General features: G+C 41.6%; 1 protein-coding gene across 1 annotated transcript; it reads left to right on the top strand.

The window, feature by feature from the left end:
• Positions 1-27,201: 27,201 nt before the first annotated feature.
• LOC138265427 (kininogen-1-like) lies at positions 27,202-54,359 on the top strand. The gene is made up of 5 exons (XM_069213126.1): positions 27,202-27,646; positions 33,403-33,569; positions 37,324-37,437; positions 39,401-39,496; positions 52,991-54,359. Exons 1-5 carry the CDS (start codon positions 27,583-27,585, stop codon positions 53,921-53,923), a joined length of 1,374 nt encoding a protein of 457 aa, XP_069069227.1. The 5' UTR covers positions 27,202-27,582; the 3' UTR covers positions 53,924-54,359.
• The last annotated feature ends 17,730 nt before the right edge of the window (positions 54,360-72,089 follow it).

The raw sequence follows: 72,089 nt of genomic DNA, 5'->3' as shown, positions 1-72,089 counted from the left end.
CCACTCTTTCAAAGTTAATTAAAATTGCCTTCCTAATGTTCAAAGAATTAAGCATAACTACTTCAGCAGATGCAAGTTGAAGAAATAGCTCAGACAATTATCATTATTGTTCAAAATGAAAAGAAGATATAACTTTTAGGAATAAAGACAGTCTTTAATGTAAAACAAATCTGTCAGGACAAAGGGGGTCATTCTGACCTTGGCGGTCCATGACCGCCATGGCGGAGTGCGGCGGAAGCACCGCCAACAGGCTGGCGGTACTTCCTGGGCGATTCTGACCGCGGCGGTAAAGACGCGGTCAGAAAAGGGGAGCCGGCGGTTTCCCGCCGGTTTCCCGCTGGCCCAGGGTATCCGCCATGGCGGCGCTGCTTGCAGCACCGCCATGGGGATTCCGACCGCCTTCCCGCCAGCCTGTTTCTGGCGGTGTCCACCGCCAGAACCAGGATGGCGGGAACGGGTGCCGTGGGGCCCCTGCACTGCCCATGCCACTGGCATGGGCAGTGCAGGGGCCCCCTAACAGGGCCCCAGCATGATTTTCAGTGTCTGCTTGGCAGACACTGAAAATCGCGACGGGTGCCACTGCGCCCGTCGCACCCCAGCAACTCCGCCGGCTTCATTCGGAGCCGGCTTCATCGTTGCTGGGTCTTTCCCGCTGGGCCGGCCGGCGGTCTTCTGGCGGTCGCCCGCCGGCCCCGCGGGAAAGCCAGAATGGCCGCCGCGGTCTTTTGACCGCGGAGCGGTGTTTCGGCGGGAACCGCTTGGCGGGCGGCGACCGCCGACCGCCGTGGTCAGAATGACCGCCAAAGTGTCTGGTAATGAGGTCCTCAGAAAGAGATCCTCAGTAATAGCAATCAGAAAGAAAACCTTCAAAGTTTAGAGTGTAAAATTATAAGACCTCAAAGACTCAAATGGAGATGTTTGTAAAAAATCAAAAGGAGATCCCACCTAGGAACCAGGTTACACCCAGATAAGAAATTGTAATTTTTTTCAAGTGTTCCAATACACAGATTTTGCAAGATTATTCATCCCACCCCTCACCCAGGTTTCAATAACTTCTGTAATGGAAGAAAACGGAATACAAAGGGATGCCACTATAACACACTGTTGAACACATTCCAGAAAGGATTAAAGAGTGTGCATCAATTCTCCAGAAAAAAAGGATCTAGGCCTTTGTGATCACTCCATTGCCTGAAAAAAGGCTTGCTTACTGGAGTAACATTTTAATTTACACTGTTTTCTAGAAACTTGTACTGCGATAGGCAATTCTCCGGACAGACCCTTGTTCTTTAATCATGCACACTCAAACTCCAGTCAAATAAGAATAGGGGTCCCAGAACGTCTGGTGACAGAATTAGATTCTTGAGAAGGAAAGGAGTGAAACACTTTTCCTTGGCAAGACGAAGGAGCAGAATCCAGGACGGGGGTCTGATAGCACAATAGGAATCACTAAGACTCCCTCCCACCGGATGCTTTTCAACAACTACAAGATCAGAGGGAATGAAGGATAGCCATTCAGAAGATCTTGCATTAACATGGAGGTAAGAGGATCTACTCCCTTGACTACCAACACATGAAACCTTGAAAAAATTGATGTACAAGAGAATTTTCCTGATTCGAAAAAATATGCATAACTTTTTGCATAGAATTGGGCACAGATGAGGATCCAAACAATAATCCTGTGAGGGTCAAAAGATCCTGCTTAACTGGTTAGCCTCTGCGTTCTCTCCATATGCAAATTGCATTGAGGGAATATTGAACTTTCTGTCACAAAAAATAATCTCTTGTCGTTATTTAAGTCTATGAGTGAATACCTCTTTGCCTCTTGATATAAGAAGTTGCATTTACATTGTCCACCTAGGACCGACGTTCCCTTTAGAAGTGATACAAACCCCAAAAGAGGTAAACAAATGGCCTTGAGCTCTTTCCAATTAGAGAAATATATTTATTTCCTACATAGAACAACTTTCTCAAAACATAATGCACCCCAGCCTTTCTTTTTTTTAATAACTCTTTTTATTCAACTTTGTTTATCATACAGTGAATACAGTATTCAAAACAATTGTTCAGTGTACACTGAGCAGACAGCCTCAAATATGTGACATGGACAGTCAGTAGAAACAGAGCCTTCAATGCTTTCAGAATTATGCCTTTCTTTTGTCAGACCGGCACAGGTAACACACAGAAATCAAGTGTTCATTTCTGATGTTCTGTGCCCACGAGATTGTTATCTCAAAATCCTAGGAACTCGGACTGTAATGTTGATAGATTGCATCTCACCATCTTTTTCCGATAAAAACCTGGACCAAGTAACTATTGATAGTACAGCTGCAATGTCCCATAGAACTAGAATCTAGGCTCTCATCTAATGCCATTGTTTCGGATGGCTAAAGTTGTGGATTGATCTTTCCGATCCTCTAATTTGGGAAACCCTATATGCTAATTTGGATACAACTGAGACTTTTTCCAGTTGATCAGTAGTCTTTGGTCTTGTCTTGTCTATGTTTAGGTGTAATAGAATTCCCATCTAAAGTAACAGCCCCAAAGGAGAGTTGTCGCTTGGTAAGCAACATTTGTGCAGACTTGAGACAAAACAGGAGAACACAAAATTGGAAATTCTGACCTTCTACTGCAAATGTCTGAATATTCCAATTCATATGAATTTGAAGATAATCATTCCCTCGATCTAGTGTGGCCAAGAATTCTCCTATGTGAAATACCGGAAATACCCTTTGATGATAGTCTACCTTGAAGTTTGTGATCCATAACTAACTGTTGAATCTTTTTAGATCTATTACTGGCGAAACCCTACTGTGATTTCTCCTTAATTAATTAATTGTTCCACAGAGCTCTTTTGAATAATGAAGAACCTGGTTCAGCCCTTTAGTACTTTCACATTATCTCAACTTGACAAACTGTAGAAAATTCAGCAACCTTTGCAGTCACAGCTATAGAAGAATCTCGCCCTTGTTACTTTTGAGTGAGGGGATGTGCCTTTAAATTTTGACTCCAGTGCAATGGCTTTGAGTTGCAGGAGATTGAAGAATGTACTGTACCCCTATCATGACTCTTTTTAACTCTCCAACCAGGCAGCAGAGTAGGCTGTTAGCCTTCTTGCATTATGGTCCTTGCAGCCTTTGCTACACCCATAGTTTAACTGGTGCCAGTGTTTGCCAGTGCTTGGCCCCAGCACTTAATTCCTGAAGCGGGTCTATACATAAGACCGACCACCACATGGTGGTGTTGTCTCTCTATTTAAAAAAAAAAACAGCAGACAATTTAACAATACTAAATACATCAAAGGTATGAAAAGAATGAGATCGTCAAAAGCTGCCTGCAGATGAGGATTCAAGGCCTACCCTGGTAAGAAGGTATTCTAAACAGCTGCTCTCATGTGTCTTTCACGCGTTGGGTTTTGACATATTTGCTTGTTTTTTTCTATAAATATGTGTTTGATTGATTTCGTAAAATATACTGTTACGACTGAAGGGGAATTGTGTTGAAATAACGATTAAAAAGCAATTAAAAGTATGCACATGTATGTGTTTCACATGTATGTGAAACAGCTTAGAACTGGGAAAACGGCACGCCTTAGGAATAAGAGCTGTTGAAGAAGTAAGAATACAGTATACCTTAAGAGGCTTTTTTGGAAATTTAACCCCGCCCCTCTTCTTAGAATCCTTCAAACATACCTCAACAAATTAAGGATGCATGTTTTGTCATTCTGAAGGATGTCTGCAGTGGCATGACAAGTTACCTAGGCTAGAATAGCCAGACAAGCTTTGTATAAGATGGTAGAAACAGCATTATTATTATTTTTGGACAAATATATCGGCTCTTTGTGATAGGTCCCAGCAGAAAAGACTTGTGAACTATCGTTGGGCGCTATATTTACATATTTGAGTACTCAGAGGGCGAATCTGAAACAAATGAAAATCTGCACCCACAGGTTTACAAACTCGCATGGGTGCAGACTTCCACATTTTTGTAATTCCCAGAAGTGAGCCAGAATGCACTAGTAATCCTGCAACAGGTTTCAAGGAGAACCCCGGGGAAAGCTTTCAGTTGTGACCTAATATTTTTCAGAGATATTTCCACGTTCGTGATTTTACACAAAATACATTTGTGCAAGGGAGAATGCACTCCCTTGTGTTCAACAACACTTTTTCTGCTCTCGTTTCCACGGGAAAAACATTTTCCCATTGGAGGAATACTTTTAAAACATAAAGATCAAATATGGGACTTATACATTTATATCTCCACTTCCATTGAGAAGTTTATATATCTGACCCTTTCAGGGTGGGATTGGGTTGGAAAATGGTTTGTCAACACCCACACTAGATCACTTGCTGTTCATAAACTTTCAGAGCATTCCTGCGCTGGACTATTCCCTCGCTGTTCTTTTGAGTACATTTACTCAGACACTAATGTATAATTACCAAATTATTTTATGTGCGACAGCGCATTATTTGTCAACTGCAGAAAGGACACAGAAACACAAATAGTGTTGCCTTTCGGAATCTGGTCCCTAGTTGAAATAACACGTTTTAGTTTTCAGTTTTGGGAAGAAGGTGACATTATTTGCACTGCGAATGAATAAAACCACAGGATGCAAGCAAGCTGCATCGTAATTTCACAATTGTTTTTTTGTAATCTATATATTCTTTAACTCTTGTTGCTGAGCTAGCAAAGGCAAAAATCCCTTCTAATCATTGACTTTCTATTTGCTGCAACTCATACAGGTCAAAGGTGATGGGCACCACTAGTTGCAAAGTGACGTTCTGGTGGAGAGTCACCCTATATATACCCTTGGTGCTGCCAGGGGGTCTGTATGCTCCTTAAGGCCTCCACAGAGCAGCCAGGCGCCCTTCTCCCTCCCCAGAAGGATGAAGGCCCTCACCTTACTTGCCCTAGCGTCTCAGCTGCTGTGCTGCTGGTCTGTGTCCCAACCGGTCCTACCGACCCAGCCGCACTCCCTCCCGTGCAATGATTCGATGGCTCTGATTGCGTCAGATACGGCATTACGTCAGATCAATGCCGACCGCAAGAAGGGTTACGTCTTCAGCCTCTACCGCGTCTCCGACGTGTAGGGACACTTTCAGGCAAGTACCGCGCAGCTCCGCCTGTCCCTTCTACAGCGAGCATCCCTGTTGGCCGGTGCAGGCAGGAAACGTCCAATGCATGTGATTACGTTTTGGTGCATGTATTAATTTTTTGAATTAGTGAACATAGGCCTGGTGCACCACAAAATGCCATGTTTAAGGAGTTGCCTCAAACTATAACATTGTACTTGAATTATTTGTACTCAATCTTTCATCGACAGTAACAAAGGTAAAACCATTTAGTACAAATTATTCAAGTAGAATGTTTTAGTTTGAGGCAACTCATTTAACATGCCCATTTAAAGCACTGATGATATTCATATCGGTGACCCGTACTAGGTGCTTTACATGGAAATACAGAAGTGCTGGTACTCTCGTTCATACATTATCGATTTGCTTGTGAGAGTTCTGACTCACCCAGATCAAATAAAAGAAGCGCAGGTACTGCGTACCAACAAAACAGGTCCATTTAAAACTCTGATAGCACTTGCACACACTGTAAAACAGGTGCATAGACCGACCCAGCTACTTCTTTATCTTGAAAGAGTTAACAGGTGACATATGGTAACTTTATGAGCATTGTTGATTTTTTTTTAGCACAGCATTTAAGTAACATGGGAACAATACACAGATGCTGCTGGTCACAAAAGTACATTGGACATGGTTTTACCCTTTTTGTAAGTTAAGAAGTACATTACATGCTCAATGAATCAGAGAGCAACATTCAACAGCTGGTGCCAGTAGTTCTGGGCTTGTGCAATCAAGTACAGGAGAGGAATAACATGCCTCACTAGTGGCATGGGTCACACCAAGGCAGGGGTTTCCAACCTTTTCTCTAGTGATAGATACTTCTGATCAGTCAAACTCAACATGACCTCTGAAGCCAAGCAACACTCGCATAGTTACCAGACACCCCCACGCCCAGCTTCATTGACTTTAAGCCTAATGTCCATAGAGCCAAATGCTATGGTTTGAACAAAATACTTGGACAAGGGGCACTATGACAAGACTGCCACGTGTGTCAGTAGCAGCATGGTCTTCGGGGATGTATCAACATGCGTGCATATGAATGGGAACTATGTGCATAGTTGACTGAGAGCCTGTGTTGTATGTACATTTGGCACAAGGCATACATTTCGCCATATACGGCACCGCTACATGTATAACAGAAACATACAAAGATTTTTTTAAATGGGAGAAATTTAAAGTGCAGAAAATGTTCTGCAAAAATGTTCATAATATGGAACATTTTTCTGCACTTTGAATTTCTCCAACTTAAAAATTGGCAGTGTTTTTCATGTATAAATATGACACTGTGTCTACCAGCCACTTGGAGTAAGATGCCTTCTGTGTGTAAATGCAACACTTTTAAATGAGAGAAAATGAAACTGAAGAGTTAACTTTATGTTTATATGGATTATATAAAACTCATCATTTAAATTCTCTCACATTTCAAAGTGTTGCATTTACAAACAGCAGGCCTCTTCTTCCAGTGGCCTGAAGACACGGTGCAATATTTCTAACTGTAAAATACAGCCATTTGTTTAAATGGGAGGAGTTTAAAGTGAAGAAACATGCTTCATAAAATATTAGGACCTCATTGACTCAATTGAAAGCGGAGAAAAACATTAAGATTTAATGTTTCACATAAATATATTTTTCTTCACTTTAAATGTCTCCCATTTAAAAAAATGACACAGCAAAAGGCCTGCTGTGTAAATGCATCCACACTTTGAAATGAGAGAAAATTAAATCGAAGAGTTAGCTTAATCATTAAATTAACTCTTAATTTTTTTTTTTTTTTCAAATTTAAAGGCATTCAGAAACATCATTTTGTTCACAAGTACAAGTTGACAATGACTTTTATTTAGGAGTTTAATCCCTCAGTGCTTCAGTTCTTTACCTCTGTGTCTAACCCTAGGTCATAAATATGATTCCAGATCAGCTCATTATCAGGCTCCACTATCTGCATCCTCATGATAATAATGTAAACTAAACACAGCCTTCTCTTAGCTTTGAAAAAATGTGACCCCTGATTATTTAAAAATGAACTCAAGGCTGCCAGACACCCTGAAGGCGTGCAAGCTACTGGTGGCTCGTGATGGACCACTTGGAGACACCTGCACTAATGTAACATCCACCTGTAGTAAGGTAACACCAGAGTAAAATAGTTTAAGTTTTCACAATAAGATTAATTCATAGGGCTGATTCACAAAATCATATATGAGTGCCCAAAAGCGTACTACAGAAGGACTTTTTTTTACATAATCTTACATGCCTTTGCAAACCTGCACTCAAACCTCTAAAATAAGAAAGAAATTGAACTATTTCTGGAGTATTCATGCACAGTGAGTACAAATAGAATGTGTTGTTCCCTCTTTGCACTTTTAGTAGTGGTGAGGTGGATTTTTCGGGCTGATTCATAAAGTGGTATAAGAATATGTAGAAAGTACTCTTAAAATATTACTTCCTTTACCTTTGTGAAAAGGGCAATTTTTCTCCAAACATGCCAAAAGGCTGTAAAAATGGGCTTTGGTCACACTCAGGGGTGTGGAATTTATTAAAATATCTACTTGTCCAGGGGACAGGTTGCTTCTCAAATCTACTTGTCCTGTAAAAAGATCTACTTGTCCCTTTGGTGCCATGTAGTGTGGCGACAAATTATGCAGCAATCTCATTATGCAAGAGCTCTGATAATAGCCTCTCTGATTATGCCAGAGCTACTACCATAGTAGGACTTGAATACTTGCAGTTTCAATCCCTACTGTAGCAATTTCCTTATTTTGCCACCTTTCTGCAGATCTGCATACTGGGGCTGTAGGACGCAGTAAGCAATAGTTCCAGGGCTGGAATGCCTTTGAGTCTGCAAACCTACTAACCTGCATGTTTTAAAGATTTTCACCAGCTTCTCTCTAATATTTTCCCATAATAAGAAAGGTTGGACATTTACTCCTGACAATGGCAGAATTAGAACTTCTTCCAGGGTTGGGAAGAAAGTGGCTGGAGGAAAAATGAACTTGCAAATGCTCAATAGATTTTCACATGAGCAAATCTACACATCGTATTTACCCATGCTAAAATACAGTTCACAAATATTTTATAGGGGTACGACATATACCATGGGTGCACTTTTGTGACTTTAAGAATTTGGGGCCACATGTAGGTAGGTTCAGATTTGCGACCCGCAAATTGCGAGTCAGAGCGACTCGCAATTTCGCAAATCCGAATGTAGGATGGTGTCCCTGACACCATCTGTGATTCGCAAGGGCTTCGCAAATGCCCACCTCATGAATAATCATGAGGTGGGTCGCAATTTGCAACCCCCCCTTGCGAATGGCAGCCCTCACAGGGATGGTGGCCTGCTGGAGACAGCAGACCACCATGTCTGTGACTGCTTTTCAATAAAGCAGTTTTTTTTGTTTTTTTTTGTAATGCAGCCCGTTTTCCTTAAAGGAAAACAAGATGCATTACAAAAACGAAAAACGAAACGTTTTAGTTTCATTTTTTCAGAGCAGGCAGTGGTCCACAGGACCACTGCCTGCTCTGAAAAAATGTTTACAGTGACATTCACAATGGGGAAGGGGTCCCATGGGGACCCCTTCCCTTTTGCGAAAGTGTTAGCACCCATTTGAAATGGGTGCAAACTGCGATTGGTTTGCGCCTGCGTTTGCAGTCACAAAACAATCCTACATTGCACTGCGAGTCGCAATTAGGAAGGGAACACCCCTTCCTAATTGCGAGTCGCAAAACTGGGTTTGCATCTCAATGTGCTTTTTGCACGTCGCAAACAGCGAAAGTCGCTGTTTGCGACATGCAAAAAGCTACCTACATCTGGGTCTTGGTCCCTAATTAGGTCTGGTGTTAACAAAGACATTTTGTTTTTATTAAACTTCTATTTCTCTCTCTTTCGGCTGGCTTTACTGTGAGTGATCGCATTCTGCTCTTCCACAAGGAGCATATTGGCACACAAAGTAGTTTTGTTCAGTGTCAGGAACTACAGTGGCAATCAGTGCCGTAACTAAACTGGAGTGTGCCTCTTTGCAAAGAACATGGAGGAGCCCCCTCTCCAGACTCACTCAGGGCAAGTGCTGTGCTGAAGGGGCCCCCTGGAGGGCGGCTGCGGGGCCTTTGTTATGCCACTGGTTGCAACGTGTGCTTTTAGAGTTAAAAAAACGTTTTGGGCGGTTTTTGCCAGTGTTTGTTACAATGTTGAGGGCCTGGTCGCTCCCGCAACAATAAAGTGTTACAAAAGCCATGTCAAAACAAGACACACATTGATGAAACTAAAAGACTTATAAAAATAAGTCAGATCAGTTGGCTTTGTCAGTGTTTGTTTATTTTTATGCTTTCCATAATCGTGTTGAAAATGGTTACACTGATTTTCCATTCGAAATATTTTTGGGAAATACTAGCATGCATCAACACATTTTACTAAATGACACTTCATTTGCATCTAATCAGAGAGCATTCTGGGAGCATTATATTTAGCCTCATAGCCTAAACTTTTCAAATATGTGTATACACGTGTTTTTTTTTTTTTGTACTGGAACCAACGTCAGTAGTGAAGTGTGACCTTAAAACATTTATTTACAGCACTCGCCCTAATAATGAAGACTTTCAAATAATGAACCATAAATACAAGTTCGAACAGCATTATCTTTTGGAAACACATTACCTCAACTGCAGAGAGTTCCACTCTCTGTAAACAGGCAGCCAATGGGTTTGTGCTGCAGAGGGTTAGGCCTACTTGTCCCAAGGACAAAGTAAACATAAAAACTTGTTGCCCTTGACCCCAAACAAGATGTCCCGGGCGTTGGGCAATAGGAATTCCACATCCCTGCACACTTCAGGAAGGAAAGCAGAATAGGGTTGGCTTATAAATTATTCAATAACTAGTGATCTCCCTATTTCACTGCACCACATGAGGATTTACACAGAAGACATGGCACCATTCTTCAATGATGGCAAACTGAGATCTAAAAGAACAATAGCTTCTTAGGGCATGTTTCTTTCTTCACTTGGTTAAATATTTATTTGTTATTCACTTGCTATCACTTTCAAGCAATACAAAAATTATTGCCATGGCTAGAAAGTAGATTGATGACAACCAAAGTAGAAGGCGCTATTACACTTTCCCTTTTCATTGGTGTAAAAATCCATTATTCAGTGATTGTTTTATGCAGGAGATTTACTGTGTTTTTTAAAATGTTTTTTAATGTTGCATGGGGATTGCTGTACTCTTGGCAGCCCCCACAACATGTAAAAAATGCTTGGTTATACCTCTGCCTCTTCTACCACCAAGCTCTAAAAATGTACAATAAAAAAGCCCTTGCTGAGCATTGTGGGGCACTCCTCAGAAGAAGCAGTAAATAGTAAATGAGCATCTTCTGCTGTTCATTCCTCTGATTTTGTTTTCAATTTTAAACTTTTTTTGGGTGCCCCCAGTGTTCACGTGGGGGTCCCACACCTTTTTCAATCATGGTGGCTACAGGGGGAGCCCAAAGCCCCTGCTGGCTCCCCAGCCACTTCAGTGGCAGGAACAGGACTTTTTAAAAGTTTTTTTTTAGGTTGGTGTCCCAATTTCCACCCAGGCCACCTTCATCTTTTTCATTTTTGGAGGTGCTAGGGACAAGACCCTCACCCCCACACTCCCAACCGGCTCACACCAGCACCATTCTCATTTTTCAGAAATATTGTGTAGCCCTTGTTCAAATATCATAAACACATAAACAATTGAACTAATGAGCAGATCAGCAGATCAGCAGACTTACAGGATGTGTGTAACATTTCAAAGCTAGAACATTAATTAGGTATCTTGAGTGGGTAATAGTAACATCTATTATTTAAAAGACTAAACCACTATAGAAGTGCACCATGAAGCGCTGTGTAATGTAATGTATTATTATTATTGTTATTGTTATTGTTTAAGAAAATTTCATAGGATCCTAGATCACCTCCTTTTGTGTAACAAGCTTTGGGTGTTGTCATAGAACATGCATTATAAGCAGAATAAAGTACACAAAACCATAGGGTATAAGGATATTGAAAATTACCTAGGAGTTCAGTGAACGTGTAGAGCAGTGAGGCAATGCATACACCTCTTTATAAGGCCATGCAACACAGAGTTCACTTTGTGATCTGTTTTAAGGTTAATGGGGATACTCTATTTCCATAACACATTATCAAAGCATCAGCACCCCAAACCCCAGTTCATTATAAAGAGTTACATAGAGGTAAAACTGATCTTTTATCTGCTGAGACATTTCATCACATTACCTCTAACTTGAAGAATGCTATAAATATTTATTTTCACCCTTTCACTGCTAGGGCTCTTCTCCTCCATGTGAAGCCTGTTTTTTGGGCTATTTGGGGTAGTTTGTGCTTAGGCCTCCATAACCTTCTGTCCACACAAGCTACCCACACCAAGTTTGCGTCAGGTTTTTCCACCACCCTGGGGATTCTAATGGTACCCAGGGTTTGTAGATTCCCCTGGAGGGGACTGAGAAATGAGCCTAAATATGGCAAACATTTGGATTTTTTTGAGAAAATGGGAAAAAGTGCTGGAGAAGAGAATGTCAGTTTTTTTTTCCTGCAAATGACATCAACAAAAGATTTATGATTCTAAAATCACCATATTTCCAGATTTCAGGAACAGGCAGACTTGATTCAGAAAACCAAACTTTTTAACACAGTTTTGGCATTTTGCTAGGAGATAGCCCATTTTTCCTATTTTTTGTACTTTCAACCGCCTTCCTGCCTTCCTGTTTGTGGTGGAAACAGGTGTAAAACCCATTGTGGATCCTAGAAAGCTAGACATTTCTGTAAACTAGACACAACTCTGAATTCATTTGTGTAGATACTTTAGGGTTGTCCCAAAGAAGCTAAGGGCATGATTTAGATCTTGTCAGATGGGAATACTCCATCATAAACCTGACGGATATCCTGTCTGCAATATTACGATCACGTTTGTGACGGAGTATTCCCTCCACCAAGATCTAAATCATGTCCTAAGTGTTGAAATAAAAAGTAATATTGAAAATTATTAGTAATAAACAGCCATTTGTGACAACATTTTCATTTGTAACGTCTCAACAACATGGCTGATTTTCAAAAGCAATATACCATTACATTTGCTAGGCCCTTCTGGTTGCGGAGATATATAGAGTTTGTGGGTTTTCCAAGATTTCAAAGTACCCTGAGGTAATAACTGAGCTGCACCTTGTAATGGTTTTTCATTGTGTACAGGTATACATCAATTCATATGGTAAAATTTAAAGAGTGAAAAATAGGTATCAAGGAAACCTGTGTATTTCTGAAATGGGAACAAGATAAGAAGTTTAGCAGTGATTATTTGTACATCTCTGAATTTGTGGGTACCCATACTATCATGTCAATTAGAGAACATTTCTTAAAATGACTTACACGCTGTCTTACATTTGTAAGGAACAAATTTAGAAAACAAGCAATTGGTACTCTTGTTTTACTATTCTGTGTTCCCCTAAGTCTCTCTATAAAAATGGTACCACCACTTATGTTGGTAGGCCTAGTGCCTGCGATAGGAGAGAACCCAAAACGCAACATGGACACATCACATTTTTCCACTGAAATCGGACCCTTTTTTGCAATGGGCCTAGCTCTGGATTTTGGGCCCTGGCTTAGCCGGTACCTAGGGAAACCCAGCAAGCTTGTACAGTTTTGAAAACTAGACACATAGGGAAATCCAGAATGGGGTGACTTGCATGGCTCTCACCCACTTGTGTTCCCCAGAATCCCTTGCTAACCTCAAACTTTGACTTATTAGGCTCATTTTCCGTACATTTCTGACATAAACACCTGAAATCAGAAGGAAACCACACAATTCCTCCCATCCATCATTCCTCCACTTATCTAAAAATCTAAAAATGCATCCCCAGTTGTGTGACTGGACTTAGTGCCCACAACAGAACAGATCAAACCAAGGGCAATGATTATCCCTTTGTGAGGTCTCCCACTGATGTTAGTTTGATCCATTCCTGTCGGGGGTACTATGCTTAGCCACACAAGTGGGGCAGCATTTCTATTTGGACTAGTGGGGAAATGCTGGGTGATAAGAATTTTGTGGATTACCTCTGATTCTGGAAGAATATGGCACAGAAATGCAAGGAAAATGTGTGATTTTAGTCAAATTTGTGGGTTTGCAGACCATTGTGGGTAAGAAGAATTTATGGGATCCATGAGGTGTGCACCACTTTGTACTCTCCTGGGAGTTTTCAGAAATGGCTGGGTCCGGTAGGTTTCTTTGGGTGACTGCTGATTCTAGGCCCAAAAACTGCAGCTACCCTTTTGGTGATGTTGCCACATTGCGTCTAGGACCACGCACTTTTGCAGGCACTAGGCCCACCCACACAGGTAAGGTACTGTTTTTATCAGGAGATATGTGGGCACTCTGGGTGGCAGGAAGTTTGAGGTTCCCAGCAAATTCCAGTACTTTGAGGGATCCACACGTGCCATCCTAGAGTCCCCATAGTGTCTAGTTTACGAAAATATCTAGAGTTGGTAGATTTTCCCAAGAGACAATCTACACCCTGGCAGAGGGCAGAAAAGACAAATATTACTACAAAACCATCTACTCCTCAAGTCCTCATACTCACTGGTTGGATTTGGCAGGAGGGTGAGTGAAAGCTTCAGAATGTAAATTGTATTAACAAGACTTCTCAAAAATAAAACGCACTGTTAAAAATTGCAAGTGAAAAAAATGGAACAAATGACTCACTGTTGGTGAGCTGTAAAGCTATGACAAGGCACCAACTGCTTTACAGGCCATTCACACACCTTTCATTTGTGACACACACAAAACCAATCACACCGCCAGCTGCGGGTCCAGCACATTATGACACTAACATCAACATACAGTGCCATTCAAGGACCCAACACTTTCACACGCCCACAGGACTGACATAGCATTCTCACCACCTGGCAGCTGATGGAGTGTGTGTACTGCTGATTGGCTGGCAATGTGTGTGTTGTGACCAGCAACAGGTCACTATACACACTCTGTCAGCAAATGCCAGCTCACATTGCCAGCCAAGTGCCAGTCCATATGCACCTCCACCAAAGTGGCAGTCCATGCACACCGCCAGACAAACTCCAGTCCACACACATGGCCAGCCAATCGCAAGTCCACACACTGCAGACAAGCACCAGTACATGCACACTGACAGGCGAGCGCCAGTGCACACACACCACCAGCTAAAAGCCAGTCCCCACACACTGATAGCAGGCGCCAGTCCACACACACTCCTCCAGCCAAGCACCAGTCCACACTCACTGCCATCACTTTTATTTATTTTTTCAAAAAAGGAAACTTAAACCAATTTGAATGGGATGAATAACCAACTATGACTATAAAGACTACCGTTCTAACTAAATACATCAAACAACTGCCAATTGTGAAACTGAACAAAAAATATAAAACAATACAGAACAGTCAGTTCACTTTTATGCTGCCTGTTGCTCCCAATACTTCAGGTGCGTGTGATATGATTTAAACATGCTGGCCCACGTATCCCAGGATTAGAAAGACACATGGGCAGTATATATGACTCTCTTTCCACATGCCTCTTCAGGCGCAGACTCTACAGTTTTTCTTTGGGTGCGTGTGGAATGTAATCAGGAAAGTGTTGATATTTCAATCTACCCACATCCCCCATCTCTCCAACTCTAGGAACACTTGCCTGTTCCACTACAACAGGGCTGCCTATTACAGACTGCTGAAACTGAACAATCCTTAAATGCAACAAAGGCACTGAAGTTTGCAAATTGAAACAAATGGACAGCCATGAATGGTTGTCAGCATATGGACATCTCTCCTGCCTGAAATATTTACAGCTAGAAGTTCATCACTACGCAAAGCATTGCACTGTCCCCTCTGAAGTGTGTTATTACATTCAGGCTCTTTAGAGTAACCTTTATGGTTAGGGCGGATTGCGCCACATGTAGCAGTGTCCACTTTGAATAATTCCTTGAACAATTGCACACAAGTGTAGAATTTATCTACGTATAAATGGTGACCTTTGTTAAAAAGTCCTTTAACAAGTTCCCACACAATTTTCTTACTGACTCCAAAAGTGGACGGACAACCAGTGGGGTCAATAGAAGAATCCCTACCAAAGTACACCCCGAAAGTACAGGCATATCCAGTACTACTCTCAGAAAGAATATACATCTTAATTCCATAATGTGCTCTCTTGTTAGGAAGGTACTACCTAAAAAACAAACAAACCTTGAACAGGACCAAAGACTCATCCATATATCTTACTTTCCCTGGGACATAGATCTCTGAAAAGCAATCTATAAAATGATCAAGGACAGGCCAAATCTTGAAGAGATGGTCACAATCAGGTGATCCTGTGACAATACTGAAGCATTATCGACAAAAGGCAGCATCCGAAGCAGAAACAAATACCAATCACGACTCATGGTTGCAGGAAATGTAGCAGTTGCCATCAAGGGACAAGTAGACTAACATGAAAACAGCGACTGATATCTTATCAAGTCCGTCAAAAAAGTTAAACCAAGAACTTCGGCAACTCATTCCAATTTGTGGGAGTCCACTGGCTAGCTCTAGAGTGGGGCTTAAGTCTGGCACTGTTGTACCTCAAGTACTGTTAGCATACAAATTAGTTTGGTCAACAATCACATCCAAAATTACATTGCACATAAACAACTGAAAGAAATGTATAGCCAAAAAGTTTTCAGTATTGACTCTACACCCGTCAACACCCCTAAAGGAAGGCAACACAGCCTGAACCATGTTTGGGGCAACCCAAAGTTCAGCACTTCCAATGGAAAGCCTTTCAGCCCCAGGCTGTAATCCAGATTCCTCTTGCTACACTATTGGCATGTAAGTATCCTCTTGAAAAAGAGACACTTCCTCCACACTGAGAGTGGCTTCATCATCGGATGATTCTTCTCAGACAGAAAATTTACTGCCAGAATCTTCGACTTCCTCCTCTGCTTCAGGTCCTGAGTCAGTCTCAGAACCATGGTCAGAGGAAGATTCGAAAAGCGAACCAACAACATGCTGAGTGATAATCTGGCAGTTAACCATAAACCTTATTAATAAAAGTGACACAACAAATAAGTCAACAATAAGCAACACTGTGTAAGATAAGTAATAAACAAACCATGGCTTTATCAATCAGAAAGTAAAACTACTAGCATATAATATTCTGGAAGGAAATGTCAAAGCACACAAAGACCTCTATACTCAAAAAATGTACCACTCACTTGCCAGAGACAGCTATACTGAGATTCACCTGCACCTACTCTGCACAGGCACAGCAAGCACCAATGATACCCCACTAAAAAGGAAGAACAAAATAAAATTACACACAAGACAACAAAATACACATCTTCACAAGTCCAAAGAGAATTTGACACACAATAAACCGAAGCTAAAAATGCTGAAATTTTTACACCATTTAAAAAACACACATTCATGCAGGGCTATGATACTCATTTGAAGTAAATAGTATAACATTTTGTTTCTTACCACACACATGCAACTACACAAATTGCTGATCTACCAGTGCTGAAACCGCAAGCAGTAGTCTCCACCAAGTAAAACAAACGCTTTGCATTAGAGTAAAAACGAGAAATAAAACATTACGATTACAAATTATGACAAGAAATAAAACAGTTAACATTATAAAACACCATGAAGTATGACCTTCGGCCCAGATCAGCATCACAAACGTGTGGTCTGCTTCCAAGGGGGACAGAAAGCAAATGCAAGATACCCTTGTATCACCAAGTGACCCTTACAACTGCCAAACTCTACTTCACACACACCACTATCCAAAACCCAGCTACACATATCACCAAATAGATGCCAGTCAATACACACCGCCAGCAAAATCCCCAGTTCAAAAACACCATTAGCCAAATGCCAGTCCTTACACACCACCAGCCAAATGCCAGTATGCACAGACTGTCATCCAAACTCCAGTTCACAGACACACAGAAACTTATCCCCTTTGAGGGGAAGATCAGACTAACAAATGTCTGATCTGTCCCTTGGGGACGGGTGCAGGGGTCAGAAACTAGCAAAAAGACCTCTCCAATAATGGGGAGCATCCCTTGGCAAAGGGCCGCTCCCAAAATGTAAATAACCTAATCCCTGGTGTCTAGTGGTTTTCTGCCTCCCTTGGGGGCTGATGGGCCTAAAAATATGGCTGATCTGCCCGAGAGGGTAGAAAACGGCTAAAATATTGCCTCCATCAATGGGGAGCAAGCCTTGCCCAAAGGACCACTCCCCAATGTGCAAATAACGTAATCCCTGGTGTCTAGTGGTTTTCTGTCCACTGCAAAAAACTCTTTCCTTTCCCTCAGTGCAGCTCTGCCCTCCTCAGTCCCCCCTCCGAAGGACACCTTACCTTCTTCCGAAGGCCCTGGAAGTGAATGGCTTCCAGCATGTCCCGGGCATGTTTTTTGATGACGTTGGTGCACAGCATGCCCACTCATATCATCAGAACGCTAGTGGAGAGGTCAGGGGTGGCCGATCCCTTGTGTGGGCATGTTGTGAGGGAGACCACGGGGAGAGCCCCAGTGCATCCCCTGTGGGTGGGTCCTAGGACAGCATGTTGCCGTCCTCTGCATACACCCTCCATGCCAGCCGCCACACCAATGGTGTTAAAGCTTGATGGAATGCAGTTTGTTTTAATCATAGATTAGGTGGAGCATATGTTAATCTTATTACTTTAGATATTCAAAGAGGACTGAAATGGTTACCTTTAACAACATTCCTTAACAGATCTAGCCTTCATTGGAAAACTATAAACATATATGCTGAAGAAATTACAAAACTTCCATGATTACTTTTTGATAATGTGGACATATCATCATTTTAAGTTATCATTGTATTAGTACTGCTTGCGGTATGTTTCATTATTAATATATAAGATTGTTATAGTTGACTATAATATTTTTTTCAATTACTCTCTTAGCATATGCATTTAATACTTTCTTTTTTCTCTCTCCACTCTACCTACTTTTTGTTATGCTTTATTGAATTAGTTCCAGTTCTATATATTGGTTCACCTGATATCTATCAATATATTTTTTATTTTATTACATCATATTGGTCCTGTTTTTCTAATAATTCTGCACAATCTTTTCGATAAAGCATATTTGAAACTGAAAAAATAATGTAAATGAAGATCTGTAATTTGAAGGATCAAGTAACGCCTTAAGAGTGCCTATGGGTGACAAAATATGAATCAGGCTTAATGTGATTTTATAATTTCCCTGATTCCCATTAACAAAATATATAAAACAGGGGCGTTCATGTGTTATTTCACTGTTGGATTAGTTCTAAGGTGAATTAAGTCCTCAAGGGGTTTGTAAAGAGACCTAGGTTTTAGTTTGCCCTTCCCTTGTGATTTTTTTCTTTATGTTTTGACCTAATTTTCACCACATTGTGAGATAATGTTGACTCTAAACACACTAAGGCATGAGAGAAAATATAGTAAGAACTATTCTCTGAAATGTTGCATATTAAGATATAAATTGTTGCAAAAGTCACACTTTTCAAGAACTTTATTGAGAAAGCAGAAAATCTCATAAGCTGCAAAGGTTCTATAAAGTTTCACAAATATTGCAAAAGACAGCAAATGCGCTGCTGGATTGGACTTTCAAGCACTCTGGCACTGCCTAATGTGTCAGCTGGAAAGGGCCAGTGTGTAGGTTGTTTTTATTCGGTCTGTGGGCCATGACAGGACCAAATAAAGGGCCTGATTACGACTTCGGCGGAGAGGGTTAATCCGTCCCAAATGTGACGGATATTCCGTCCTCCCTATTACAAGTTCCATAGGATATAATGGACTCGCAATTCAGCGGGTGGGATATCCGTCACATTTGGGACGGATTAACCCTCTCCGCCTGTACGAGGATGGCAGATTTAAGACTCGAACTTCAGTGTTTTGGTTTCAGAGAACTGTCTTTTATTGTTATTGAAACAGTATAAATGATAAGTGTTAGAGAGTAAGTTGTGGTAATTGGGTAAGTTGTCGGATTCTTGACTCAGTTGCTTTTCCTTGGCTCGTCTGCTCCTCCTCTTGCTTCAAGTACCTCGCGGGGAGCGGGGAAAATAAACAGAGAATAGGTACGGTAAAGTGGGGATGAGTTTTAAGGGTTTTTCTTTCCCTCTCTTCTTTTCCCTTCTCTCACCCTCTCCTTCCTTACCCCTGTCCCAGTTGCCTTCTCGACTCCTTTATTTCCCTTCTTTTCCTTTCTTCTGATTCTCCTGAAATGCTGTTTTCTTGCCTCCTCCCTCTTGTGTGACGACGTTAGATCTTCTTTTCTTTTATATAAATTTGCCCGTCTCTCTCTCTCTCTCTCTCTCTCTCGGATAATATCTTAATTAGTCTTTACCTCTTTCTTCCTTCCTCTCTTCATTTTCGAGCGTATGTTCTGTCTTTTGGTGCTTTATTTCCTGTCCCTCTTTGGTCTATCCTCTATCTCTAAGTTAAGAGATGTTTCTACTATTTCATTTCCTGTCTTACATACTTTCACAGCTGTGCTCCCACTCCCGTCCCCAAAGTGCCCGTTTTTCCCTTTTCCTCCCTTCCTGCTCCTTTTTCCCGGTGTGTGTCTCCGTACCTGAGAGAGCCACGCTTCTCCTGAAGCGTGGAGGCTCATAAGTCGGCTCCCCGGGGCCAGCGGTCTTCCATTCCTCGCTGCAGATCCTCTGCTCCTGTCTGCCCCGTAAGCGCACACGTCTGGCCGGCGGCCTCCGTGTTACCGGTTTCCCCGTCCTCCTGCTTCTCCGATTCCTTCCACTCCTCCGTTGCTACTGGTTCCACGCTGTTGCGGCTCCAGCTGCTGTTATCCTTTTGCACAAGTGAAACGCCACTTTTAACCTGTGGCCGATCCCGCGATTGCGGTAAGCAACCAATCAAAGCAGTGGAGTCACCATTCCTCTCCAGGTCAAAGGAGGTAGGGTCAGCACAAGCAATGGAATTGTGTGGGTCGGCTCGTAGCGACCCATCACACCGCCGAAGTCATAATCAGGCCTAAAATGTCCCTACACTTGCTGTTTCAAGTTGGCCCATCTGGCCGTGCCAAACTGCCACACTGTCCGACATTCCAACTCTACCACCGGGTAGACCTACACTCATTCACCCTTTGAAACAGCTTCTTAGAGCTTACAAATGTTCAATAAATGAATAGATTTGAGTGCATGTACTCTGCTTCGAAGGGAAAAAGTCCTTCCGCCAACTGTATGCTCTTTGGGACACTCACTTTAACCAAGTCGGGCAGTAAATTATTTACACAGACAAGTGGCCCTGACACACCTGAAGCTAGGCCTTTCACCAGAGGGCCAGTGACAACCCAATGTACACATTGATAGCACGCCTCCATATTTGCACTATTTGCTACTGAGAACCAGGGCTAAAATTTGATCAGACACGTGCAACCTACCTGTTCAAATGCTACATCCTCTTAAAATATTTCTGCATCCAACGAATTTGCAAAGACCGCCCGAAGATGGATGAAGCTTATTGATGAAGAACCAATCAACCCTTCGACTGGTTCTTGACTAGTGCAGAGGTGAATGGAACACTGAACAGCACTATGGAGTACATGTGCAAAACGGAAAATTCTGTGTGCATCTAAATCCATACCTTCAAAAGAGGGAAGCAGGGCCATTTGGTTTTAAAACAAGTATTCCATCAAACATGGAATATGTTGAGTGAAACGTCACCGAACTTTTGTTAACTTAGTAAGTGACTTGAGGATGAGATATTAGATGCACCACCATCAAGAGCGTGCATTGGCTAGTCTGGAGAGCACCTTTTATCTATAAAGTATGCTGCATGGCTCACAAGGCTTCAACATGTAGGCAGCTCAGTGTAGAGTTCCATCCATAAAAACACCTAAAGACCACAGAGTGACAAAAATAGTCACACAGTTAGTGCTAGCACAAGGGTCTTTGAACTGGGGGGTGGCCCACCAGGGTAGGGGTCTCAAATGATCCTGTGGGGGTGGGGGGAGGGTCTGGAAAAATTGTCAGCACTAAACCGCTCTGTAATGGGCCATCACTAACATGTTTTGTAATTTAAATCTCAGCTGGGAGTATGTATCAAAAGGGGAAGGGGCTCCTAATATAGCCTTAGAACCCGCCGTAGTGGGCTCTACCGGCTATTAAAGGCCCGCTCCCCGCGTTAAATGCCCGAGCCGAAGGCGAGGGCATTTAACAAGGGAGAGGGACTTTAATAGCCGGTAGAGCCCGCTACGGCAGGTTCCAAGGCTATTAGAACATTCTGCCACACAGGGCAGAATGTTCTATTAAAAAAAAAAATGTTCACGGAGCCCGAGGGGATTAAAATCCCCTCGGGCTCCGTGAGGCTTTGTTCACAGCTGTTGCTGTGAACAAAGCGAACATTGGAATGTTGGCGCTGCGGGCTTTTACCAGCCAGTAAAAGCCTGCAGCACTCCATTGTTTTCAATGGAGCCTCCAGCATTCCAATGTTCTAATACTTCTTAGAACCCCCACCCCAAATAATCACACTTTGGATAATTTTTACATGTTAGTAAGGCTTCCTGACTAGAACAGTATGTTTGGCATCAGTTAGTGACAGAACTCAACTGCAATGTTTAAATAAGTATAGATCCTAGCGAGTTTGTCTCTAAGATTACCAATGTTTTCTAACAATCTCATGTCACTTACTGCTTTGTTGTGACTCCTGTCTTGCAGTCTGATAGTCGGTAGTCAACTCAGCGCAAATAACCTGTAGAAGTCTTAGGTACAAATAGATCTCTTCTGTTCTTTAAATCAGCCTTCCTTCTTGCATTCTTAAACTTTTTTTCAAGTTTCAAAACTGTAGAACATAACCATCTATTTTCATGTGATTAGTACTAGCTGCTCAATTTCTCGTGGCTCTAATCATTTCACTATAGGAATCACACAGTAGTACTGCGAGCCGGACAACTTACTGTCTAAGAACTGAAATAGAAGCAATGCCTTTTCTAAAGAGTTATATTGATAGACTCTGATTAACTGCAGAAACATGTAAATCTAAGAAACCAATTGTATTATTGGAGATGGTGCACATAAACTGCAGTCCCCATGGATTATGGTTCAGAATGTCAATATATTCCAAAAGTAATTGCTTGCTGCCACAACAGATAATATGCTGTGGTCATCACTTTGCTTCCACGTTGTAAACAATACTGACCTTCAAACAGAAAATACCAGATTTCCAAAATGAACCTGGCAAACTCATTCCACATCTTGGTGTGTAAATGATATCAGGCAGTCTTGCCCGATAAGATAGTTATAGGTTTAGTTTATGTCCATAGAGGTAACTAGAGTAATACACCTGATACCAATTGCTTATAGGTGTAGAGCCCAAGACTAGAAGCAAGATCTGTGATGACAAGGATTCTGGTGCCCACCGTAGTGTCAGCCCAGAATATTGTCTCCTCCTGTTCCAGAACAATGTCCTTGGCTGCAAGATTAAAATCATTAATCAAGGGGATGAACTCCCCTTTCATGTGTCCCTCTGCCCCATAGCAGAACATCCTATTGCAGCAGACAGGGAATAATCTTCCTTTCTGGTTCTATGCTGGCTCTTGATCCCAGTGAGTCAAGCAGTGTGTTCTTAAAGGGAGAACTAGCACACTGTTGACGGGTGAACTTAAAGCAGTGTTTTATAAACAATATTCTTCTGTATCCTTGTGGTTTACTTCCTCAGTATAATCCAACCACTACGCTTTCAAAGTGCACTGAGTGGTACATGTAAGATGCTCATGGAGTTGTTTCAGGGTTATGGTGCTTTTCCTTAGTTCTCATGTCCATCCATTTGCAAGCAGTTCAGTCCAGGCCACTACAAAGGGATTCCAAAACCATCTGCTAGCACTACACCGCAGAGTTGTGCATGTTTTTGAAATCAGCATGTCTGTCTGGGGCCTTCTCTTGAAATCAAGTAAATACACTCCATTTCGTAACAAATGCCCAATTAGCGTACTGATCAATTCACCTCTTCTTTCCAGCACATGGAGAATGTGCCATTAGAAGTAAGCCCTTAGCAAACCTCTTAATCAAGGTCTTTAGAAGGTGTTAGTCTAGTGAAGCTGAGATCTCCAGCCAAATGATTTGAAGATTTGTTAGAAGCCCAAGTTACAAACATGATGCTTATCAAGCCACTAGTTACATTAAGCACACAGTATTCCATATCTCAAAAGTTGCAAAGCCAAAGTAGGCAGCTCGTATCTGAAAATTGTTTTTCTGAGTTTCAGCCTAAATTATATGTAAGTAGTTGTGCTGGTGAACACGTTCACCAAATCTGAGATTTTATTTAGCAGTGAAATTTCAGTTTATTTCAGCAATGCTCATTTCCTCCATTATGCTTATCAGCCTTTATAAGCAGCTTCTAAAATGGCCCTATGGTAAATCTGAGGGTGTAATGTATTCCGTGGTTTCCAGAACTGCTGAATTTCGAGCCAGTGCTTGCTGGTGAGACCCACTTGAATTTGTGTTTTTTGTGGACTGGACTTATATTTAAGCATCAGACTTTGGTCCGGAACAGAAAGAATGAGAAAAAGAAAGATGAACAAACAGAGGGAAATGGGAAAAAAAGGGTTGAAAAGGAACCAACAAGAATTTGATACATGGACAATTTATTGGTGCATAAAAGAAGCATGAGGTGAAATAAAGATTAAACAGCCTTGGTGCTCTGCAACCCCCATATTCAGGAGCAGCGATGGCAGGCTTCTTAGAAAAGGTGGAGCCGATCACTTACTGTTTTGCAAATGAAGCCCTGGTTAGCAATGATGAAAGGCTCTAGGTGTCTCTAGAGACAGACAGGTGACTTTTATGGTATTTACATGGGGGTGTTAGTAGTTCATCTCAGAATATACAAGTGCAGAATCTAAATTCACGTGAAACAATTTGTATCTGGTTCTGGTTTATCTGTTTTAGGAAGAATGTGTTTGTTTAGAAAGTCTGATAGACATGTGAAGCAGATAGAACGGAAATGCCTCTACATAAGGCAGACTTTGGATGTTCACAGACTGTTGACAAATATCAGACCTTCTTTCTAACTTTATTGTTTTTCTTTCTTTCTTCCTTTCGTTCTTTCTTTCACCAATGGACGTGCACTTTTTCTGAAACTCTAATAACTTTAAGGAAGCAATGAAACAACTATTGCTAAACCCAAATTCTTCCTTAGGACATCCCAAATTTAATCTCCCCTTTGACACCCCAAATTTCGTAGCTGCCTGGACAGCCTTTTTACTCCTGACTCCTCTCCCTGAATACAGGAGAGGATGTGGGAGGGGTGTTTGTTGTTTCTGTTGTTCATATCAGCACAGTTTCCTCCCCTAAAGGATGGAGCTCACTACCCTTCCTGTTTTCTGTACCTTACAATGCACTACTTTGTGCTGAAGGGTTTATGTATTGAAGCAGCTGGAGAGTTAATAACACGAATCACCCTGGAACCTGATTTAGGTTAATTGGTGGACATTACTCAACCATAGAGTAAAATGGTGACTTATGTTGCTCTCCTCCAGATTTTAGCATTTCCCTTAGAAATCAGTGGCTTTTCTATGCTGACCCACTTCTTAATCATCTTTGAACTGGCTATTAAGCCTATGGTCCAAACTTGTGCTTTTGTCTCCTCCAAAGAATGATACTATCTTTATAATAAAGATAAAACCATGGCTGTGAAAATGGGTCACAAAAAGAATACAAGATACCACATTATTTCATCATGCCGTGTGCCGGTGCTGCTGAATACCGTCATTTCCGAATACCAAGGCTGCTTAATTTTAACTCCACCTAATCCCTCCTTCTTCTACCACCCTTTAGTTCATCTGTGTTTATCTCACTCGGGCAGGTTCTCCTTCACTTCTTTGTTACTGCTTCCTGCCCTTTGCTTTGTCCTTATTCTCCCCCTTTTTTGCCTTTCTGTTACTTAGCAAAACAAGTTCCATTCCGAAAAAACTGAGGGCCAGTGCCGATCCCCTCAGACCACAGCACAAATTAAACATTAATCATAGCTATATGACTATTTCATGATGTTGGCATTAATTTTCAGACGAATTATTTAAATGGAATATGTTTATGGTAGTTATTATTGTGAATAGTCAGTATATCCGCATAATATGCATGTTGATAGAAAAAATCGGAATTAATCTATTTATATTCCCAGTGGTTATCCTCGCATGGACCCATCTGTCGTGGACCTAGGCTGTTGATGGGGTCCTCTACACACCAGCTTCTAGGCTCCCATTCTGCCTTCTAATTCTGCCATTCATTGCTGGGAGCACACGTTTCCATTCCACTGGTACCAAGAATAATGTTATAGTCTAAAAGCAGCACACTTTGAAATCAAATAGAATACCTGCGTGGAAGATGTGCAACATACACTGACTTCGTTTGCACTTCTGAGGTGATATTACTTAAACCTTCAATGCAGTGACGATAAAAAGAAGTTGAGAAAAGACTCGCAATTATGTGCATGATCATCTAATCACCTCCCGCATTTCGTCCCAGCTACTGTTGAAGTACATTGATTGAGGGACTAAAACGCAAATATGTATTCATTATATGTGACCATAAGTATTTTAAATAAAAGCTCACACTAATGGCAACAACCACAAATATCTTCACTCTAAAGAAACCAGCCAAAAATATACAATATATATTGCCCCCTGAAGTATATTATACGGCTCTTGCAGGTTCCTAAGTTGATGCATTGCCATATACCATCATGAGGCCTAAAGATACGTTCTTTTGTATCTTCAGGCAAATGTGGGAGACATGCAAGACATGCAATAAACTCTGACATGAGACAGAGGGTATTTTATTCCTCATAATACATGGTCTCACCATCACAGTTCTTCCAAACCACTTAAATCGTTTTCTCTTGCTCTCTCAGATGAAAACGATTGTATGGTTGCTGGTATGTAGAACAAATCTAGCATCTGTACCGTCCAAAATGTTTATTTGCAGCATAATATTTTACAAAAATGTATTTTAAGCAGTTTAATGTAAGTAATCTCCGAAAATCGGAATGTACAGTTATACAGAAAATTATTTCTGATGTCATTCAATTAACCCTATTAGTGCAAAAAATAGTAAACTGGCAGGACTCATTGTAACTTTTTGCAGGGTGATTCATATACACCATTCCTAGTTAACAGACTGTGGTATTGCTATTAATATACCTCAAATCCAGCTGGGAGGCAACCAAGTTCTATACAAGAAAGTAGTGAATGAATGAGGAAAATACATATAAGCAGAATATAACCAGAATGGGGTATGGTGGTAAGAGATTGCCGTCTTCCTTGCACACAGTGTTGAAAAAAAGTTTAATCACAACCAGGCTTTTCCAGAACACAATCCCATAATTACCTATTATTTTATATTTTTTCACTGTAGGGCATACTTTTCTTAACATTTATGATTTCCCACTTCTAACCATTAAAACCCAGCTTTGTGTGCTTCAAAGAACACTTAAGACTGAGTTTAAACATCAAGCATCCGACACTGTGGTCTACAAGGCACTCTTAGGAGCGAGTCATACAATGTATAAAATTATTCTTTTCTACATTGAAGAGCGCTGTTGTCACACTTAGTACTGCAAAGTTTGAAACTGCAACCAGCCAGGCAACAGTCGTGGACCAGAAGCCATGTGTGTAGCAGTCACATAAGTGAGCAGCGTAGATGTACAGTGCAAGTCACATGTGACTTTTAACTTTTACACCACTTGTGTACTTACTGCAGACCCTCACCTCTGGCCTTACGTGAACATTAAATAAGCCTATAGGTTTTAGCCAATTTAATCTTAAGTCTAAGGAGCAAATCGCACCACACGCTGTTGGACTGAGAGACAGTCTCACACTGCCTACTGTAATAATTGCCAGCCAAAGACAATCTGGAAATGTATGGAGACCACTAAAAAAGCACTTTTCTAAGAGATGTTCTGATTGGGTGAGGTCAAGGAGCCGAAGGAGCAGAGTCGTTTAATATAGACGGAAGTGAGTCTTGTTTTGAAGTGGTGAGTTTGCAGTTTTTGTTAAATACAATCATGGAGCTTGCCTGATGTCCCAAATCCTAGGGCCTTCTTTGAAATAGGATTGTTTTTTTATTTTCTGCATCACTTTGACTCCAGTGACATCTTGGCTTAATGTGTTCTAGAAGCCGTTCGAGATGTTTGCATTTTTTCCTGACATGTAAGGCAACGAGTGCATTGGTTACTATTCTCTTGTACATGAGGCAGAAGCTTTTTAAGAACATACAGTGCTGCAAGGGTATCAGCTTTAAAGTTTTAAAGTGATGAGGATATAGTCAAAACTTTTCAGATTCTCATCTTTCGAACTGTTTAATTCATTAACCTTTCACTAATAGCATTATGTTGATAATAGTTTAAATATCAAATGCGCTGAATGATTCGTGCGTTTTGCATTGCAGGTTTATGGGAAATGCAAAGCAACAATGCACGTTAACCGGCCCAGAAGGATTGTTCACCTGTATAACTATGACTGCACGCTGCATCCAGGTACACCCCTTATGACGTGGCTGATTGTGGAGCTAGAATCGAGAGCACTGCACGTTATCCTGCCAGGAAAATAATCTGTGAAATATACCAGGGGTGTAAAGGGAGACCAGTGTGAAGTTGACAATTGTAGCCTGAGAGGCAGATGTTCAGCGTGTGGGAACCAAAATATTGTGGCTTAGATATGGTATGAAAAGAATCAGGGCCTGATTTTGAGTTTTGTTGCGCACAGTACTCCGTTACAAGCGCAGTGAGTACCCTGTTGGCTGAACTGCCAGTTATCTTCCTCATTTGGACTTCAGCGGGCCGTTAATATTTACATCTATAGAGCTCCAGTTGGCTCTGTCGAGGGAATACTTCCTCTGATGCTCCGATGTAGTAGGGGCTGTCAGAGGAAGGACTTTACACAGTCGACCCTATGTAGGGTGGATGGTGAAAGGGTGTTTTCTTCCTGTTCCTCACCACCAGGAAAAACTTGACAGTAAAGGACATGAAAGGGTGGAGAATAAGGCACTGAAGTCTACTTCAGTCTGTGGGTTGAATGATGGCAGGAATCAGGAAGGAATAATTGGTCTTTAACCATTTAATCTGACATGAAGCATTACCTGACTGGGTGACAGATCTCATATGACAACAATCAACTATTTTCTCCTTTAACCAGGACATTGTTCTTGCTTCCTTTGTGCTTAGGAAAGTTGGCTTTCTTTCAAAAGTCTACTTTCCTAATAAAATCCCCAACACAGCCTAATCTGAAAACCTATACAAGTACGTTACTGATTCCCAAATGCAATAAAATGAAATCCTTGGTTGATAAACACATTACAAGCAAGAATAACTGTGAACTTTGAAAAACTAGTGGAAGGATCCAATGTGAATAATTCAGGGTTCTTGGCACCTGAAAAATCAAAATCATGGTAGACTGAAGTTCAAGAAAGAAATAATTTGGATAACAACAGCTTTCCTCTTTTTTGATGGGTAGGAACAGATAATGTTGCACAAAACAGAGGTTGGTGTGCACAATTGCAAACCGTTTTCTTTAAAACTTTGCATAATTATTGTGAACACTACAAATGCTACCCAAAGTTCACAACGTTCTCTGAAGAAATGAATGAATGAATGCCATTTTAAAAGTGCATAGCTGCTTCCCAAGAAGCGCCCCAGCACTAAAAAACCCGTAGAGCAGAGAGGAGTAGATCTTTAGAATTCCCTAAAAAGGTATTTTTTGCAGCGCTAACTTAAAGCCTACGTTTTGGTCTCTCAGTACCAGTACTTTAAAGAGTAAGATCCAGTTGTTTTGTTCCCAGATGGGAAAAGGAAGGTCCTCCTAGCCTGTCCTTGTGGTCCATGGCTATGTAACTATTACACCTGAACATCAGATCTTCTGTGCTTCTTTAATGTTGTTGAGAGAAGCAAGAGATCTGCAGTGTCCATTCAGTTTCAATTTTTTAGCAGCGACTAACACTCGTGAGAAAATGGAGACAAAGAGTAACTATTTCTAAGTGTAAACAGATGAAAAGCTGGAAACTCTGCAAACTATAGGTAGCTCAGTTGTGACTTATGTAGGACTTTGCTTGCATGATAAAACAATATTTGCACCCCTACTTGTCATCTTCCTCTCTTGCATAGAAGTGACAGAAGCCCACCACTCATGGTTCCTGGGAAAGGCAGTCTTTTAGCAAAATGTCACCCATTTTTTGCTATAAAAGAATTCAAGGGGAAAATGAATAAAATTAGTATGATACCTTGAGTATCATATATCCATTTAGGGATAGATGTACAAAGTCTTACCTGGGTCGCAAACCCAGGATTTGCGACTACAGCAAAGCTTTGTCCAATGAACAAAAAACATTTGGATCAGAAGAGTCTTCCCAACTTGTAAAAGGGTTTCTGTGGACCTTTCCTGAATTGTAAGTATGAAGAGGCATGAAAGTGATGCCCGCCTCCTAACTTTGGGTCGTAAAGGGGTGTATCAGCAGTTACTGAACCTCGATTTAGGGTAGTACATGATTTTCGAATGGAAGCTTTCCTCTGGCACAGTTTCCTTTATGCGAATCATGTCTTGGAGGGATCAGCCAGTGAAGCAGAAGATCATTGCACACCAAATGCAATGCTCATGAACTCACCCTTTATGTATCAGATGCAATTACACGTGTCATAACTGATCTCATAGGTTAGATTCTATATCACATATCAATGAGACGACTAGAAACGAAGTATTGGTTTCAGTATATTGTATTTTATTTTATTTTAAGTGGTGCTTTTAGTTGTGGTTATATAGTGGTCTAAAATTGTGTAGTCGTAAGTATTGCAGTTGGTGCGCATGTTATGGTAATGGTTTACAAAACTGTTGTGCGAATTATAGAACATTTCAGTGCTTTTTTAGGCTTATATATATATATATATATATATATATATATATATATATATATATATATATATATGTATATATATATATATATATATATATACACACACACTGATGTTCATCTGCCTAAAAGTAATCCACTTCAGTGAAATTGCTAGTAGACCAATTTTAATTTAATTTCTGCTTTGATTCCATGCTGGTTCTGTATATATTTTTGAGTGGGTCATTTTTTACTATTTTCCTGCAGACGTGTGCACCACCTTTAGATACCAGATTTTTAATTTTCTTATAAATATTTTTATTAGAGTTTTTAGAAGTATAACCGAAAATGCAAACAAGAAAGCCACACATTGTGTTTATGGTATAAGAAACAACCGTGTACAGTATACGGAACAGTACATTCTCTATCATAATGCATACTTCTGTGCATGGGTAACAACAGTAGTGTAACCTTGTGGGTGCCTGAAAGCACAGAACCTAAGTTCTTCAGTCAAACCCTTGCTTTAAGTCTCAAAAATGGTTCTTAACTAATAATTTGTAACTTAAAGAAACATTTGTGGAATGGGATTTTAGAGGTAAATATTGCAGTGGTATAACATAAGGGTTTTTGTCGATACACTTTCTGGGGATCTGGGGGTGAGCGTAGGGCAGCAAGGACTGGGATACCAGCCATCAAGTGTGCCAAGTATTGCATGGGAATAGGTGGGAATTGAAGGTTCCCTGTCTTTAAGGGGGAAGGTACATCCCTTGTATTGGTCACCCCACATGATGTCAAGTAGACTTGTAGGGACAGGTGGTGCGGTCACTAGTACTACATATATGTGCTGAGATGTTGCACAAGAGAAATGTTTTGCAAACCATTTTTATTAAGTTTTGAAAGGTATACAGTACACTGTTTTATATGCATAGTTTTCAACAGGTGAGGTTACAGTTTTATATGCTGCCCTACAATCAGGAAAGTGTGGCATAATTTATAAAGCGGTGTCTGAGCTAGAAAACGTAAACAGTTGGAAAAAAATAAACTATATCGAGTGGGAAGAGATGAGAGACGGAGTGGGTTTGTGGGTCCATAGCTTCTTCACGCAAACGTTTTGAGTTGAGTGCTTTTGTGGAGTGATCGATATTGTGTGATGTGGAGATGGGCCAGGTCAGCCTATTACAGAGTTTGTCCTATTAACAGTGCACCACATGGGAGTGGGAAGTGAATAGTTCCGGACTTAAAGTGGGCCCCAATGATAGAAGGTGGGGGAAGCAGGAGAGAGACACCCCGAGTGTCTGCTATTACCAGGCACCAGGCAAGCACACCCCCAGGCCGAGAAGTTGTCACTGGTGATCAATGCTTTCTGGGTAAGAGCCAGGGCGATCCAGAGGTCTGCAGTAGGTACTGGCAGAGACCCTGTTTCTCCTCTCTGTGCAGGGAAGTTCCTTCAGCCTACGCCCAGTGTTGAAGGTTCCCATGCTAGGAGGAAAACGTAGAAGGGATCGTGACTTTCCATCTCCAGCAGATGACACAGTGCACCAGGAAGAGAGCGAGGTCAAGGAATCCAGTTGTGAGCTTAGCTCCCTCTGGTTATTGCCGAAGAGGGCTGTTCTTGGAAAACATTGGAGTGATCTATCCAAGAGTTGGGTTAACATAAAGAGCACTCCAGACCAAAATGGATACATTTATGCACAGTCCAATAACATGTGGCTCAAGTGTGCTGGCTCCTGTTGGCATGCAGAGACTAGGGGAAAAGTATATGTAATTTTTGGGGGTGTTAAATATGCTCTGTGTAGAATACAGGTTTGTATACATTTAAAGCAAGCGTTACAGGGAATTTGTTAGGAGTATTGTACTCTGGCTTTCAAATCCTTATCATTGAAGACTACGTGGAGTTCATTTTCACATTCAGCCTTAAATATGTGTAAGCATATTCCTGTGTGAGTCCAAACTGTATAGCCAGCACACCTGTCTTGTCTTATTCCCCATTTTGTGAAGATCCTGTAATATGGTGTGGGTTCCTCTCCAATCGTCAGCCATGTCCGATGTATCACAAGCCAAATTCTGCCATATGAGAGGAATTCTCCTGTGTGGAGCTCCTTGCAAATGTCCAAGGCCTGAAAATCAAGGAAAAGGCCATAATCAAAAAGGAACCCCACGGCTCACAGTCCTGGAGGATCCCTGCATACCAGGTCACTGGAAGAAATCTGCATTAGTTGAGTGGGGAGCCCCTTCATTGAGATAGCTGGGGCATAAGCAGGCTCAGCCCTAGTGTATTTCATGGTATTGTGCACACCGGCACGCCCTACCTCTAGATGTGTAGTGCACTTTGGGGTCCTTTAGTCTACCAAATAAAGTAAAGTGCATTCTGTAGGGTTCCAAAATGTATCTGGTCTGTTGTGAGGCCTGTTCCAGCAGGGCATTGCAGCCAGTCTGCGTAGTAATATGCTTGGTAGTCTGGTGCACTGATTCTGCCTTGATAATTTGGGAGGTAGAGCCACATGTTATTGGCCTGTGCAATCCACCACCTCCCAGTGCCCCATAACGTTGAGGTCCTGGAATTTTCTGCAGGATGATCTCTGGGAGAGTCACAAAAAAATGGAGCAAAAGCGGTAGGACCACCATTTTAGAAAGGTCAATCTTTCCCATAACTGTTAGTGGGCGAGTATTCCAGTAAGTGACATGAGTCTGGATAGTCAATCTGAATAGCCAGTACTGCAGTGCCCAGGAGGATTTTTATATTGTATTACATTTCAACTTCTATCGCCTGTTGAACGTGTTTCCAAAAAACACTGCAAGCTTGCAAAAACCAGGTCTATTGGCTTTGCCATTGCTTGTTTTTCTCTTTTAATTTGATGAAGAAAACATTTTTATTGGTGTAAACAACTCTTCGTATAACCCATGCAATTTAGACGCATTTCCATTTGGGAAGGTTATTCATTCAAGGCCTTAGTTGGACCTGCCCTCAAACCATTTGCAGGATGGAAAAGAGTTGTAGAGGAGTTTTTTGATGCCTACAAATATGCAGGGGTTATTACAGCAGTCATGGAAATAATTAGTAGTAAATGCATTATTATCTATTAGGTGCCTCTTTGTGGGTACCTGATCGGAGTAAATGTAGCCACTGTGAGCCTTAACAGTAGGTTTACAGCATAAAATGCATGTGTGAACTGTGCAATTGGTGTTCAGCAGTTAGTGTATGGTTTAGCCTAGTCCTCTTTGTGTATATGAGATTTAAAGAACATATTGTGCAGCACTTGTACAATTCCTACATTAATTGCCTATCAGTGATTAATGCCACCTGTTAATATCTAAAGAGCCAATATGATGCCCAATCATAATGTTCCTCCACTAAGATGTTTGTCTGGTAGTGAAAAAATATGTAAGTACTTTGTGTTGTTTCATTTTAAATAGTGCCACGAAGCCGAATTCAAATGCTCTGCCCCGACTGCCCAGTTCAGAGCACTCAGGAGGACCCCAAGTTTCGAGAGACTGCTCAACTGAGCCTTGACAAATTCAACCGGGAGAGCAACCTCACAAAGTACTTTTCCCTTGACATCATCACACGAACTTCTATGCAGGTAAGGCTGCATGGGTCAGGCTGGGACAACTCAATGGTTCAAGTTCAAAGCCCAAAAGCATGTTAGTTCTGTGGAGTATTAAACTACTAAGGTCTTAAAAAGAGGATGCCAAATGGTTGAAACATTGATTTTTGGAATCAGACACAGGGTCTAATCTTTGCCTTTTCAAGTAACAGTTCATTGACCCGATCACAAAGATTTTGCTGTGACCTGAGCTATATTTAGAGTTTGATGGATGGGATAAACTGCACAAAAATTGCAGCTGTCCTGTATGTTGTATTACAAGTGCTATTTGAAAGTGGATTATTGGTAAGGGCAGGAAAGTACCTACACTTAGCAATAGGCCACAAACCCACATTTAGGTCCATTTAGGTCTCAATAAATTAATCCCAGCTCAACTCTTGGTAGCTTGGCAACGAGCAGTTAGGCTTAATTTAGAAGGCAGGTGCATAAAGCATTTAAAAGTCACAAAACAGTAAATAAGTAAAACAAAAAACAAAATAGGAATCTAACACCAGTTTATAAAAATAGATTATTTTTTTATCTTTAAAATGACACTAAAATGTCAGAAACAAAAAGCCGATAAAGGGAAACGGAGATATACATTTTTAAAGATTAAGGGGGTCATTATGACCCCGGCGGTCGGTGTTACAGTGACGGTAGTGCCGCCAACAGGCTGGCGGTTCTAAGGATGGTCTCATGGACAGTATGAGCCTTGGGAGACCGAAACATCAACCTTATACTGACCATGATTCAATTCTTTGCATGAGCTGCTGGACTCCCCTAGGAGTGATTTCTGATTGTTTGAAAGACTGCATATAGGACTCAAACCTTTTGTGGTTGGAGCGTCAGAAGGGTTGGTGCTCTCCTTCTGTCCCTTGGATGTAAATTGATTGTGGACAAGAGGGGTCACCAGTGCATTTGTATAAAAACACCAAAACATCTCTTTGTTTCTTTGCTATATTGATAGATATATTATTAGTGGATATATAAAAATTCTTCATTTTCTCAGAAAGAAATTACACACTGAAGATTTATTAATTTATGAAATTTGATCTATGGTTGATTACAACATTAATAGTATTTAATATCACTGAAATATTTGTATGGAAATGATTCCTCCATGAACATTGTGTGCTTTACAGTTAAGTTTACCCTAACACACCCCTTTCCAGCCGTCTCTTAATCAGGGGGCACCTGGCTTTCTGGTTATGCAGGAAATGGGGAGGTCCACTTGCTGGCCCAAATATCCTTCCCTCTTTTGAAGTACAGTTGGCTGCTCGCCCTATCCTATTTCAGCATCTGCTGAGGGAGTTCACCTCCCCCAGGCACTTCCTTTGTGTGCATCTGAGCCCACTTAACACCTCAGCAAGGCAGCCTGGCCAATCAGAGAAGGGCACTACAGAGATGAAACTGGTAATTTTCACGTAGAGTTCTAAAACTCTTTCCCTGAGTTAGTTATAGTAAATTCAACAATGGCAAGTTGTTGGATTTATTATAACAATAATGTTGATACCAAACTTGAAATATTTAGCTCATTTTAAGACTTTGTTAAATAAAAATGAAGTCTTCCTGTGTTGGCCTATGGAGCCCATTCACTACAATGGAGAAAAACGAATGTAGCTATTGTTTCCTTACCAGGGCTTTTAAAAAACCTTTTATAAAGTCCCTGCTTATAGTTACACTGCACCCAATCCTGAAAGCACCTAGGGCGCACCTTAAGGGTGTCATATATGTACAAATAAGGTAGTTTAAGACTTTGGAAGTACTTTTAATTCCAAAGTCGAATTTGGGGTTAACTTCAACTGAAAAACAGCCAGTAAGGCAGGCCTGCCTTTAAAATGACCAGGGGCACCACAGCAGTGCACCTGTGGGCACACTACCTATGCTGGGGTCCCTAAACCTACATGCTCTACCACATACTGGTGACTTCTATGTAGGTTGACATATCTAATTATAATTAGCCTGATTTGCATAATCATTTTAATCAGAGCACAGGCCCTGGGAATGTTTAGAAAGTCAGAAAAACACCAGCATAAATGAAAAATGGGGGCAAAAAGTTAGGGGGCTTCTGCAATCAGCCTAGTTTTCCCACAAATGCATTTTAACATGTCGTGCTTGTAAAATGACAGATGGGATATCAACCTGATTTTCATGGAGTAGTCCCTCTGCCGAAGTCTAAATAAGGCATTTTGCCTTTAAGTACTCATGACATACTTGAGTTTGCAGAGAACGCCAAGAGTACAAATAGCTGACTCCTGGAATTCAGAACTAGACCAGCAGTACCACATGAGCAAGTTATGAATACCCATACCAAAGTCTTTGTGCATCAGACGAATGTGTGTTGAAAAAACTGCTTTACATGTGCATTGCTACCTGCTATTTATATTGAAAGCCCCCACATATTGCCCATGGGATAGAAAGAGATGTAGGATGTATTCATTCAAAAGTGACTGCTCCAAAAAGTTTGTTTTACTCCACAATTAGGGTGAAAAATTATGTATGATAAACCAAAATACATCTTTCCCTCATAGTGCTCTAAAATCCCTGCATTATTACAACCTAGAGGATTTGCCGCTGCCTACCACGCACACTTGAAGTGGGTCTTAAGAATTACAGGGGAGATGGGTGTTTCTCGATGCTTCAGAAGGAAAGCCTGCTGTAGGTTCCCTATCCACTGTTGATGGGTAAGACCTCCATGCGTGCACTGTTATTATTCAACATGTAAAAAACACAACAGCAGATCAAGAGACATGATCTGCAGGAACACTAGTCTACTGATGACAGTGGTCTCTTGCTCTCAGTGGAACAAGATGTATGTGTGGATCAATGTCAGCACAGATGCAGAAGAACTTGTAGATGTGCCCGAGCTATAAGCGAGGCAGGTTGGGTTTTACCAGCGGTCGAGGCTGTGTAAGGGATGAAGCACATCCCTTTTATGAGCAGGACTGCTAGAGTCCATCCTTTATGTAACAGATCCATGACTCCCCTTCAATACCCTTTATGTATAGAACTGTATTGTTTGCAGACATTTACATATAATTAATGATGAATCTCCATCTAGAGCACCTCCACAGGTTGGCTTTACACCATCCTCACCTATTTCAGTGTGTAATTGCTCATATGCAGCCATATATGATTTTGAAATCCTGCCCACTTAAGATCCTGAATGACTGAGTGTCATTGATTACCTGGTGAATTAAAAGCCACACCCCCCCAGCAAGTTTTTGCCAAACATATCATTGCCTTGGGGTTTGTAGTTACTTCTCTCAGAAAGCTTCTCTCAAATACTTGTCTTGCTTTGGCCTTTTAATCAATTTTTTACAGTACATGTCTCGCAGTAAACTATCCTTACATTGTGCTTCATAGTCACCTCCTATTAAGCTTCTTTTCAGCTATGTCTTTGCAAAGTGCTTTGTGGTAACTACTCCTTAAGAGACTCCCAACCTATATGCTTGCATTGTGCTTTATAGTCATTACTTTCAGTAAGCTTCTTCCAAGCTAAAACATTGCATTGTGCTTTGTAGTTACAAAGCTTATTCTGAAGTACATCCTTGCATCTTGCTTTGTAGTCACATCTCCAATTAAGATTCTCCTAAGTTATAACTTTGCCTTGTGCTTTGTATTCTATCACCCAATACCTAATAAAAATGCTATAGTACTTAAACAAATAGGGACATGGCTGTCAAATACATAACTCTTGATAGTCGTTAGTACTTATTCTGAAGTGATTTCTTTAATTCACCAATTGCAGTGGGTTGTCGGTGCCTCTTATTTTGTGGAATTTACAGTCAAGGAGACAGACTGCACCAAAGATACACCTGTTGCTGATATCTCCAAGTGTAAGCCCCTCAAATGTGAATTTGGGGTAAGTGCATCTTTTATTAATGTTTTACATTACTTTCACTACTTCGTATTGACTAAATGTTGGTAAATATGTGTCCTATTGTGTCTGATTTCAGTGAACTCTTTAGAAGTGAGGCAATAAAGAACCTTGAATAAAAGATTTTTTGGGTGAATTGTTAGGAGAATATTCGCTACATAATAGCTTCATGTGAAAAAGGTAGTGTTTGAGGTCTTATAGTGTTACAGGAACATTATTACAAACATTCTACAAAAATATTTAGAAAACTAGCATATGGAAGGCTCCTTCTTACTTCAGTTATTTTCAACGCCGTTATTACAATACAATTTCATTACCAATTACTAGAAGAGACAAGAAGCTCATTTGCTTCTTCTCCAAAATCATCTTTGATATGATTAGTAGAGGTTTTGGTATTGTAACGGAGAATGACTCCTCTCTTTGCACTACAAGCACAAGTGGCAAGACTTCTGAACAAGTATAACATAGACTAGAATTTGGGAACAGTTTTAGTCATATATGCGTTTGCTCGTTCTAAATCCTTTCTTTAGTTTTTGAGTAACTAGCATTATAGAAGTAGTTCTGTGGACCTCGAATTGAGCCAGGCTGTCAAACAAGCTAGAGATACCTGCATGTTTAATTGGTGGGTTGTCTTTGAATGTCGGCTTGTGGACCATCCAAAGATCTACGTTAAAAAACAACAATTTTGATTTGACAATAGAGATTTTTATCCCATTGTCCTTTTTGGGTCTTTGAAACCAAAGCCAGTGTCAAAGAACTAAGGGCTTGATTTAGACCTCGGTGGAGAAGAATGGAGAAGAATACACTGTCACAAACGTGACTGATATTTCAGCCACCGTATTACAATCCCATTGTAACCTATGGAGATCGTAATCTGGCGAACGGGATATCCGTCACATTTGGGACAGAGTATTGCATCGGTGAGATCTCAATCAGGCCCTAAATGTGATTGACTGGACGCAGCTGGAAGAAAATGATTTGGCTGCCTTACATCACATGGGGAACTCAGCCTGCATGTCCTGAAAACAATAAACAAAAGATCCATTATTGGGGCAGGGAGTGCTTTACAAAAAACAGGGTAAAGTGAAGATATGCTGAGCTTTGAATATAACACAGTAACATCACTTTGTAAAAAATCTTAGAAATTCACTTGAAAACACAGTGGAAGTGCAGTTATGTTTATGAATTACAAATTAAAAAAGTACTGAAATTTGCAAGATATGGTTACAACTGCGATCTGTAACTCACACAACATTCTGCAAACCATAAATAACTCACCGAATACAAGGTTTATAAACCGCCAATATTTCTAAACATATTCAATATTTAAAATGTAAATGAAACTACCTGGGTAAGGGTTTTTTCCTTTCATAGAATCGAGACACGCAGATCCCCAGAAGCATGTGACAACTAACTTGAATACTTCCAACCCTGGTTTGTGATAAGCAAATTTCCTCATAGAGATATAAATAAATACACTATTCTTTACATGATACAGGGCAAGATTAAAAAATACCCTATTCTTTGCATGATCCAGAGGAAGATATGTGGTGTAATCATCTCTTGCACAGGCAAAAGTCTTAGAGGTAATTGGTTCATGGCATTTTACACATGATTTTTGTTTGACTAAATAAAGTTTTTTTTTTTTTTTTTGGTTATTAAAAGTTAATGGATAGTGGGAAAATGCAGTCAGTTTGCCACTGAGAACAGGTGAGAATACAGTCTCACATGGGCATTTGCACAACTTTAAACATGAAAGAATTACATGTATTTTAAGTGACCAGCAGACATAGTAAACTCCTAACATCTCCACTCTTTTCCTCTCCTCTTTGATGTTATAGGGTCATGTTGTCCTGTGAATAAATTCTTATGGTATGGAATGTTTACTAGTTCTACAAATTGTGGGCATTATCTGCTTATCTCAAGTTGTGTAACTCTTTCTTTGCAGCATACTGGATTCTGCAAAGGCTCTGTGATGAATGTTGAAATGGAAGGTCCTGGGGTACAGCATGTGTCAGTCTCATGCGACATCTTTGAACCTGAGGTACAGTATTCTTTAGTACTCTTTGTTTATCAGATTAAACTAGATAACTCATCCAAAACGAATCAAGCCTGTCAGTTAGCCCAGTGGGATACTGAGTAATATGTATTGCCTAACGAATGTAAGAAAAATTAAAAAAAGGAGTGAATCAATCAAGCCTTTTCGATATCAATGTGTAATATATGAATTGCTCGAAGAATGTAGGAATCATTTACAAAATGAATGAATGAGGGGAAGGAAGAAAATAAAAGTCAATTTTTATTAGCACTGGAAAAACCTCACCCCAGTGATTACGTATGGAGCAAAAAAGAATAGACAGTTAAAACCACTGTTTTAATATTTTTTTAAACCATTAGGAAACAGTAAAAATCTCTTATGAATTCACACCAAATAAAAATTGAAAACAGTAAAGTTAATTATAGTATTTGAGCATATCTACCTAATACAAGCGAAGTTCAGGATGATGCCCAGATGTTGACAGGCCTGCTATGATTCCTCCTTTTAGAATGACTGTTGGCAAATTAGTAAAATAAAGCACAAGTCTTTTTTATATTCTGTCTTTAGGATAAATACACAATATTTGCAGGGGCGGCTCCTCCGTAAAAGTGGAGGAGTGTTGCTCCCCTGCTCAGAGTCAGGCAATGACAAATAAAAAAAATAAAAAAAAATGTATTATCATTTTGTCACTATCTCTCTGAAAGCCCTGGTGGGGCCAGGTGATAGGGTGGAGGAGTGGTAAGCACTGTAAAGTGCATACGTCCGTTTGGCCGTTCATCTTAGGATAGCCAAACCAACATGGGGACATACATTACTCCAACCCAGCTGTGTTACACAGCTGGGTTGGAGAAATGGCACAGACTCCCTGTGCCTGAGCGAGAGCCAGACTAGCCCGCTCAGGCCAATCCCAGCACTGGTCTCATGCCTGGTATAGCACAAGAGCAGAGTCTGAATTGGGAGCCTGTGCTTTTGTAACCCAGTGATTGACGGGAGAACGAGGAGCACCAAGGCAACCGGCATGGACGCTGGGACCGGATTTAAAAAAAATATATATTATTGTAGCTGTGCCAAATCCTAGCAAACTTCTGGGACCAACCACTCGCCCGCTAGAATAGTTCTTCTGCCTGCTTATTACACTCCATAGCTACCCATTCCCTCACTGACGGGTCCTCCATCCTACCCAACTAGCAGACCCAACTAGTGCCTGATTTAGGTACTGGTGGATGGGTTATGCCATCACAATGGTGATGAATTTCCCATCTGCCAAAATCTAAATCTCATTACATTCTATGGGACTTAGATTTCGGCGGACGGGATATCCATCACTACTGTGATGGTGGAACTCATCCACCAATTTGTAAATCAGGCCCAAAGCATTTCTGGACAGTGTCATGTTGCAGAAGAGAAGCATGTACTTGTTGAGGGTCACATCACATCAAATACCCAGGAAAACCAACCAGGGTCCCCTGTAATCAGTGAGAGTTATACTCAACCAGAATCCCCTCACACTCAGACACTCCCAATTGGTGTGCAGCAAGATACCCTGGTATCCATATCTCATGTGGCACTAATCAGTGTCTGTTTTGTCCACTGTGTGTAACGGGGTACAAGTGAAGTACTCCCTGTGCAACTGCTTCAGCTGTACCAGCCTGAACCCAGCCCAGATAGTGACCTACATGCCCCCCTCCCCCACTCGTCATCTCCAATTTTTCCAAAGTTGCTCTCCCACTTCATCTCAATGTCAGCATTGTATGTTGATCCCTGTGCACTCTTATTTCACTTTTCTTTTGGAATCTCCTCTGTCTGCTGGTGTCTCAGACTTAGGTCTGTTGGGTGTTTAGTGCCGAAGGCCAAGCATTCTGGATGTTCTCTGTTTTAATGGAAGACAGCACAGACAATGCACCTGAGAAATAAGTATCAGATAGGACCATAGCAATTCCAGTTTTCAGGCAGTAAAGGAAGCACTTGCACAATAAAATTTGAGATGCGTGGTATAGATGCTAGTCAAAAAGCAAGAAACATGCAAGTCACGTATATGAAGGTGTCCTTTCTGCACTCATGAGTGACACCTAAAGAGAAAATATTTATTTTTCCTTAGAAGTTAAGACAAGCATGATGTGAAAAAAGCAAAAGTTATAATGGAGCAAAACATAGGACTTTTAATAGTAAAAGTAATAAAAAGTACAGTTCAACCCCCCCACCCAAAAACACTGAAAGTCACCAGTTATACATAACTCAGCTAAGGATAACTTGGACAGCCATAGCTTCCAGATGTCATCAGTGATGTATTGGGGGAAGTCATAAGCTGTGCTTCATAGCAGTGCAAATTATATTGTCAGTTACATATAGGGGGTCATTACGACATTGGCGGACGGCATCAGCCGCCCGCCAAGATCTGACCGCCATGCGTGCCAATGCGGCCGCACTCCCGCCGCGGCCATTTGGAGATCCCCGCTGGGCCGGCGGGCGGAAACCTGGTTTCCGCCCGCTGGCCCAGCGGGGATCACGGCCGCACCATAGGAGCCGGCTCCAAATGGAGCCGGCGGTGTTGCGGCCGTGCGACGGGTGCAGTTGCACCCATCGCGCTTTTCACTGTCTGCACAGTAGACAGTGAAAAGCCGCATGAGGCCCTCTCAGGGGGCCCCTGCACTGCCCATGCCAGCAGCATGGGCAGTGCAGGGGCCCCCAGGGGCCCCACGACTCCCCGTACTGCCAGCCTTTTCCTGGCGGTTCAGACCGCCAGAAAAAGGCTGGCGGTCGGGGACTGGTAATCCCCTGGGCAGCGCTGCAAGCAGCGCTGCACTGGCGGATTACATCTGCCGGGGCCATTGTGGCGGTAAACCGCCGGCCCCGGCAGTGCGACCGCGGCGCTACCGCCGCGGTCACAATACGCCAGGAGGCACCGCCAGCCTGTTGGCGGTGCTCCTGTCGTTTTGGCCCTGCGGTTATAATACCGCCAGGGTCATAATGACCACCATAATCCCTTGCAAGCAGTCATCCTCCAGCAAGTGGTGTAGGTTAAATGATCAGGTGACAGGTGAGAATTGCACTGCCAAGCCAGACCTAAACATCCATGTAGGTTAATGACTGCTCTCCTCCCATCTGTTTTGCTGCCAGAGGAAAAAACCTGCATAATGTAATTATTTAAGACTCTTTAACAGGAGAATAGTGTCATGTGCCCTTGAAAGTCCAACCCTCGAACAACTGGATAAAAAAAAAATGATCAGAGCTTTCTGGAGGTAAAGAAATACTTTTGTAGAAGCACACAACTTCCGCCCAATCAAAACATGTACTCCTGGCTCCCAACATGTGGGTGTAGTCTGGGGACAGCTGTGCCCCAAAGATCCCTACCCCATTTTAGCCTTTCTTTCTACTGGTTCTGCAATACTCCTGTGGTGCTGGCTCCTGCTAGAGTACCTCGAGACTGCAGTGATCCAAGACATTTTGTTTTTAAGTTTTGGCTCCAATGGGGGTCCCTTTGGAATTCTTATACAGTGGCTAGGGGTTGAGGGTACACTGCCCCCTTACATCATTTTCAAATATTTTTTAGGACTCGAGGACTGAGTCCTGAGTCCCGAGTCCTGTAATGACAGACGAACATTCCTCCTAATTTTTCGACCAGCCAATCAGTGCTCTGCGGGTCCGATCTCAGTCTCGCAGGACCAGCCAATCAGTATGCCTTTCTTTTTTTAATTACAGTACCTCCACAGGAATAAAGCGGCACAGGGTATCTCTATTTTTTTCCTTAATTTCTAAAAAATGGCTGAAAAGAGTTGCAGCAAATCACAAAAAGCTTGGATTGTGAGTAAAGATCTTACTTTTTGCCAAATTTTGTGTTATTCTGTTTTCACTATGGCGCTGTTAAAAAAAACCTTATGGAAATTACATGAGGAGTTTGGGTTTAGGGACCCCTTTTCTCTCAGCCATCACTTGACAGACCATTCCGCCTTGCAGGAAGTAGCTGAGGTAGATGAATATTTTCTTTTTAAAGTCTGTGAAGATTTGTCAAATAACGCAGTTATTAACAAAACAAACAATGCACTTTCTATTGAAAGTCTGACCTAACTAGAACTACACAGTGGCGAATACAACTGTATAATACATGCAGATTTGTCAATAGGTTTGTCAAAAATGTATTTTCAGTGAAATGTTAGAGTCAACCATAACCATACATGTGTTAACGGTATCTTTGAGATATATATATATACATAATAATATATATTACTTATATATATGTTCACTAATATTCACTTTAACTCGCGCTCCGAACATGCAGTTATTTCTTAATTAGTATGAATGCTAATGCTTCATTTATATTTTTAATAATGTTAAAGAAGTTGTCATGAGTGCTGTAATATCTGGGATGGCATGACGAGGATGCGAGTTATAGTTACCTTAGGGCGCGAATTATAGCTACTTGAAATAACTCTAACAATAACTGCTGAATTTCTCTGGTTTTGTGTGAGTAAATTCAGAACCTAACTATAACATCCCTGTAACCTTTGGTTTCTTAAGTGAATTTCTGAGATTTTAAAAATTCTATTTCCTAACTGTAACGTCCCTGTAACCTTAGTTTTTTTCAGGGAATTTCTACGGTTTTATTTAACGTAAAATAATTTTATTACTATATGTTAATCCAACCCCTGCTGTGCCCGGCCTTCGGCCAGGCCCTGCAGCCAACCCCCTTAACCACTGAACCCCATGCTGCACATGGCCTTTGACCATGTGCAGCGGGAGTTGGCCATAGGGTCTGTCTCTCTGGATGTGAGAATAGGTGTGAGAGGGTGTCACTGGGTGTGAGAATGGCTGTAGTGTCTTTCTGGGTGTGAGACTGGGTGTGAGAGGGTCTATGTGGGTGTAAGGGGGAGCACTTACCTCTGGTTGGTAGCTGCTTCCTCATTAGGTGAATGGCCAGTGTGGGGGAAGGGGTCCCTCGCGGCCCCACTCCCCAGGCCGATTTAAGCCCCGGGGAACCATTGTTCGGCTGTCACTACAATTGAGAGGGGCGGGGCGCAATGCCCGCCTCCCTGGGCCAATCTTGGCCCTGGGACCCTATCCCCCGGGGCCCGGCCTTAATTAAATGGAAGAGGGGGCCATGAGGCCTCCTGCCGATTTGAACCCTAACCACTTGGGCCTGGCCTTATAATTTATATTTTTTGGGAGGAGGGCGAGCTCCTTAGACCAATCTCAGCCCTGAGGACCCCATCCCCGGGTTAAAATTTTTTTGGGGGGAGGGAGGTGTCCGTGCGCCGATCTCAACCTCAGGGACTCCATACCCCGGGGCCTGGCCATGTCACTTGAGGGACCCACAGGGCACCCAGTCAGCACCATTGGGGACCTGAAGGCCCTCAAGGTCCCAGCCACCTCCCTGCCTCCTGCAGGAGCTGACATTGCTGTCATAGACAGGGAGTGCTAAACATGCATCTCCATCTCTGTGAGAGCAATTGTTTTCACTGTTTCCATGCCTGCATCTCTCCAGGCAAGGATTGACAGCTCTCACTTGTTGAAACTGGAGTGTTTGCTCTGACTTTGTGGGAGCTCTCAAAGTTCCTGAAAAGTCAGAGCAGCTATGCCCCTGGGTGGGCACTCCAGGACACAGCAGGAGCCGACCTAGGGGGTGACGGTCTCCAGGACCATCTATGGCTCCACACCAGAGGCCATGCAACACCGCCAATGTTGTATTTGGACCAGGAAGGTAGTGGTCCTTGGGGTCCGCAATGGACCCCCTTCATTCTTTTATTTTAGCCTCGAGGAGATGGTGGTCCCCGGGGCTGCGGGGAGGCCTCGTAGCCCCCCTTAATTTAAATAAATAGCTATGGGGAGGTGGCGGTCCCCGGGGCTGCAGGGGCCACTCCCCCCTCTTGTAAATCATTGTTTGCCCCTGGGAGTTGGCAGTCCTTGGAGCTGTAGGTGGGGGGCCACGCCCCCATATGAATCAGTGTTTGCCCTGGTGAGGGGGCATTCCCTGGAGCTTCAGGGGCACCATGCGGCAACCCATGTAAATGAATGTTTGCCCTGGGGAGGCGGCGGTCTCCAGGGCTGTGGGTGGCTACAGGACCCCCCCTTATATAATTTACTGATTTTCCCCTGGGAAAGTGGTGTTCCCCAGAACGTGGGAGTGCAGCACGGTTCCCCGCATACTATTGAAAAAAAGCCCAGAGGAGGTGGTTCTTCTCAGGGAGCTTAAAAGAGTATCTAACGAGTTCCACTACTAATTTGAAGAATAAATTGTAAATGAAAGTTATAACTATAACTTAATAATTTTTACATTATCTGTAGCTTTAACTTGGCTTGCATAGGGAAAGTATGTTTTTCTAACTATACTTAATCTTTAACCTTTGTATTTTCATTGAAAATCAATGTTTGTTTTTAAATTTTTAATAAAAACGTGTTTCAAATCAACAAGTCCACTGTCATAAGTAAAGAGTTGTTATGAGGAGTGTTATATAGTACAGTGGAGGAGAGTGTTGTGAAATCTATTGTCATAGAGTGGAGTATTGTAGCTTGGAATAGAGTGGAGTAGTGTGCCATACAGTGTAGTAAAGTGTTATATAGTGGAATGCCTTGGTGTCTCATATAGTGGAGTGAAGAATCGTAAACTTGAGCAGCGAGTTGTACAGTGAATTGGCGTGTTGAACACTAGAGTAGGATGTCGTAGACTGTCATAGATTCGATTAGAGTTTTAGAGTGGAGTAGGGTGAAGTAGAGTATTATAGGGTGTCATCAAGTGGAATACCATGGAGGAGAGTGTCTTAGAGAAGAGTGCTGTGTCATATAGTAGAGTGGTGTATTGTAGAGAGGAGTTGAAGGGTGTGTCGTCCAGCGTCACACAATCTAGTACTGTGGCATAGATTGGAGTAAAGCATCTTAGGGTGCCATAGAGTGTAGTACAGTGTTGAAGAATGGATTTCCATACATTGGAGTACAGTGTTGGTCAGTGGAGCGGCGTAGAGAAGAGTACAGTGGCGTAGAGTGGGATGAAGTGTAGTAGAATGGAGTATTTTGGAGCTGTGCACACTGGAGTGGGATACTGTAGGGTAGAGTAAAGTGTAGTAGAGTGGAGTGGCCTGTAGTAGACTATAGTGGCATGGAGTGCAGAAGACTAGTTTGGTGTAGCATACAGTTGAGTAAAGTGTCATAAACTGGAGTACCGTGTTGTACAGTGGAGTGGAGTGGGGTGTCATATGGTATTGGAAAGTGATGTAGACTAAAGAAGAGTAGAGTGGCATACAGTCTAGTTGTTTTTTGTAGAGTGGAGTATTGTAGAGTAAAGTACACTGTTATAGAATGGATTGGTATACAGTGTTACAGAGTGCAATGGTATGGAGTGGTGTACAGTGTAGTAGTGGAGTAGAGTGGAGTACTATGTCAACGTAGAGTGCAAGGGAATACAAAGGGTTGCATGCAGTCTTGTATAGTTGACTATAGTACTATAGAGCAGAGTGTAGTAGAGTGATGTACAGTGGCATACAGTATAGTACAGTGAAATGAGGTGGATAGACAGGAGTGAAATATTTGAGTGTGGCATACAGTGCAGTAGAGTGTTGACGAGTGGAGTTGCTTAGATTACAGTAGTGTGTGAAACAGTGAAGCTGAGTAGAGTGGATTGTTTTATAGTAGCGTAGAGTGAGGTAAAGTGTCAAACAGTGGTGTAGAGACAAGGTGAATGGTGTAACGTAGTGTGGAGTAAAGTACAATAGAGTGTTTTGGTGTGTCATTGAGTAGAGTATTATGGAGTGGAGTGTACTTGTGCAGCCTAGGTAGAAAACTGATATAAAGTAGAGTGGAGCACTGTGTTGTATAGAATGGTGTGTAGAAAGTGATACACTGAATAAAGTGTTGTACATTGGAGAGAATGGTCATAGAGTGGAGTGTAGAGTTGGACAGTGGAGTATACAGGGATAAAGTGGAGTAGAATGATGTAGACTGCCAAGAAGTATGATAGATTTTTATAGAGTGGAGGAGAGTATCATACAATGGAACAGCGTAGAGTGGAGTATTGTACATTGTAGCGGCGTAGAGCAGATTACCGTAAAGTGAAGTATTATACAGTGGAACAGTGTAGAGTGAAATACTCTACAGTGGAGTGTAGTAGAGTGGAGTGGCATGGAGAGAAATACCATAGAGTAGAGTGGTGTACAGTGTAGAGTGGAGTAGGGCACAGTTGATTAGCGTAGAAAAAGGGAGCATACATTGAAGTGGTGTAGTGTAGAGTCGAGTAAACTATTATAATTCAAACGGTGCCTCATACAGTAGAGTTTTGGAAACTGTTGTTGAGTGGAGTAGAATGCTGTACAATAGTGGCTATGGGCATAGTGTAATTTGCAAATTTGGACAGTGGAATGTACGGGGATAGAGTGGAGTGGAGTCAAGTACAGTGGCATGGGGTGTAGTAGAGTTATGTAGAGTAGAGTTATATAGAGTGGATGAGAGTGCACTGCAGTGGCAGAGAATGAAGTAGCTAACAGTGGAGTGGTATAAATTGGAATAGCATAGAGTTGAGAAGCGTACACTGGAGAGGCATACAGCGGATTGGTGTAGAGTGTAGTAGCGTATGATGTAGCAACATACAGTAGAGTGGCGGAAAGTGTAATAGCGTATAGTGTAGTAGCTTACAGTGGATTGACATGGAGTGAAGTGGTATATTACAGGGTGGGGTAGAGTGTAGTAGCATATAGTGGAGTGGTGCACTGTGGAGAGGGGTAGAGTGGAATACCATAGAGGAGAAAGCCAAAGATTGAAGTTGCATACAGGTTAATAGTATAGAGTGGAACAGCGTACAGTTGAATAGCACAGAGTGGAGTACAGTGGAGTGGTGTAGAGTAAAGTGAGGTAGAGTGAAATAGCATTTAGTGGAGTGGCATAGAGTAGAGTGGCATCCAATGGACTAGCATAGAATGGAGTGGCATAGAGTGCAGTGGTGTACACTGGAATAGCATAGATTGGAATAGTGTATGGTGGAGTGGCACACAGTGGAATGACGTAGAATTTAGTGGTGTACAGTAGAACAGCGTATACTGGAATAGTGAATAGTGGCATAGCATTCAGTGCAGTGGTGACCAGTGAAGTGGTGTAGACTGAAGTGGCGTACACTGGAATAGGGTAGAGTGTAATAGCATATAGTGGAGTGACGTACAGTGAAGTGGTGTCCAGTGTAATAGCATAGAATTGAGTGGTGTAGAGTGGCATGTCATACACAGGAGTGGCGTAGAGTGGAGTAGCATACAATGGAGTGGAGAGGCATACAGTGTAAAGGCATAAAGTGGAGTAGCATATACTAGAGTTGTGTATAGAAGAGTGGCATACAATGGAGTCGCACAGACTGAAAAGGAGCAAAATGGAGTTGCTTACAGGTAGTGTAGGGTTAAGTGGCATAGGGCGGGTGTAGTACAATGGAGTATCATAGATTGTAATAGTGTATAGTGGAGTAGCATACAGTGGAGTGGCTTATAACGGAGTAGTGTAGACTTGAGTGAAGTAGAGTGGCGTAGAGTAGAAGGTAATGGCATTCAGTGGAGTGGCGTAGAATTGAATAGCGTAGAATGAAGTGGCGTACAGTGGAGTGCCATAGACTGGAGTGGCATATGGTGGGGTAGAGAACAGTGGAGTGGCATACATTGGAGTACTGTAGAGTGGATTGGAATGCAGTGGAACAGAGTATAGTAGAGTGGCATACAGTAGAAGGGTGTGGAGTGGAACAGCATCCAGTGGAGTAGCGTCTAGTGGAGTGGCGTACAGTGGATTGACATAGGCTAAAGTGGTGTAGAGTGGAGGTGCATACAATGTGTGAGTTTAGTGGCATAGAGTGGCATTGCATACAGTGTAAAAGCTTAGAGTAGAGTCATGTAGAGTGGAGTCTTGTACAGTGGATAGCGGCTGAGTGTAGTGCCATGTGGCCACAGTGGCATGGCATCTGGATGAATGTGAAATTTAGCAGCAGTGTAGATTATGGTGTGCAGAGTATTGCAAAACAGTGAATTGCTCTTCCTTGTGTTTCTCCTGATTTACATTTCAACACAGGGCTGCACATGGTTGCCTGGCCTTGCTTTATAAATCTGACTTAAGTATTGTGTCACTCATGTGACACCCTGTGTGACACAAGCCTACCCCAAATCAATAATACAGCTCAGCCTTAGTTATATTTAGGGCCATGCTATACTGTGATAACTTAGTATTATACTATGGTATGTGGTGATGGCAAGCCAGTATATAATTGGGTAATGGCTGTTTTTAGAGAATGAAAAGGCAGCCATAATGTTTAGTACACTTTGGCTGTGTTCAGTGTTAGGGTCTTAGATATACTTAAGTAGTTGGTAAGTAGGTAAGTAGTTGGTTTCTACCTACTACCACTTTATTAAAGTGGCAATAGGTAGGGAAAAGTATTTATATTTTTAAATATATTTTAGCTAAGTTTACGGTCAAGTACCGCAATTTAAAAAAAATACTTACCAAACCTAACTGCAGTACTGAAAAAGCATAATCTCTGGCCATAATGTATAATTCAGCCAAATTTCATGTAAATCAATTCAGCGGTTTTCACTGCTATGTCAAATATAGGAAAAGCATTGGTGGCAAAATGTGTTTTGGGACCCCCCATTTATCTTTGTACCCCACTAATGATTCATCACAAAAATTCTATAGGTCTTGAAAGGTTTGTGGGGATTCATCAAACTGGTGGAAACTTTTAAGGAAGTAATATTCGAGGTATTCCTATCTTTGGAAATACTAACTATAACTACAGATTCCAATCAGATTTAATGTGAGTTCTTTCTTTTATCTATAGTTTATATAATCATGTGACCATAAATGTGTCTTTTAGTCGTTTGTGTAGTAATTCTGAAAGTTTACATGTGCAGTTTAGTTTATTGTATGGGCTTTCTAGTTACTTTTAGTAGGATTGCGCTACATATGAAGCCAACGTGAATGCACTCCAATTATTGTTGATATAAAAAGTAGGATAATTTTTTTTCCCTAATTTCCAATTATCATGTCCTCCATATAGTAGTTTGTGTAACTCACTGCTAGGTCATTGATCTATTCTGTTGCACAGGAGTTAATAAGGAAGATGTTTTTTGTTCGGCTTGTTGGGCACAGTTTTATTTTGTGAGCAGAGAGAATGCAAAGGAAATGTATGTAGATTAAGATGTAGTCTGTGAGTTAGTTTGTAGGTTTCCATTAGCATATGACCATAAATGGGTCTTTCAATTGCATATGTAAAGTTTCCAATTTACTACATGAACAGTCTAGTTTATTTTATGGGCTTCCTTGCTACTTTTAGCAGTATTGTGTTGCAAGATATTACTAAGTTGACAATTACTTCGTACTAGCAATACCCCGCAGACTCACTTGTGCCCCCTAATATGAAATACTGCAGAATTAAAAAAAAAAAACAACTGACAAACCGTTTCGCTATGCGAAATACAAACGTATATGGAAAATGCATTGGATTTAAAGCCTGTTTTTCTTTTGCACCTCTCCTTTACCGTCTATGGGTGTATGTGAAAAATTTGCAGCAATGTAGATTATGGTGTGTAGAGTAAAAAGCAGCGAATTGCGCTGACTTGCGTTTCTCCAGATTTACAAATCAACGCAGGGCCAAGCATGCTGGCCTTGTGGTACCTTCTAAATTTGACGCAAGTATTGCAATGCCCTTGGGACACCATGCGTGACGCAAGTGTAACACAATCACGTAATACAGCTAGTTCTTAGTTATATTTTGGATCATGGTATACCATGATAACTTTGCAATATATCATGGTACATGGCGATGGCAAGTCAGTATATAATTGGGTACTGGCTGTTTTTTGCGACGGGCATGGTTATTGAAGTGGTAATTGGCAGGAAAATTTACTGTTTTTTAAATATATTTTTAAATAGTTTCTCAGCTATGTACCGCAGTAGTTAATAGTCTATGGAAAATGCATTGGTGGAAAAACGTGTTCTGGGACCCCTTTTTATTTTTCCACTCCCTTAAAGATTCACCAGAAAAATTTACAGCATCTCAAAATGTAGCAAATGCTATAGGTCTGGAAAGTATTGTGGTGATTCGTTCAACAGGTGGAAAATTATTATGGAGCTAATATCTAAGGAATTCCTATCTCTGAGAATATTAACTATAGTTACAGAGTGGCAAACAAATTGAATGTGATTTCATTATTTTTTTCTTATTATTTTATCATGTATTTGTTTTATTGTTTTATATAACCATGTGACCATAAATGTGTCTTTTAGTTTTTCATGTACTAATTCGGACACTTTACATATGTAGTCTAGTTTCTATTGGTAGAATTGTGCTACATATAAAAACCAAAGTGATGAAAGCCAATCATTGTTGTTATAAAAATAAAGATAATTTTTCTTTTTTCATAATGTCCAATTATCATGCCCTCCATAGAGTCGTTTGCGTAGCTCACTACTAGGTCACTTTTCCATTTTGTTGCTCAGAAGTACAAAAGGAAGATGGGTTTTACTCGGCTTGTTGGGCACAGTTTTATTTTGTAAGCCAGTGAGCATGCAAAGAAAATTTAGGTAGATTAAGGTGTATTATATTCCTTAATTTGTTTATACAGTAGGTTTCCATTAGCATGTGACCATCAATAGGTCTTTCATTTGTTCATGTAATAAATCTGAAACTATACATATGCAGTCTAGTTTATTTTTTGGGCTTCCCTGGACTTATAGTAGGATTGTGCTACCTATTGAGGCCAAACGTAATAAAAGGCAATCACTGTTATTGTAATAGAAATTGAGATTATTCTTTTTTTCCTAGTGGACAATTATCATGCCCTGCAAAGAGTAGTTTGTATGGCACATTGCGAGGGGAATTTTTCATTTAGTTGCACACGAGTGCAGAAAAAAGATGGCTTTTGTTTGACTTGGTGGGCCAATTTTATTTTTTGAGCCAGAGAGCATGCAAAGAAAACTTTTGTAGATTAAGAAATAGTCTGTTCGTTATGTATTTGTTTATAGCTTTCCGTTATCATGTAAACATAAATGGCTATTTCAATTTGCTCATGCAGTAAATCTGAAACGTTATGTATGCAGTCTAGTTTATTCTGTGGGCTTCCTTGTTACTTTTGGTAGCATTGTGCTACAAGACATCACTAAGTTGTTGGGCCTTGTGACTTCATAACCACTTAATAACATTTCTTGCAATAGCATAATTAATCATCTACATAGTCTTTTGTACATTGCTGTGAAATTTTATTGCAATCCATTCAGCTGTTTTGCTGCTACATGCAGTACCAAAGTTCATGTGAAATACATTTAGATTTTAAACGTTTTTTGGGGCCCCCTTTTTATTTTGTGTCCCCTTGTCCAAACCGTAAAAAAATTCAATTCTTCAACAGTGTACCTGGTGCGACAAGTATGCAGCTACTAAAACTAAGCATGAATACTCAGTTGTTTATTTGTTGAGGTTCATTATTGTATTATTTATGAAACAACAAGTCCTGAAGTACTTGTTTAATTTTGTTTGAAATGTTAATTGTTTCATTTCAGGCTGCTGTAATTGAAGAGCAAAAACACAAAGAGATTGAAGAAGAGCAAGATCATCATGATCATAAGGACTCTCATGGACATCACCATCATAATCATCATCATGACCATGACCATGTCCATGAGCATGATCACCACCATGACCACAAACATGATCATAACCACACACATCACCATGATCACAGTCATGAACATCTTGATCATGACCACAAACATGATCATAACCATACACATCACCATGATCACAGTCATGAACATCATGATCATGACCACAAACATGATCATAACCACACACATCACCATGAGCACACTCATGAACACCATGACCATGGCCACAAACATGATCATAACCACACACATCATCATGATCACAGTCATGAACGCCTTGACCATGGTCATGATCACAACCACACGCATCACCATGACCACAAGCATCATCACAACCACATACATGATCATGAAAATGAGCATCACCACCAACATCTGCATAAGCATGAGCATCACCACCACTCATCGCCCGATGCTCAAAAAGTCCCAGGAGCACCTAAAACTATTGGAGTTGTTAAAATTCTCCCCTCTATAGATGACACTTCTGGTTCTGACCAGAAATCCAGAAAGGTTGATTCCTCAGATGCGGGAAAGCCTGTTGTATTGCCAGTCTTCCCAGATCAACCAGGACACGCAAGTGAGGCCAGGCCTGTGCCACTTCCGTGGTTGCCCAAGAAAGCAGGTACACCTGGAATACAATCAAAACCAAAGCCGTCTGTACCAAAGAATCCATTTGGTGAGCCGACTATTCTTCCCTTTCCTGAAAAATCTGCAGAATCTAATCTCTGCCCTGGCGAAGCCAAGAATTATGTATCTCTCATTGATTCATTGTTGTCAAATGATCATAAAGTGCCCCTTCCAGGTCCTGCAGCTCCAGGTCCTAAGTAAATTAATTGGTCATATTGACAAGAAGATTTTCTCACCCAAATATAGCTCATCCATCCTTGCATCGTCTCATAATTTGAGACTCTACGATATAAAATTTGACAAAAACAATCTTCTCAGTTATGCTAAAAACGAATTGTGCTAAAATATTTTAAAATAAAAAATCCAAAGATCTCAGCATGATACCTTTGCTTTTGGGATGACATATGCTTAGGCTTGCAAAAAGAGATTTATGTGGTTCTGAAAGCCGATGAACAAAACCATGTTTGAGTTGTTTGTGTCAGTTAAGCAACTTGTTAAAACCAGAATGGCACAGAGAGATAACACAACTAATGTTTAACATGACGAAACATGTTGACAGGGTAACAACATTATATTTATAATGTGTTCCACAAAATCCACCAATTGTAACAGAATATTAAATACCTCTTTTTTTAAACCATGAGTGAGAGTTTTGTTTTACTGGATTAATAAAATGTTGATGACCATTACTAGTGGAGTGTCTAATGGAGGTTCTTAGGATCAGATGTCTAATCAGCTCAAAATAACTTTTTGCAATGTACAAAACCATTGTATGAGCCAGAAAAGATGTCCCAACTTGTAAAATGTCTATTGTGACTATTTCAAAATTTCAGCTAGGAAGGGGTGTAAAAAGGGTTTTCGAGTTGGAATGGTAAAGTATTGCATCAGTGGTTCTTGATCACATATCATTGTTCAGTTACTGACTCCTGTGTTGTGTAAGAAATATCTCCTGTTCCAAATTTTCAACATGAGGCTCAACAGTCACCATCGGATTCATCATTCTGAATTCTACAAGTTTTGCTTTTTTTCCCCAGGCCTTTTATCCATATAAATTTAGTCAGGTTTTACCTCTTGCAGCCTATCAGGTGAGAACTGCCAGAGTGTGATAATTGTCACACAACTCACAATTACCATCCCTTTGCAGACTCTTGTTTGCACTGGCAAGGCCTGACCTTGTAATAGGAGCCTCTATGTCCTTTTAAAGTGCTTCCATTCTACATGCATCCCAGTGCAAGTGAACATGTACACGAAAAATATGGCTCATTTGCAAAGGGAATTGTTAATAATGAAATTGCATAATACTGGGAGCAATTACAATGTTGGGTTACACTGTATAAATTATATAGTGCTATGCTAATATTGAGTTGACTCTAGGCACCTGAAACAGACATAGATCAAACTCATTCACTGGATAAACTGAAAGAAAGGATATTTGGGAGACTACGATTTTCCCTTGTTATACTCACCATAAAATACACATACAAATAAATTAACTAGGACTGAAAGGGTGCTTGTGAATGCAGTAACTTAAATTTGGTACCGTAAAGCCATTATAGTTTAATTAAACTGAATGGAAACTGACAGAAGACGAATCATTACAATACCCATACATTTCATGAAATTGCAAGAATACATTTTAAGATCCATTCTGGACAAAGCAAATTTGAGAAGCTTCCAAAGGATAAGTACAGCCTTCATTCTTGATGATGGTGCCAGCAGTTTGCTGTGGCCATGAAAAGGTTCAGGAAAACACATAAACTGTGTATCACCAACTCTGAATCATTTTTCATATCTTGCTGCCAATTGTCTGCAGGAATCCTTCCTAATGCTCGATCATGCATTGTAAGCTGAAGTTCCAACCACAGAAAATGTTTTACAGTATTTCCATTTACCATGACAAGATACAGCTCATAAGAAATAGTAACATACATTTATATGAGTCATGTAATGATTGTTGTGTGTCTGTTATGTAAGGGTTCTGTGTTTATGCTGTTGAATGTTGAGGGTGAATCTGTGAGAATGTGATAAAGCACAGAATGTTGGTGTCTATGTGATGGGTGAAGCCTGGCAGCTGATTACAGTTGGAGGAAGGATGGAACATTAGCATCAATTGGGAGTTTGTGGCTCATACCTAAGCATCTAGCATGAAATAAAGAAATTACTATCTACCATATGGCTGCAGAGTCTTGTGTGAAAAACCCTGGCCTCCAACTACAACCAGTGCCTTGAAAATTGTTATTCTAGTGAATCTATCCCTGAGACATAACAGCGATAGTCTAAAGATTGATCAAAAGGCTGTACCCCGGGGGGTCGTGGCTTGACTGCCTGGCGACAGCACTTTAGGAGAGCTCCTGGGGGTCTCGTATTATCCTTCATAATCCTCCCCAAACTGTGCAATCAGCACTCCCTGGGAAGACCCCCACACATTGGAAGATCCGACAAGACACAGAGGCGGCGTCAAATTAGCCATGCTGCTGCCCAATGCTTGGAGATCATCGGAACCGAAGAGGCCGGCCTTGTTTAAGATGGCGGTGCCGCCCTGGCTGGCTGGGGATGGCACTGTGTGACATCTGCCCTCTGCTCCTGGGCGTGTGGCGTTGGGCTGTCTGGAGGGCTGCCCAGCTGGATTCACACAGGACCATTTTCTGGTGATCATGTGCGGCGCCACAGGTGCTGAGGAGCCACCTGGGCCTTCAGAGGCTATGACACTATACTGCACTCAGCCAGCTGCAGAGGATGACAGCACTGGCAGTCCAAACATATTGAGGGGCCAAATTTAAACTAACAGGGCTGGGCAAAATGGAAAATGTATTCAGTGACAGGGGCCCTTCAGAGGCAAACAGCCCTTTCAAGGGCCGGACCATCCAGCTGGCCCTGACCGGCCTTACACACTCTGCCTTTTTTCCCCCTCCCCCTTCCGAACAGCAGCAGCGAGGCCAGCATATATGCCCTGGTGGGATGGAGGGAAAAATTGGCATGTGACAACACTTATTGGATGTAGACACATGAGAGTACACCTTTGCCTGGTCCCAAGCAATCTTCCTGTGTCTTCAGATTCGTAATGGATGGCGAAATTGGATGGCCAAATAGGAGTGGTGCTGACGGCCTGCTTCAATCTCTCTCCTACTTCAACATTTATTGCCCTGATAAAGATGCTTCCCTCTTTGGGATATCCCGTGTGGGCCTCCATCAGGGAGCCACACTTACAGTGCGCATACCTGCTATGGAGGTGGCCAGACTAAGTCCTGGTGCAGCTTGTGGCACAATGTCTGCTGTCATCTTGGGTGATAAATGTGGTATAATCATTGACTGCAATCCTATTTCTCAGTGGTAGCAGTGCCTCTCCCACCAGCTGTTGACTGCTAGTGCCACCCCTTGTGTTCTCCCCGGGGTCAGGTGTGTCGAACCAGGTGCCAGACCTGGGATGTGTGCCTCATCAATACCAAAAAGCTACAGCTTCCATGACTTAAGACAAACACTCATCTGCTGCGAAACATGGCACTATGGACAAATATGCACACTCTGGGGGTACTGTGCAGTTCCCCGGGGTCTCCGGTCTGTCACCCTCAACCCTGGATAATGCAATGCTCTTGGTGACCATAACACAATCACGCGACATGCTAGACGCTAAGATTGGGGCTGTTGGCCTAGATGTTGCGTTGCAGGGTCAAGGTGTCAGAAACAGAGTGAAGTGAATAACGTAGGCCAAAACTATTGTGTCGTACTGGAGGACTCAGTATCTACTCTCCAGCAGAAGGTGATAAAACTCAAAGCAGTGACCAAAGAGCTGGCTCTCCAAGTCACGGATGCTGAAGGAAGAGCCCGCCAGAATAACCTCAGATTTGTGGGCTTCCTGGAGCGCTGTGAGGCCCATGGACACCTTCTTTACATGATGTGGGGCCAGGGAAGGCTCACGGGATGTCCTCCTTTACTCACCGCTCCTGCCCTGGGGAGACACTAGGACATTGCATACCTACACTTGGTACTGATTTATTTTAACATGTGTAGTTAATTAAAACCATTACATGTAAAATAACTGCTGAATGAAACATGAATCGAGCACCTTAATTACAAACTTAGTGCTATACACATAAAACTCATTTAGTGAGTAGCCTCCCATAAAAATAAGTTGACTTTCATAAAAACATATTTATGGTGTGGTTAAATTTAGGGAACTTTGGATGATTAATCCTTACTTGTTTCTACAAAAACGTTGAGGCATCCACAACACTGAAATTAAACACTTATTGCAACACTCAGTAAAGTGCAAATTAGATCATTAAAAAACAGATCACCATAACATGCACATATAAAAGGAGGTCACTAAATGATGTATACAATATGAATCTTTTAAACATATAATCAATAAACTCTAAAATTCTTTAACATACCAAAGTCTAAAATCGATAGGGCAATAACCAATAAAGCAGGTTGAAAAGGCAGTATTGGATTCGTTTTCAGGGATCCCCATTTTGGGAAAGACCCAAGCGAGTTTTGAGAAATTTAGTATGCAGTGAGAAAAATGTCAGCAATTTACAGTTTATTTGGGTGCCCTGAGTCAAAACCATTCATTAAGGCAGACCGACAGGATTGAATCCCCTGTTCATTAAAGGCGGGTGTCAGCAGCAAGGTTCAGGACTCTCTCAGCGCCGGACTAATGCAGACCAAATGTATAATGTCTTCCTTCACAGCACCACATAGTCTGCATGATTTTGGACCATGGTACCTCCATGCAGGTTGATCGGCCAGGGGTGGCAGGGCCCTTACCCATAAGGCTAATAATTGGCACTTGAGATGTACTGGATATGCCGTGCTCAGATATGTCGCTGACTTAAAACTTATAATTATGCATCACCATCCAGGCATGCAACCAAGCTGCAAATTTATAATTGTCATCAATTCAAGAATGCAATTTGGCAATTCTGTTGATGGCACGGCAAAAGGGAGGATACCATAAATGTAAGTTCTTTAAGTCAGATGTATGTGTTACCTGCAGGGAAGATCCCAAATATGTACTGTAAATTGAATTTGGGTCTTTATACATTGAGTGACATAAGGCGCTAACTAATGGACTGAGTGGATTAATCCATATCTTATACTATGTTTTATTGGTGAGGTATTTTCTTACTAAAACCTCAAATTCTAACCTAACTTGTGCAGGAGATGCGCTCTGCAGAAACCCCAGAACATGATTGTATACTTTTGTATGTAGTTGATCCAAAACTGGGGGATCTTTCCCATACATTCCAGCACCCCATAAGCCACTGTTGGTAGAAAGAATGCAGCCATAATTGCCATATTGGTTTAAATGATGGGCCATGAAGCTTCTTCTCAATTGTGCAAAAGGCATAAGCCAATTTTTTGCTTTTTTCACCATATATTATATGCCTGAAAATTCTGTTTCTTATTGACGTAAAGACTCAAGTATTTATAATGGCTCACTTCTTCTAATGTTTCCTCTCCTAGCTTGAGATTGAGAGCAAGTCCAAAGGAATTTCAACTGAACTTTGTTTTCATCTTGACAGTATTTATTTCTAATTTGTTAACCAAAGCAAAATCAGCCAGGTCATTAATTGATCTTTGGAGACCAACTCTTGTGTGGCTAGGTAGGGCAACATCATCCACATATGAAAGTTGTGTGAAGAATCTTGGACCTAGTTTTGGTGGATGTGAATTTACATAATCTAGCCTAGGAGACAAGTCAGCCATAAAAAGATTAAACAGGTGTGGGGCAAGGACACACCCCTGTTTAAGATCGATGTTTGTAGGTATTTTCCTTAATGCCTCGTCCCGTCTGCCAGCTTGATTTGGATCCATGTATTTGCCTACAGTTGCTCAGTGGCTTGCAGGATTTTTTCGTGGAGGCCCCTCTGTCTTAACTCACCTCATAAGAGGGCCCTGTCCACCCGGTGCTCTTAAATAAAATCAATAAAACTCTTGAGATGTACTGGATATGTGGATCCAGTTTTTTCTTTGAGTGCTTACATTTTTTCTTTGAGCGATTACATATGTCAGCAATAGTTGTTAAGGCTGGCATATTAATGATGGTTCCATAACCCTTCTGAAACCCATTCTGATTTAAAGTGACTATGTCCATGGCGTTAGACCACTCTAAGAGATTGTCAAGAATTAGTGAGGTGTAATACTTAGCTTCTGAGTCAATGAATTAAATAAGTGTAATTTGCCGGGTTCGTTCGATCCCCGCCCCTAAATATCGGGTTAATGATTGATCCTCTCCAATTCGTGGGAATTAGACCAGTTAACTCAGCCTCGTTATATAGTGCTGCAAGTGGTCTGGACCAGTAGTCTGGATCTGACTTATAAATGGACTGTACAATGCCCTTGGGACCAGGTGCCCTGTCACTTCGCCCTTCCATGATCACATTTATTTCAGCCGCCATTATACGTTGATAGTTAATTATTCTTGCACCCTGACCAATGTGATTGACGATTGCCCAAAAGGTACTAGCATTATTGCGTTTGGAGTTATAAAGCAGCCTTGCCCAGAATTCTTTGAGTCTCGTTTTCCGCTCTAACCAGAGCTGTTTTTATACTGCTTTTTTAGGTGTTTATACTCCCCCATGTAGAAATTGTAGCATTAAGTTTTGGCCAGGGATGTCAGGGCCCTTACCCATAAGGCTGATTTCCTGCCAGAGCTCTTTTCTTAAACTTAAGGTTTTGCCTGTCAAACTCCCAACCGCTGAGTCGCTCGACGCGGACTGGGCGTGGGTGTACAACCAAGCAAGAATAATCTTGTTGAAAAAGTCCTTCAGGCATCTATTGGAGAAACACGTGAAACTATACTGGATTACAATGTTTTTGCCTTAGCAATCAATTTCAGTAGAGATTAATGTGTCCAATTTAAACTCTTCAAAATAATTGATCAGAGACTTCCAAGGTCCACTGCTGCTGACTGATGCCTGGCGGCATTAACAATCAGTTCTAGATGTAGATAAGAATGGTCACTTTGTACTGTGGTTTTGGTTTTAAACTTTAACTGCATTAATAATGGGAGGGTCACAATAGTATAATCAGTTATCGGTCGGATATCACACCATAATAGGTGAACCTGGGAGGATTATCATCTTTGGATCTACCATTAATCACCCTCAAACCCAGTTGTTCCAGTCCAGTAACCAGCTCAATGCCAATACAATCAAATCGCTTTTAAGGATGGCTCGCTTGGGGTTGGACTGCCCACTATCAACTGGTCATCATCAATGTATATATTAAATTGGCATTAAAGCCAGCTGTCACCAAAATTTCCCAACTTGGGTTTGTAAATATTATTTCTGATATCACATGAATTCATTTTTTTAACAGTGCAGTCATACCTACACTTGGTAGTTCATATTCTGCTGTGTGAAATATAATATGACTGACTGCCAACTCTAGAAACAGTAGTTGACTCGTCTCTAGTGAATCACTCTTCATATGGTATGGGTATCCAATGGACGTGATTACTGGGGTCCCCCATTGGGTTCTCACGTTTTCACTGTCCACAATAGGTACTTCTTGTTTAGTGACGTATGTGGGAGGGAGGAAGTTTAGAGGAAGTTTTTCGTTATGCAATGTTTGCAACCACTGACCCACTGCACACATCTACTCATGCTGGTACCCAACGACACAGCCACATCCACCCTAAAGCATTATCAGTACCTTGAGACTGACAACCCCCTAGGCCACATCAGTGTCTTGTCGTGAAATGTTAGAGGAATTCTTGACAAAATTAAAGTGGAGTTGTCCTGATGTATGCTAAGAGATTGGGGGCACACATCCTGATGTTACAGGAGACCCATCTCCTTGGCAATAAAGTCCCCTGTCTAGCCAAATACAGATATGGCCAGGTGTTTCACTCTGGATTCACAAGAGGGCCCAGGGGCACATGCATTCTGATACAAAGAAGAGTCCCCTTCAAACTAGTTAAGTCCTAGTCAGATCGTCTGGGGAGATTCGTGGTAGTCACGGACACCCTATATGGCAAAGTCATCACACGCTGTTCTATGTATACCCCTCCCCCCTTGGACAGACCTTTGTAGATAGTTTTTTTGTCTGTGGGGAGAACTCCCTGATGGCTTGTCAGTGATAGGCGGGTACTCGAATTATGTTATGGACCAACAGGTGGAGGGGTGGCGCGCACATGGTGGTGTAGCAGAACAGGAATGTCCAAACTTGCCACCATGGAGTCTGTCCTGGGAGTGATGGATGTGTGGAGAGCCCCCCACGCAGCTGAATCGGGTTACAATTGCTTTTCCTCAACCCCTGGCTCCCTTTCTAGATTGGACTGTTTTCATATTCCCATCTCATACATACACAGAGTGTCAGACATTATCATCCTGGCTAGGGAATTGTCATACCATTCTCCAACAGTCCTAGGACTCCGATTGGGGCCCCAGCAAGCAGCCTTTCACTGGCGTATGTCACCATGGACTTTACAACATCCTACATTTAGGCTAGACCTTATACACTTCATTGAGGGATACTTAGCCCTCAACAAGGGCTCGGTGCCATCTACAGTGGCACTTTGGGAAGCCATTTAAGCCTGCCCTTTGCAGGGTGGATATCAGTTAATGCGCTGGGAACATCGATGCAAAATGCAAGACATAGCAGATCTTGAGTCACAGATTCAGGACATGGAGGGGCGTGGCCCCCAGACAGAGAAGGAAGTGGTGCAGCAGTGATTGAGATTGGCGTAGCAACAGCATCGACAGTTTTTCCTGGATGAGGCCAAACATACCTGGTGGTCAGCACAGAGCTGCATGTACCAATGGGACGACAAATCGAGCAGACTGCTTCATAGGCTGTGCCAGGCTGCGTGCTTGCCGGCGGCCCTTCCATTACTTCGGGACATGCAGGGTATGCTGCTGATGAACTCCCAGAAGATAGCCCATAGGTCTGAGACATGATTGCAGAGCTACTTATGTGGGTGGCACAACCAGTGCTGCAGGCCCACTAGTAGCATTTGATTTACAGACCCTGGGCACCTCTAGTGCACTGTACTAGGGATTTACTAATAAATCAAATATGCCAATCGTGGTTAAGCCAATTACATACAATTGTACACAGAGAACTTATGCACTTCAGCACTGATTAGCAATGGTAAAGGGCTCAGAGTTCAAAAGCCAACAGCAACAGGTCAGAACAAACAGGAGGCAGGAGGAAAAAATACTGGGGATGACCCTGCATAAGCAAAAAAGTCCAACAGTGATGCACTCTAGAGCTGTGTATGCCAAGCAAGAGACACTGCTCCCTTAATAGGTGGTCAGATTTGTGGATGCTTTACCCCTTAAGACACTTACAGATGCTGCATGCGACCTCCTAGATGAGGCGCTTATGGAGGCAGAGTCCACAATAGCACTGTCGGGGTTCCAGCTGAGCAAGGCCCTGGGCCTGGCTGGGCTCCCAAGTGGAATCTTTAAAGCCTTCATGCCTAAACTAGGGAGACATTTCGTATAGGCCTTTTACACTGCACTGGATACAGCAACACTTCCACTAGAGTGGAGACTGAAATTGTGGTCTTCCCCAAACTGGCTGCCCACCGGATCAGCATTCCTCCTATCGCCCGATACCCCTCTGGAATATAGAGGTGAAACTCCTAGCCAAAGCTCTTTAAAAAAGACTGATTCCACATATTCTGGACTTGTTACATTGCGATCAAGCGGGCTTCATGCCGGGCCGAGCCACAAGACATAATATTCAATGTATTTCAAATGCCCTTGCTGTTGCCCGTTGCCTTGAGTGGCCAGTGGCGGTACTCCAGGTAGATATGGATAAGACATTCAACTCTGTTAACTGGGATTGCTTGTTTGCTCTGCTAATTATCGGGCCCAGGTAACTTTCCTACATTCGGCTGTTAAATATCGACCTGATAATGACAGTTTGAGTAGTGGGCTCAATATCGGACATATTTATGAAACAACGAGGACGCTCCAGGGGTGCCCTCTATACCCACTGTTGTTCACATTGGTGGTTGAGCCCCTAGTCAGTTGGGTCAGGATGGATGCGGGTTTTGAGTGGAGCTTGGAGTGCTCAGACAGGATAGCTCTATATGCAGATGATATTCTGTTTTTCTAGACACATCCAGAGACCTTGGGCCCAGAACTACTGCACACTATGCAAATTTTCAGTGGAATGTCTGGCCTATCTATGAATATATCTAAATCTGTGGTCTTCCCCATGAAAAGGTATACAGGACATACTGCCGGGGTGCCAGGCTTATTGTCAGCGGTGGGAGGCTTTAAATATCTGGGGGGGGGTCTATCTATCTCCAGAAACGGCATGGTCGAGGAACATAGAACCAACTGTGGCTCAGGTGAGGGAGGAGGTGGGAACATGATTGATTCTTCTACTGTCGTTGATGGGCAGATCAGCCATATTTAAAATGGTCTACCTACCTAGGTTACTCTATCAGCTGCAGAATTATCCATATGTCACCCCCGATACTGGTTCAGGCAGATGACCTCCATCCCTACTGGGTTCTTCTCGCATTGCACTTACCAAATGCTTTCAGTCATCCTATAGCGGGGGCATCATGACTGTGGACTCCTATTAATCCACGTCACACTTAATGATATTCAATGATTGATGGTATGATATCCATGGGGATCGAGCGTACATGACGAAAGTGGACAATGGGCACTACCCCCTATTGGACCACCTACATTGGAAGGCAAAGATCAGTTTCCTTCCCACTGGTGACACAAATGGTCCTGATAACATGGCAGAGATCCCCGCGCCATAAGGGGTGGTGGGGAAAGCTAACCAAATGGACATAGCTATGCGTTGCAGCGTTGCAGTAATTAACTCAATTGGAAGGTTTTAGGAAATGGGATATTAAAGGTATCTCAATTTTAGGAGATATAATGAGTGGTGCAGTACTTAAATCATTCCAAGAACTACAGCTCGAATATCAAGTTCACCATAACCAATTCCATCACTACTTGCAGCGCCGACATGCCAATACCCCCTACATTAGACACCTTGCGACACTTCCAGACTTCAACCCGTTAGAGGGTAAACTCCGTCTAGGAGACCTAGGAGCTCCCAAAATCGCCAGGCTATATCGTTTATTAGTGCTGCATATCTCACATATGCTCTCTGCCCTTGGAAGAACATAGCATATGGATATCAACACTTTAGATCGTGGGTACTCACAAACATTTTCCCAGGGGCCAAAAAGTTTGGTCTGTGATATGCCCGAGGGCCCCATCAGTGCCAGCGGAATGGTGGTCGGGCGAGAGGGTTGGGAGGACTGGCGGTTAAGTATTGGTAGGCGAAGCAAATTATATACATCTAGTGGCTGAATTGAGCAATATGGAACTAGAAAACCTGGGATTAATCTTGGCTTCCCCACTTTTGCATATTGTGTGATCCTAGGCAATTGCTTAATATTAGGGTCAGGGTCTGCATCGTACAAATCTGCTCCTGAGTTTGATTTAATAAACTATAATGCTGTTCATCTATATTAGTAACCCAGATCACTCAAAAAGTGCACTTAACATCTGACTCGCTTGTTTAATTCACTATTGGCGTATTTGTCAGGGTAGAGGTGAAAATTTGATCTAAATTCTTGTTTGAAAACTATCACATTGAAGGAATACTTCTCATTGTACTGATACAATAAATTATACTTAGGTGAAATGGACTGCATGTTAAATTAATACACTTTTTGAATTTTGAAGTGACTGTTATATTTTTTACACTTTTGCTGCAAGATGTCTTTAAAAATGAACTTGCTTCTAAAGTGAAGCTCAGGACTCATTGGTTACTTCCTTTCCTTACACCAGTTAACCTTGAAATAAATAATTGTCTCTCTATTTACGATCGAGTTAACAGCAGTCCTGTACTCCTGTTGCCCAGGGGGCCGCAGGTAAAGGTCAAGGGGGCCGCATGCGGCCCCGGGCCGTACTTTGAGTATCCATGCTTTAGATGATGATGACTGTGCTGAGGCTTTGAGGGCACCTCATGTGGTGGTCATATCAACTCATCACCTTATCCAGCTCAAATACCTTCATAGGGCTTAGTAACCAAGATATCGCCTACGGCACAAGGGCATGCTGAGCTCCCCATTATGTCTATGCTGCCTGGTGGAGGAGGGCATGTTTCTACACACAGTGTGGAACTGTACAGCAATGAACCAGTTTTGGTGGAGAGTGGCCTCTTGTCTGGGAGAGGTTGTCTCCTAGACCTTTACACTAGACCCGAGGTTGAGTCCTTTACATGTTACAGATGGCTTTGGAGGCAATAGATATAAACAGCCATTTTTATTGTTGGGATTAACTTTGGCAAAGAGAAATATTGCAAAGGCATGAAAAACTGAACATTACCCCTCCCTGACAGTGTGGAACCAGGGATTAGACTATTTCATGGGGCTTGATATTGCTGTGTATCAGGTGAGGAGAGGTCCCCAGAAACATCCCCAAATTTGGCAGAGATGAGCCGATTATAAGGAAATTATCCTAAAACCGTTCCGTACCATTAACACTTGTGTTGAGGAAGAGATTTGAACATATGGTGAGAAGGGAAGTGGACATAGGAGCAGACTTGAACTTTTGCTTACATTGAGTCCTGGGACCAGTTGTTGGGTGGTGGGGTGCGGTGGGGGAACAGTCTATGCATGTTTTGAGTTAATGTTTATTACAGTTTTTGTATGCTTTTGTCCTTCTGTATTCATTGGCCTAGGTAGACATATCATCTCAGCAAAACTCAATCAAATCTGTTATTTAAAAAAAAGGCTGTACATGGAAGTCAACCCATCCAGGTATGTGATAACATGGGGATTTTCAAAACTCAAATCGTAATCATTATATAACCCTCATCATGGGTCATATGGACCTACGTTCGTCGATGAAAAGAGTTAAGAAGGAGCAAACATTTTAATCAGCCTTTTAGTATCTGCAATTCTTTTGTCATCTGTATGTCAGAAAAGAGAATTTGTTCGAGTTAGAGGGTTTTATTAACAATTCCAAAAAGTTCAAATTATTTTATTCAGAAGTTATTAGTCTTCTGTCATTACTATTACAAATTCAAATAACTTATTAGTCGATATTTCAAAACAAGCGTTAAGACACAATATTAGTAAAAATTATAGTCAAATAGAAATAATGCAACAGGTGTGTTCCATTATGGGAATTCCCCTAATCTAAATTAAATAAAGAATGTTGTAACATATCAGTTCACAAACCAAACAAAGAGTTCTGATGGGAGACTAAATTCATAAGCGTAAAGCCACAGTACTTCAAACAGTAGAAAAATTAGTACGTTGGAATGTATTCTCAGCTATGAAGCTGCAAATCTCTTTTGCAAAGGAACAGAATTCAAAGATGAGTCTCTCATGAAGTGAGATTTTGTCTCAAGAAACCCATGGAAGGAGCTCCAGAAAAGGTGATAACCTACTCTAGGAACACTCTAATATAATTTCTAATAAATGCAGAGTAAAACATCTGCTAATTTCCCAATTTTGATTTCCAATAGGATGACAGCAAACCCTGGGAATAGGTAAAGTCCCTAGTTTCTCATGTCTTTACAATGGACCACAGAAATAAGTCCTTGAAAAGATACTTTGTTCACATCTTGCAGTTCAGACAGTTGTTTGCATGAGTTCTACTACCTGCCATCTCCTCTCCTCCTGGTGAGAACCTCGCTATCATCAGTTGTCTAATACAAATCAAATGCCTATGAACAAACTAACACGAAGTTTCTGGAGAGTTACAACATCTACATTGAACTTAAAAAGCATCTTATGCAAAACAATAGTTCAAGAAGTAAAGCAGGACTTTGAAAGCTAATGTATAAATTGCTGTTGTTATGGTAGCAATAGTTAAGCTAACTTAGGGCCTGATTTACGACTCAGGGAATGGGTTACTCCGTCACGACAGTGACAGATATCCCGTCCACCTAATCTAAATACCATAGGATAGAATGTGATATAGATTTGGTGAACAAGATATACGCCACCTTTGCGATGGAGTAACGCATCCGCCTAGTTCTGATTCAGGCCCTTAAACCATAACGTTGTGTTATTCTACTTGTGTGTTTACAATGACTAAGTATGACTACCCATTACAAATTTGCATTTATGTGTGCATTACTTTTCTTTTCCTAAATGTTGGCATCTTTTAGTTAAATGCATTTTATTTTCAAAATGAGGACATTTTTGTCAGCATGGGTAATCTGGGAGGAAAGGCTAAAGAGCAGAAAATTGCACTCAAGTTTTTCCCTACTATTCCTAGGCAAGGAACACAGACCAGAACCAGTCACACATGAAGTGTCATCATGTTAAATCTAAAAGAGAATTGCAAATCAGTTCAGTGATGAGGCGCAAATAAGATGAGAAGACAAAGGCCTTGGTTAGGATTTGTTGGACATGGTACTACACCACAAATGTGAGGCAGTACCCTGTCCACCAAACTCTTAGTCTGCCTGTTTTATGTAAAGTCAGGTGAACTGTCATGTTTCTGGCTGTAGACACTCCCCTGGTTCTGCTAGTGGAAACATTTGAGGGATGGTGTTTTAGAGCCCGCACTTAGGGCCAGATGTATCAAAAAGTTTTGCACTCGCAAACGGTGCAAATCGGTAAATTCGGCCGTTTGCGAGTGCAAAACAGTGGTCTGGGATGCATGAAATGCATTCGCAGACCACAAATAAGAAATCGCTAAAACAGCGATTTCTTGCGTTGCGAACTGGAAATTGCGAGTTGCAATTTGTGATTCGCAATTTCCAGGTCGCAAGGCTATGCTGGAAAAAATTGCAAATTGCGATTTTTCCAAAAATGGCATTTTGCACTTGCAAAATACCATGCTTTGCAACCAGGTGGTAACCTGGTGTAATATAACATGTAAAGCACACATACCCTTTTGGCATGTGTGTACCTTACATGTTGGAAAAAAAAGTTTTTGGGGTGCAGGAGAGAGGGCCTTAGGCCCCCAGCACCCCAGCCTTTTGCATTTCCAAAATTGCGATTTCTGGTTCAGAAATCGCAATTTTGGAAATGCAAAAAAATCGCAGCTATAGGCCAACAGGCACATAGCTGCGAATGGGGCCGGTATCGCAATTTGCGATTCGGTAATAGCTTTTGCGATTTTTAAGAAATTACTATTACCGATTCGCAAATGTGATACATGGCCCATTGCGAGTCGGTAATAGCGATTTCTTAAAAATCGCTATTACCGAATCGCAATGGGCCGTGATGGTACATCTGGCCCTTAGTCTCCATTTTAGATTTCCTTTTTCAACTTGACATCTTTTCCTAATGGTGACTTGTTACATATTTTCCTCTAACACGAGAATGTGCTACATACACAAGATGCAGCACACCATGGCGGTAGTTAGGGAAACATGGATCAACATTTTTTACGCTAGTTTGGAGCTCTGCAGGACTAGCGTACAAAATGTTGATGGTAATCCTCCAAAGCCCATTGAGGCCCATTGAAAACAATGGTGTGCCTCCTTTTAACGCCTGCTCTGAGGCGTTAACAGTGCAGAAAAAAATGAGGCCAAGAAATCTTTTAGATTTCTCTGTGCCGTTTTTTCGCCGCCATAATGGGGGAACGCCCCCTTTGCATACATTATGCCTGTTGCAGGCATAATATGGCACAAAGGGTTACAAAGTGTTGCAATGCATGTATTGCATCACTTTGTAAATCTGGCACTGTGATTTTGCCCTCATTGGGCCACGTCAGCATAAAAAACATAGTTGAATTGCTTGTATTGTTCTCCATTCTAATAATGCTTATTACAATAGTGTGCCTCATCTGCTTAATCATCACAGCTTGTTTTCTTTACTAGAATGCAATTGTTTCAATAAATGTTTTGATAATGTATTTTCTTTCTTTCTTGTTTATACCTTCGGCATGCAAAAATAACGAACAAAAGAGTTAGATATGTTTCCAAGCATTCCTTGGGGATCAGAGTGTTCAGGTTCAAGGTTTCCAGTAACATCTATTGCCCTCATCAAGTTAGAGGTTTAGATGTGGTACTCTGAGCAGCCTAACAAAACAAAATAACATTTAGTGATGACATAAAAACGTAAGCCTCTATATTGTGAAGCTCTTAATGATACATTACACAGTCCTGCTAAACTTGTAGGAACGATACAACATGGTGCCACAACCATTTTAGGTCAGGTACTTCTTGAATGGGTCCCCTGAGTAGTTTGTTGCACGTGCTGAAGGATCCTTTTTCACCTTTATAGGGTGACGTCTACGGTGAAAGGGATTATTCCTCTTCAGCCTTTATCGGAAGCACCTATTTATGTCTGTGGGTTGCTCAAGCCCGAACTTTGGATTACCCTAAATAGTGTTCCCTTTTTCGGAATACTAGTCGTTATGTCATTATGTCATTATGTTGCAAGCAGTGAATATTCCTTTTAATTGTACACAGGCTGTTACTACTCAGTTTCTTGCACATGAGTTTGACAATGCCGGTGGGGATGTTACCTTCGTGTATGAGGTACACAAAGCTTATAAATTTGAAGTTTTTTTTTCTTGGGTTAATTTTCCTGCAATTGATGCCAAGACACAGATATTTCACATGTATATTGCTGCTTCAGTTCCAGCTGCATACTAAAATATTTAAAAATAGCATTGTCTTTCCAGGAACATCAAACTTGGTTCCAAGGCGCACTCCCACAAGCTCCTCAAAATATCAGACTAGATCCTGTCAGCAATAAATGGGCAAGCTGACCAGGCTTGGCATGATTTATACACTATACGAATGCAGAATCATTAAATTAGTGTGACAAGGTTGCTCTTCTAAAATCATCTGGTTAGACTGTATTGATGTCTGATGCAGTTAGTTGTGCATACATTGACTACTGCCCCATCAAGGGCTCTTCAAGCTGGGAAACCAGTTAGTTATGGTGGCTATTAGTCCAATTAATATTAAGGGCATTATGTCACACCTGCCGATACCCCAAGCTGTCCGGTGAGTGTGACGAGGATGGAGCTTGCAGAGGATAAATGGCACCAAGGGGCAGGAAGCTGCTTGGCATTCTAGTTGTTTTTTTGGCCTGCAGCATCCTGCCATTGTTTTCCTTTCCTGCACTTCCAGTTATTCCTTCACAGATCTTGGAATTCTCTCTTGTCGCTCCTCACGTGAACTCCTCAGCTTTCTCTTCAATCTTGGGGAATTCTAAGCAGATTTACCTGAAAAAGAAAACAGAAAGACAAGAATCAAGTTGCTACTTCATGGTTTGGGAAAAGGTGCTGATAGGCTATGCATGCATGGTAAAGAATGCCTTAATAGAGGATACTTATCTGACTCTGAACTTTCTGTTCCATTACTTGGGACTATAAAGGAAACTTATGCTTTTCTGTTTCCTAAAAGAAACTACTCTGAGAGACAAACGTTTTTAAATATCATATGGATTTTTGATCAGTTCTGAATACCACATTGGCCCACTACTTCATTACTTTTTTTTTGGACTTAATTTTTTTCTTTTCCTAATTTTTATGTGTGTTTTTGACATTGTTAAAATGGCTGAATACTAGGCGCATGTAGTAATGTATCAAATCAGCATTTGTGTTTATTGTTCGCCCTCTTATTTATTTTCTAGCCATTTCTCCAAGCCTATTTTGTCAAGTCAGTTTCAAATACAAGAGGTATGCACTGCATAATGTATATATTATTTTTAGGAAACTCATTTTGTCAGCAGACTCTTACCTACCAGTATCTCTCTACCTTTAGATATGCGGTATTACCAGCTGACCTTGTTATTCCAATACTAAGACAGAAGAGGGGATTCAGACAGGTACTGGATCCTTATGTGCTGTGTCTTCTCTACCAGGAAGGGTTGGAAGTACATTGTTAATAGTTTATCTGATGCACTTTTATAATTTATTTCACATAGAGAGAATCCTAGATGGATCTTGATAAACACACCACCTACAGCTCACTCATCGCTTGACATTCTCTTTTATTGTCCTTTCGCCTCTTTCCCATCGGTCGGACTACTGTTGGGTCATTTTGATTGTTGAGGAGGCTGGAACCTAACATTTTGGCCACACCTTGCTCCTGTGGAAATATCCAGGTTAGATTCTGACACATTATGGGGAAAATCCCTACCCAATGAGATCAAATTCAATTTTTGGACTGCACAAAAAAACAAGAGTTGAGGCAGTGTTTCCTCATGCAGCAGTGGCCTTCAGACTATTTAATGCTGCCCATCCCCAGTGAAAAAAAAATAATTGCGCCCGTCAAACGTTTTCACAATTATTGCACTAAACTGGCAAAGTTTAAATTTGTCTAGACTTATTTAAAAATTGCTTTTAAGTTCTGTTACTGATTTAAAGTTGCAATCAAGTACACAATTGTCAAACATATTATTCTGGTCAGGCAGGCTTTACTAATGTGCAACAGTATCCACAGT

The sequence above is a fragment of the Pleurodeles waltl genome, chromosome 11 (genome assembly GCF_031143425.1).
Source record: "Pleurodeles waltl isolate 20211129_DDA chromosome 11, aPleWal1.hap1.20221129, whole genome shotgun sequence".
In the NCBI taxonomy this organism is placed as follows: Eukaryota; Metazoa; Chordata; class Amphibia; order Caudata; family Salamandridae; genus Pleurodeles; species Pleurodeles waltl.
Note: the sequence above shows the minus strand (reverse complement) of the source record. Positions and strands in the feature narration are given on the sequence as shown.

What these genes read in the sequence shown, in the direction of transcription:
- LOC138265427 (XM_069213126.1), top strand. Translation starts at nt 27,583, where the DNA reads ATGCACGTTAACCGGCCCAGAAGGATTGTTCACCTGTATAACTATGAC. An exon ending in TCACACGAACTTCTATGCAG is followed by an intron (nt 33,570 to 37,323) that starts GTAAGGCTGCAT and finishes CACCAATTGCAG; the next exon opens with TGGGTTGTCGGTGCCTCTTA. An exon ending in GCGACATCTTTGAACCTGAG is followed by an intron (nt 39,497 to 52,990) that starts GTACAGTATTCT and finishes GTTTCATTTCAG; the next exon opens with GCTGCTGTAATTGAAGAGCA.